Genomic DNA, 58,996 nt, shown 5'->3' on the forward strand with positions numbered 1-58,996 from the left:
TAGGGAGTGACCTAAGTGCGTCTCAGGCCGAAGCCTATCACGCCTTAGTCATGCTGGGATTAGCCATGCAGGGAGAGGGTCGCATGCATCATGTGCTAGGAGGGGATTGGCCAGCCATGGCAGCGATTGTTGCCATGGCCAGCGTCGGACTGGCCATATAGTCGAGGTGGCATTTGCCAGCCAGGCCCCAGCCTGCGCGGGCCCCCCACGGGCATGGCTTGCGGGGCTTGCGGCAACCGTAGGATAGGAGGCCCGCGCAGGCTAGGTCCCAGCTCTTGCGACCTAAGTGTAAAACTAGATCAGATAGTTCGTTTATACAATTAGAGAGAAATAAAATAGTAAAATTCGAAAAATGGTTGAATCTGAGCAAGCCACCCCCTGAAACTAGTTTTCATTTTTTTTTCTTAACGGCTATAACTTTTGATCGAATCAACTTATTTAGATGTGTATCATTATAGTGTAATGCATTACATTTTACATTGTTTCATAGATATTTAAAAAAACGAAATTTAATTTTTAGGTGTTCTTAAAAACTCGATAGATACGGTACTGCAACATTTATAAATAACAATTAACGAACGTAACGTATTTATTCACTCTCATCTCATATTTCTGATGAAACGGAACGCATTACGCAAGTAAAGAATATTGTGGTTGGGTAATCCCCAACGCGCGCTCCTTGCTCCTGGCATCGTATTCCATTGTTTTGTCGGTTTGTATTGCCGTTATCACCGATACTCTAGTTAGTGCAAGTTCATAATATTACTTTTTTTAAATATATTGATAGTTTTTTTATGTTTTGATGTGTGATGCGTGTAGTTTGTTTTAACTCTCCTAATATTATGTTAAACACTTAATACATCAAAAAACTTAATTGACCATTACAATGGAAAAAGGTAAGTTGCATATTATTTTAATTGCCTTCAGAAAAAAATTACTTTGGAGCCTTTGTACATGTCTAATATTATAGATATAGGCATTAGTTGCTCAAATTGATATACTTAATGGTTTCAGTCACATTGTCGCGGGTTTTACTAAGGACACCGGAAAACCCTAACAAGAAGGAAAAAGGGACGTTTGCGGGTGGTTATGAAATTAGTTGCTAAGTTAAATTCGATCCAATAACAATTTACTGGCAAACTTAATAACACCAAAAGGAATTGCATTGATTCTCAAACTGACATAACACTTAAACAAGTCGGGTTCTCATGGAGACGAACTGCTGTGGTAAGTTCCCACTAGAACACAAAACGTACGAATTAACCCTACGTGCTCGATTCCTGAACAATTAAAACAAAACAAAACAATACCCTTAATTGTGGCGAGCCGTGCGCTCGTCACAGCTAACGATCAAAACGCCGTCAATTTCAACTACTAAGCCTATACCATTTACAAAGTTACAAGGAACATACCGAATCTCAATATTACTCAATGTTACACGTAATGTAAATACAGATAGATAATACCAGAGGTTACAAATATATACACGCAGCTAATCGTGTAATGCTGTCAATGTTTATGGGTAGGTTTTCGTTACTCTTCCCCCGGTACCATGTGAAGCTCTCTCTGCATTCCCGTAGTAACGCGTAAGTTCTTTATCTTGTTCACTGTCTCTTGGGGCTACGATTCTTCGTTACCGGCGGTAGAGTTAGAGTCCATACAGAGTTACGATCTGGCTGTGATAGTGTCTCGATAGTGTCTTGATCGTGTCAATACTTCCGCTCGCTCGGCCCTCACTGAAGTTAGCTAATCCACGCCCTCTTGGCCTTGTGGCCGGACCTTCGTTTTTATTTAATGTTCTTACTGAAAGATTTTATGCCTAATCCAGCGACGCTTCCACAAGAACTGTTCATATCCTGGGTTACCACTCTGAGAGGTCTCACCCAGTCGATGTCTTGTCGGTCCTCGGGCGGCAGCAACTCCGCGGCGATTGACGGTGTAGGCCGACGAGCGGTGTCGGAGCAGCGAAGCAGCCTGCTAGCTGGATGTCCCAGTTGTTCTGCTTATCGACAGTCTGGGCGCATGCCCTTTTATACTCGCAGGCTTCCCTGACGAGCTGGAAGAAGAATAGTCTCGTCTATTCGGGGGAAGCCTGCCCAGCACACTGTGTTGCAGGTGGTATGCCGTGAAAAGTCAGGGGTACAATACTTTGCAAGCGTACGCAGGTACACACGTTACAACATTCAGCGGCATATAAACATAAAACTGGTTCCGAGAAACGGAAAAATAAAAGAAAGATCGAATAGAAACAGCGGCTTTGAATCCAAAGAAATCCAGGCTTTCCTTCACGTCTACATCTCAAGAGCTTGAAGATCCTCAAAATCGGAGCGAAACGCAACCAGGTTAGTAGATTTAATTTAATACAGTTTTTTTCTTTTATAATTTAAGAAATCTTTACATATTAGTTAGTTTTACGTGTAGTTTCACTTTTTAATTCCTTTTTTATATTCTAAAATCTGTCAAAATTACCTGTTTTAAGCCAAAGTTACGTCTTTTTATATATTTTTTCAGTTGTATGAATTTTAAGCTACAGATAGGTACGGAATATTTTAGAGAATGCTCAATTTTTAGAAATATTAATGTTTTATATACAAAATTACTGGCTGATAAACTCATTAATGCTCAGCCCAAACCCTCGGACCTAGGTAGCTGAACTTTTGTAATGAGGCTCCCTTTACTCGTATTTTTGTAGAAGAAAAACGGCGGATTTTTATTAAATTTCCGAAGCCATGCAACCAATTTCAATGAATTTTTGTGAATGTGTTTAGCTATCAAATATGTATATACAATATTTAATTTTTGTAGGACCCTCATCATCATCATCATCATCATCAATATTTGAGTCAGACGAAAAATTGGATTCAGTTTCGCATGCAAGTAGTTCAGAACAGAGCATGGCAGTGGCGGCTGTACCGATACTAATCACGCAGGACACAGCATCACAAGAAACAATTTCTAGCGATACCGGAGCTAGTGCAAATATCGATAGCGTTGCGATGAAGCCACTTACACTTACAGACGATGATTACAGTGAAATTCAAAAACTTTCTGAATTTGCCCCGCCAAGAAAAAATGCTACGACTGCTGAGAAATTATTTTCTTATCTGTTCACCCTATCCAACCTTCGGGTGATAAAAATAGTTTGCCTTTTGATGGAAATCGGGTTTACTACCGAAAGTTACCAACAGGAACTTTAATTCGACGAGAATCTGTCTCTTATTCTCTTGAATTAAATAAGCTATTTTGTACGCACTGCCTGCATGTGTTTTGCGTCTAACGATGCAAAAAAAAAAAAAGTAGGAGGAAGAAGTCGGGTCAGTTGGGGTAATTGTGAACAAATCTTACTAGTTTCAATTACTGATGGGATTTAGGAGCATATGAACCATGTAAAACCTTTTAGAACCTCCATAAAACTAATGTTTTACTCAAATACTTCAATTAAATTTGGTTATTGGTGCTGTGGATTAATTATAAAGTAACTGAAATGCTTGTTCATAACTACCCCAGATGTTCATATTTACCCCGGAGACTATGGGGTAATTATGAACATCTATCTCTGTGTACGGATGGTAGACTATAAAAATCATAAAATTCACACAAAAACATTTGGCAGGGATAAGTTGCAAACATCATTCAAGAGGATAATTACATTGTTCATATTTACCCCAATACGAACATCACAATGATCTATAGATTACTTTTTTGAGCCTTTTTTGTCAAGAAATTATTATATTCTACTACAACAACCATAAAAATGTGTCAATGGGACAACAGTGGATGTTTATTTCATTAACATATTTTATTAAAATCAAGAAGCAAATTATTGAAAATATGCAGAATGAATCTAAATGTTTCTAATTTTACTCCTCTTTCACATTAACACTGCCACTAAACTTGTACACAGATTTTCTTCCTGCTTTTTTGTATGTTGGGCACGGCAGAATAGCTTTCATCTGGCATTTAGTGATGGTGAATTTGTCATTCTCCACTAAAATTAATTCAATTTTGTTTCTACCAATGCTCTTCATCTAAGACTTCATCTACTTGACAAACATAAGCAAAGTGTGTTTTATGTCTTGTTCCTCCTACAATGTCAACAAGAACAAAGGTGGATTGAGAAATATCATTAACTGATGGCTCTAAGTAAATGATTTCCTCAACTTCTTCAGCCTCCATTTCATGAAGGAAGTCCTCAATAGCGCAGTTGTCATCCAAAAGTTCACCAGGCAGATCGTTTCCTTCACTTTCACTTCCTTCATGTTGCCTGACCTTTTTCGGATTTTCCACTTCTCTATCTATCTTCTTATTTCCTCTCTGTCACTTTGGGGGCTTCTTGTTTCTTTTCTTCAGCATCTTTGAGGCGTTGAAAGACATCATCATTAGAGAGGACCTCCCCATAGGTGTGATGTTTCAAGCGAGTTGTGAGTAACTTTTTCACAGGGCTGGATAAAGTAACTGTACTTGCGGCGATGCTTCGAGAGAAAATATCCACTAAGTTAGTTGGCACTTGGTTCGGTGGAATGCATCCAGATGTGCTTTCACTAGCATCTACGCTTGATCGTTTAAAACTTAAGTCCAAAGCAAACATATCACAATCGGCCGAAGGTAAAATTTCTCCTGGAAAATATAAATCTTCAGCTGCAACTTTGTCCCTATTCTCATTCTGTGCTTGTGGTTCAGTGTGGTGTTCCAAATTTGCTTTCCGTTGTTCGTATCGGGACAGGTCTTGTGGATCAAAAAGATCTTCTGGTAGTTTTGTTTCATCAAGAGGAAACAGCCCAGTTGACTGAAAGCCGTTGACAATGTTGTCCGTTTTCATCTTTGCCCAAACGTTCCCCAGTAATGTCGCGAACTCAGATTTTTTCAGACGAGAAGGACCACTTCCCATCTTGGTTTTACCATGGGAAACTAAAACCTTGTCCCATTCAGTCTTAACTGGACCAAATATGCACTTATATAGTGGTTGAAGACGATCTGTAAGGTGGCTGGGAAATTTTATCAGCTCCACATTGTTGATGATTGCCTGCTCGATAATGCGAATGCTTATATGGCTTGCATGACCATCATAAAAAAGAAAAGCAGTTTTATGTGTCATGTCTTTCTTTTTACATATTTCATTTACATGGGTGATGAACATCTTAGTGAACCATTCATAAAACGAGACTTCTTCCATCCACCCATTAGTGGTTGCAGCATACATAGTTCCAGGATATGGTTGTGGTGATATCCACCGTTGTTTAACAGCTTGTCCCTTGTATACTATGAGAGGGGGTAGAACCTCACCATTAGCAGAAATGCATGTAAGTACTGTAGTATTATCCCTTCCAGAACCATCGGAAACCCTGCTGAGAGGTTTCCCCTTTTCCCCTATTCCTCTCAAGCGGGATGGGTCGTTAGGAAACCCACTTTCATCTGCATTAAAAATGAAGCTTCCTGAATCATCATCTACAGAGTTTTTTGGATAAGCATCCTTAACCACCTCAAAAAAATGGTAAACAACAAACGGATCCCTTGCATTCTTCCATGCTTTTGGCAAGTGTTCTGGTTTTTTTTAGCGAAATGTTAGGATGTCGCTTCATAAACCCATAGTACCAGTCTTCACCTGGCTTACCATTTTTGAATCGGACATTTAACTCGTTAGCCACAACAAATTGTTGAACCAGAGTTTTCAACTCACCCTTGTCGCACAGGAAACCCATTTGAGCCCTAGCAATAAGACATTTGGCAAGAGTATCTTCCACTTCTTTTGGAATGTCCGTGGAGCGACCTGCCCCCATTTTATCAACATGAGTCTTACCCTTGATTCTATTATGCATAACTCCCAAAGGAATCCCATAATGTTCTGATGCTTCCCTGTAGGTTTTATTACTGTTAAGAATGTCCCTCACTGCTTTCGCTAAGTCTTCAGTGGTGTAGGTAGGAGGAGGCTTCTTCCTTATGTAAGTCCTAGGCATGACGTGATTCCGCTCTGTAAAACAAATATGCAATATTAGGTTATGTTTATTGTCCGATGCTATGATCATTATTGTACGTTTTGCTTATTACCTATTCTTTTTTATGTAGTGTGAGGTTATGTTTATGATGCTACCATGTTTATTAAAGTTAAAATCTCTGTAAATTAATAGGTAATGCTCAAAATTTAAATTTTGCAAGCAGTCATGTGTAAATATATGACATACTATGCAAACAAAACATAAAAACAAACGGTTCATAATTACCCCGTATGATGAAAATTATGGGGTAATTATGAACATGGTTCTGCAGGTCCTTGAAAATGTGTTGTAGCAAAATATTATTGATATTCTGTTAAAAGTAAACATATATTGTCAACTATTTACTAAAACAAAGACTTACCTTGTTTTAATATGATGGAAACATAGGATATTCAGATACACTAAAAAACTGTTTATCACTTTAAACTGTAAGATATTTGAAATACACAAGCCATGCAGCTAACCTCAAAGAAAAAAATGGCGGGAATGTTATAATTCAGTAAACAGGAATGTAAACATTTGATTTCAACTTCCTTTTAGTATCAGGCACTGTCACATGAGCTCTAGTAGCGCTTGTTCACATTTACCCCGTGTTCATAATTACCCCAACTGACCTCCATTTATTGATGGTGTTACTCGTCAAACACGAGGAAGGCCACAGTCATCAGTCAGCCGTGGTCGCCTTGCTTACAGCAAAAAAAGGGGAAATGTGGAACAACATTTCACGCGAAAGAATATGCAAGAGATTTCCAATAGACGTCTGGTCCTGAAAAGAATAATTGATTGAATACTATTCATATCTAAACAAGGCATTGCTTATCGTGGAAAAAGTGAGGCCTTGTACTCATTAACGAATATCGCTGACGACAACCAGAAGCAGAATCACGGAAACTTTTTAAATTTAGTTCTCCTGTTGTCGAAGTATGATCTTTGAATATATATTCAAAGGTCCACATATCCGAGGCAATTACTGAAAGAAAAAAATGAAAAGACTCAGGAAAAGGTAAGGGTCTTGTTAGGCTTGTTACCTTTTTGGTCAAAAACCACTATAAATAAATTAATAAATATATGTGCACGTCAAGTTAAACAAGAAATCGTTATAGAAATCCAGGCGGCGAAATCTTTTAGCCCCAATGTGAATTCTTGTCAGGATGTTGGCGTTTTTGACCAGGCTGCAATTTGCGTACGCTATTTTAACAATGGGATCCCACAAGAACGGATGCTCAGCATGGTCCCTGTCCGGAAATCAACAGAAGAAGATTACCGACCTCATTACGTTATTTTCTAATTTAACACGTTAACAAGAGAATTTAAGGGCGCTAAATTCCTACATTAATTATTAAGGCTAAATTAACATTACTCGTCCCTTCTACAATTTAGAGTTAGTATGTTTACGAATTATGTCCTTTAAATTATATGTCACACCAGAGACTGTTCGTCTTTTGCCGGACTGCTCCGGTGGGGGGTAATAACGAAACACAAGGGGTTAATAATTATGTCACATGAATTACTTAACTAATCTAGGCAGAAGGCCGCCAGGGGAACACTTACACACGTATCGACACATTTACACACGTGAGTGTCCGGGCACTCCTACTTCGCACTTTCGTTAAGCAACTTTTAATTTATACGTAATATTGTTTATATTCTGTGTGTGTTTTTAGCAACATGGTCGGCTGTAATGTCGGTCTGTTTATTATGGGGCCGGGTTCTACCTTGGCTGCTGGTGGCTCGCCTGACTCGGGTGGGCCATGGCTAGGGGCGCGTTCCGTTAGCGGTGTTGAATACTGGCGGTTGCAGGTCGGGCTTTAGGGTGGCCTTCGGTCGGACGATGTCACATTCAGGCAAGTGACTTGTGAGAGACGATTTTCAGCATTGAAGCGCATTAAAACGAGACTTCGCTCTCTACTGGGGCAAGAACTGTTGGATTCGTTGAATATATTAAACACAGAATCGGATAAAATCAAGGATGACGAGAACAGCAGCTTTTACGATCGAGTCATTAACTGCTTAGCTGAAAGTTCTCCTCTTTTTAAAAAAAAGTTGATTGGCTAGCTTTACATATTATTTGTTATACTAATTATTTTATTATTGATTGAGTTATTCAACAGCTTATATTTAATATACATGTTTGAATTGTGTTATACATAATACAGAAGCCAACAATAGGCCATCATTACCAAAGTAACCAAGCACTCAATGGTTGCTATTTTATGTAACTGTAATTTAAAAACAAAAATAATATTTAAAGGTATGTGGTAGGTAATGTACATGTGTATTAAATACTAGGAAAATAAAATAACATACAGCCCATTAATGTTAGAGGAGAGACTATATTATTAATATCAGTCTCTTGTGTCAACAATTTACAAAGGATGACTTTCTTAAATGTGTGTTTAATATTATTAATAATTATTGAAATATCTTCAGGTTACTATAAGTACTTTGACCTTGAACTGAGCTCGAGTTATTTGAAACTCGCGTATTGAGGGAGGTCCTTTTATACTGGTAGTGGGTAACCTGATGTGCTATTGTCCGTACCTAGTAATTTATTACTTAGTTGATAATTAAATTTTATATTTTGTTTATGTCAATTTGTGTATCTCAGTATTTTCCGATAGTATCCTAGCTACTATCATCTAGTCTCGGGCCCCGGGCTTGAGCTCAGCCACCCGGGCCCTTCCGGCCCAGTCCGATCCTGAGTGCGACAGTCCTGGTGCTACGAAAAGCTAGGAAATGTTTGTACCGGTCAAGTTATGTTTGCTACTACCTAATATTTCTCTGAATCTTCATTTCATTTTGATCGGTCAACTGTGCAATGTGTATTTGATGCACGAGCTTAGTCGGATGTTTGGTGACTTTAAACATACATAGATGCTCTTCATTTATTTATGTATCTAACCCCTGCGCATATTATGCAATTATACCAGCCTTACACCTGTCAGTATAGACTGTATAGATCCACTGCATTTTACTGCACTGAAACTAATTAAAGCAGCCATTCACTTTAAACTTCAGACATTCCTCTTAATTGTATTATTAACTTTCGCAAACCTAAATTTCGAAAATGAATGACAAATTGTAGTTAATACCTAAATACGGTTTAAAACCATGATGGCGTCTTTCGGGATTTTACCTTCTATTTAAAGAAACTTGAGATATTACCACTTTCTCTTAGTCTTCTAGATTATATTATGCTCTTTGTCGTCTTCTACTTGTTTGTGGTTTTGTTTTGATTGGAGCATTTCGTTGAAGGGGTGGGAGTTGGATAATTTTGGTTAGCACGTTGCATATTGCAGTAAAGTATCTGGATATATTGTGTGAAAAAGAGGAGAATGTATGGGAATGATGATTATGTAGACCAGGTAATTTTGAAGCTTTTAGTTATTTTTTAAGTTACATGAATAATTTATAATTTTTAGTGAAAACCAATTACTGCTATAAATTTGTTGAAACTGATTGGTGTTGGTTAAATTTGGCTTTCTCTTTTGTAAATTATATACTGGTGTTTTTTTAATGCTTTGTACTTACTTTGTATTCGTTATTGCACCTGTTTTAATGTCTATTTTATCACGTGGCCAAACGGTTTCATATAATCCTTGCACTCCTAACCTATGGCTGGGTTCTCAATTTAAAAACATAAGCAGTGCGTAGCAGTTCATACGCGCTACTGTGCACACGACCTGTACGAAATCGGTTCACAATTGAAATTGTACTGTTAATTTCAGCCAATTAAATTTCGGGATGTATCCGACATCTGTTGGCAGTGTTAGTATGTAACTAGGTATATTAACTGCCAAATGATTATCGTGTGACATCTGACCAGCAATTTGTTAGCATATTTTTTCAATATGTAATTAAATAAGGGTTATATAAATGACCTGTCTCCTATGCACAGGACCATCGTATCTGCTATTGTGAATCAGCAGGTTGAAAAACATGGCTGTCAAATCTTGTGGGCACGACCTACTGTTACTGTTATTTTTTTTTCATTTGTGAATCCAGCCGAATGCAGCTACAATTACAAATATCATAGTATTTATCTGAAAAAGGAAAGCATCTGAAAATAAAAAAAAATTCCAAAAATGCAATATTTATACTTTCTCACATTTTTTATCATGCTGTAAAATGGCATTGTGATATTTAAAGTATTTAACCATTTTAATGGCAGGGAAGTTTGGTTAGCAGTAATTATCTTGGAGAGGGATGCTTCAGGGGAAAAAAAAACATAGGTAATTCAGAAGGAGAGTCACTTTTCTAAATAAAACGCCAATTTTTTTGTTTGTTTACCTCTTGACATGTTTTGCAATCATTGTCCAACAGAATGTTGTGATACTGCAAGTTCTTTAACTAGTATTTTTACAGTTTTAACGAGCGGTGAGGTTAGGTTACTTATTTCGGTAAATATGTAGTGTAGCAGTATTTGCGGAAAAAATATGTTAAAAATCCAAAAGTACTTTTATTATATGCTTTTTCACTTCCTCTTTTCATTAAACCTGGCGGAGATACGAAATTCCAAATACTTGAGGAGATATCGCCGTTCTTATTTTGCAATACAAGACCTGTGCTATCATTCGACCGAAGCCATTTCTTTTATTTTGCCTTGTGTTCGTGAATGCCTAATTAATTAAAATGTTCGAATAGGTCAGGTTAGTTACATTATAAATACTTTCAAACTAAGCGGACATCAAAATAATGTTTATTAATTTTAATGGTTGTTTAGTTTTAAAGTATTTATTATGTAACTGACCTGACCAAACAAACCGGGACAATAGATGAACAGTAGGAACTCGCGTAATTTTTTTTTACTTATTACTTGCGCAACAATATCCAAATAACAAAACATTAAAATTTGAAATGTTAAAAACTCACCTAAGTTAGAGGCGGGTACAATTCCTTTGCCATTAGTAGAAAATGATGTAGTCGTTCACCTACATCGCGAAAAAAAAAAATTCATACTCGTAAACAAGAAACAATGTTGAATGCCGCATGAATGCCGCTTGAATGCACAGGTATTGTGATGAAAATTAAAACATTCAATATCTCCTAAAGTATTTGGAATTTCTTATCTCCGCTGGGTTTAATGAAAAGAGGAAGTTAAAAAGCATAGAATAAAAGTATTTTCTGAATTTTTAAAATTTTTTTAACAAATATCGCCCAACCAGGAAAATTAAAAAATTTTATATCTCCTAAAGTATTTGGAATTTCTTATCTCCGCCGGGTTTAATGAAAAGAGGAAGTGAAAGAGCATATAATAAAAGTATTTTCTGATTTTTAACATTTATTTTCGCAAATACCGCTACACTACATATTTACCCTTTATCAAATACTGAGATAGGTATTGTGAGTTTGGTCGTAAAGCTTAGGTTGTCTAGGGTTATGTTAAAAATATTTTATAATAGTAAAATTGTAAATAGTTGGTTAACTTAGAGGTATTTAAAATACTTAAAAATAGTGTGGGTGGTTGGTTAAGTTAGATAAGCTACATTAAAAATACTTTTTAATTGTTGGAATGATTGTTTAGGAATTACCAACCATGTTTACTATTTAAATGTATTTTTAATGTAGCTAACCAACTGTTTACATAATTTTAAAGTATATCTAATGTGGTACCGTAACTTAACCAACTGTTCTCACAGTTTTAAAGTGATTTAAAAGTCTCTTACCTAACCAACCATTGTCACAATTTTATGCTATTTTTACGTTCCTAATCTAACATAAAAACTCCATAAAACTACTTGAAGTATCACATCACCCTCTTGAATAATGATTGAAAAACATTCCTGGGAGTAAAATTAATCATTTCGGAATATATTATAATTTTTATGTAAATGTGGCTCTCCTTTAGAATTACCAAACCAAAATTTTTTTTTACTTTCTGACATCATTTCTAATCATTCTTCAATACTGCATTGTGATATTTCAAGTAGTTAACGGTTTTTATTGTTGGTTATTTTAGGTTAGTAACATTAAATGTAGTGTAAAACCATTCCTACTAACTTTTCCTACTAATCATTCCTAAATTTGAAGAATTGTGGTGTTGTCATATTTTATGAAATCAGATGAAGTTAAAACCAAAAAAAAATTAAATAATTATAAATTTATACTTGAAAAGTTTCCATAAAATAGTATTAAGTAAATACAGTGAGAACACAACTTGGTAAGAACTAATATAAATAATATATATTAGATCTGTGTAAATTTAAAAATATCTGTAATTAGCGTTCTTGAAATGTGTTCAGTTGCACATTCTCCAAAGTCAAGGTCTAAAAACAAGCTTTCAGGATTATTTGGAAAATTTTTGAATTTCAAGCTTTCCATCCATACATGGAAATGGTGAAAATTATGTGATTAGATAAACAAAACAGCATAATATAAAATCATTTAACGTTAAGCAAAAACTATTGAATTATTTCAGTGCCACATATAAATAACAAAGTATTAATTTTAGCATGATTAAAAATTAACTTTGTTGTTCCTGGTTAATTAAGTGAGTATTGTTAACAAAGTGTAAAAAGAGGGAAATCAATTATTATTATTATTATTATTATAGTTGATTCTTTTTTTCTTTTTTTTATTCAAAAGAGAAACTAAAGTTTTCATTTGCCACCATTTTATGAAAATAGTTTTTTCACAACTACTCATTTTAATTTCTAATGGCCGGTTTTACGACCTCCATTAAATTTGAAGGATAGCCAACCTAGAGTTAAGCTAACCTCCAGTTGAAAAAGAATGGTATTTTAGGATTCATATTTAGCTGTAGGTTAGCAAACTTTGTCTGAATAAGTGTGTGGTATAATATTGGATGTGTTGGTAGTAAAATGAACTAGACTTTGCTTTCTTTTGTTTTTTAAGTGTTTCAAAACATCTTTCTTCTGTTGTCTGATAGTCAGCTGTTAGTTTGAATTTTATGCAATATTGTGAATTTTAAATCATAACTATAACGGCTGCAACAAAAAAAATTTAAACTTTATTTGGCTACAGAATTACATCAAATGAAATATATAAAAAAAACTGCTTTAACATCTTTCTTTTCATTAAACAATAAAATTACAATTAAGATGCATAACTGTGTCTTTTTTTTTTTTTTTTAATGATACTCTTGTATTTCAGAGCACAAAATCTGTTAGGTTATAAATACATAAAGAGAAAATAATTTCTATAACAGAACAACTATTCTTTTCTGTCATATTATTGCTTAAGGCGATTGGTGTATGGAAAATATTACGACAAAACTAATTTAACTGTACATATTTATTTTTGATGCTTCTTTTTAAGACATAATATACCTAGGATATTTTTAATAAACTTTTTTTTACTGAGTTATGTCATTTTAAATGCATTAATTTTTATTCCAAGCAAGAATTATTTAGAAAACACATAATTATGTTAAACTTAAGTATAGTTCAAGAAACGAGTGTACGAATAGGTTTCTGCACATAAGTAAGAAGAAAAAATTTTCATCGTCAAAATTACAGTTTAATATTGACAATTTACATTGATCACTGCTGGACTACTTCAGGAGCGATTTAAAGAATAAATTCAAATGAAAATGAAAACATAATTGGCAGAACACTATTGAGTTATGTATATATTTTCATATCCTTTTGTTTTTGATACGATCCGACTCAAAACATGACCTCTGGAGTGACAGTTCTAGTGCTGCGTGTAAAACTCTCGCCGCCGGGAAGAATGTCCCCGCGACGTGGCGCTGAGGGCGGCGCTTGTCGGAACCAGGTAGTCCGGCGGAGCTCCGGCCGGCGGGCCGCAGCCTGCGGGTAGGGAGGAGGAAGAATGGGGTGTAGAGGGATGACGAGAGAGGAGGCTCTGTCAAGGTCGCGCTCATGGAGCTAATATACAGTAATACATCTGGAGAGCACAAGGGAAGACCAGCAGAGGATGCGAGGTGAAGCCAGGTATCGGCTTCCTACGCTGAAAGAAAATGAAAAAGAGCCAAACTCGCCTCGCGCGGCCGAGAATCCTCCAAACTAAACTCGCAACAGCTCCGAAACTATCAAAACAATCAAACTGAAAATTTTACTGGAGTATCTATAAACATTTTTCCCCACATCGCTTTAATATTTTTTTCGATACATGAATCCTTTCATTTTTAAAAATTAAATACTTATTTACTGCCAACATTTTTTGTGATTACGCAGAGTAAATTACAACATCGAGGAAAATTTTTTGTTTGCAATTGTAAGTGGGGGACACTAGCGTATGAAATAAGGAAGAAGCCTCAAATTTTATTTATATACCCCTTTTGATGCATTCAATCCCATACTTTTATTTTTACAGAGATTTGAAGTGGGAATAATGTTTCAGTGGGTAACACTACCGACATATGTCTTCGGAACGCACTTCTTTTTGTTATTATACATCTCAAAATTTATAATTTCATACACATCGTTTATAAAAACGAATTCTTACTTACCTCATTTAATCTATTACAAACCTCTTGTAATATACGTGTATTAGTAGAAGAACCAACGTAACATGCAAACCTTAGGTAAACACTGGTAGAGAATTGTTTGGAATAACTGTAATGCTATGCATATACTGACAATGTAAGAAACTTCCAATTTTATTAATTGTTTGCATAAGAATTAATAATTTTAAAAAAATCATAGAATAGGCCTTTATAGACTGAAAACCTTTCACGTAGTTTCAAGTCGCGTACATAAAAGTTTTTTAATATATATAATTACCAAATATTGTTGAATATATTTAACATTTTTATACATGTTACAACACACATATAATAACAAACCTATATAGTATATAAAAAGACAAACGCCAAATTTTAGCATTTTGTATTTCTTTTCTCTGTGTGAATAAAATAACAGTTCTTAACGTAGTTGCTAATAATGTACTATATTTCTAAAAAAAAATTATGAAAACCCCTGACATCGTCACCATAACAATGATAAATTTGCAAAATAATTAAGGCACATTTTTTAATGCTACGAAGCACACTCTTAAGAGAAATGTTTTAAACTTATGTTGGGATGTAACTAATATCTTAAAAGCATTCTGAAACCGTTACTTTGAGGGAAACCTTAATATACCGAACCTCATACCATCCTTTAATCGAGTACGATTTTCGCTTCTTAAGACCCATTTGTCTTCAAAATGCACTGTACTGTGTAAGTAATAAATCAGTCTTAAAATCAGTTAGTTATTTTATCTTCCTATTTTGCATTCTAATTGAGATAAATATCAGATAAGCATGTGTTACTTGTATCACGACATCAAGGTATTATTTATCAGTAATTAATATTTCATTTTATTTTTTTGTTAACTAATGTGCATAGGGCAGTGCACTAGACATCACTACCTGTGTGTAGTGTTGCGTTACACTTTTTAACGCATTAGAGTTTAAATAAAATGATAAATTCAAAATTTCGTTTAAAAGTATAAATATTAGCTATCAATTTAATTAATGTCCAGTATAACTCAGTCAGTAAAACATTCGGAAATATGTATAGGACCTGTTAACCTAAATATTTGTTAACAGTTAAACTGAACTAAGATGTGTTAGAGTGGTTTTTTCTCTGTCCGTATATTAGAGGTATGGAAAATCAATAAATATAGTTTAAAAAACTAAAGAAACATGCTTTTAAAGATTATCAAACTAAAAAGTTAAAAATAATTTTAAAATTTAATTTATGACAATAGTATATAAGCAATACTAGTATAAATGAGAAAAAAAGCTTGAGGCGCTTTGTGCCATATTTTTTGTATATTAAGCGCCCCATGCTTTTTTCTCATTTATACTAGTATTGCTTATATACTATTGTCATAAATTAAATTTTAAAATTATTTTTAACTTTTTTGTTTGATAATCTTTAAAAGCATGTTTCTTTAGTTTTTTAAACTATATTTATTTTTAACTTTTTAGTTTGATATTCCTTAAAAGCATGTTTTTTTAGTTTTTTAAACTATATTTATGTATAATTATCATAGGGAAATGAGTTACCGACACTACCTATTACCATCTGAGATAACTATTTGGAGTTGCAACGTCACAAAGAAATGGTAAAGTCTCTCCGAATCATTTACAGTTAGATGTATGGATATATTCTTAGAATTTACCAGAAAAAAAAACATTTTTTTTTCCGGCGTGGCCGGGAGTAGAACCCACGATCGTTGAATCCGAAAACTGACGTCTCAGAAGTCGCGCGCCTTAGACCGCTCGGCTAACGAACGTGATGAAATTAGTGGGACATTTTACAGTGATGAGCCACTCACACTTATTCGAAAGAGTTACAGACGGACAGACAGACAAACAAACATACAGGTGAAGCTAATATAAAGCATGTAATAAAATACGCATCTGTCGCCCATTTACTTTAAATACAGAATTATAAACTACATATTGTGAAAACATTCTGCAGCAGTTTTTGCTGAACGGAAAAACACGGATGAGAAGACAGACGAAATGTGTTTCGTAAGTGATTTTTTGTCAAATGAAATGGAACAGGACAGTGCTTATCAGAATGAAATTACAGAACTACTTTTGTGCAAGGAAATGTATTTTACAAATATATTTCAAGAGAAATCACCTTTAAATGAAATAGATCTTGCTGACATGGAAGAAATAGACTTAGATTTAGAGGCCAGGCCCCTTTCAAGTGACGAAATTTCTCTTGAAGGGCTGAAATATGTTTCTGGCTATATAGCACACCGTTTCAGAAATAAATATCCTGACCTTGGCACTACGGATTTCAATTCGGAGGACGATAGCTGGATACATGTACAATCAAAGGGTAACTTAAAATGTCCCACTAATGAATTTTTTGAATTAATAAAGATCGCTGAAATGTGTTTTGATAATATTCATGGCAACAATTTGTGCAAAAAAGAGCGGATTTTTGAATCACTGACTAAAATTATTTGCGGAACTACTGAAAATAAATATCCAGAAGCAGTTATATACTGTTTTGTCAGGACAAGAACGTATATGCGTATCAAGTATTTGAACATGAAATATTTTAACGAACAAGACCAAAAACGCAAAGAAAGAAATAAGATGAGAAAAACTACCCTCTAAGATTTTTCAGTGTGATAGTGTCCACTTTCCTTCACCATTATATGTATGTTCATAATTTATTTACGATGTTTTTAATTACTATTTTTAAGAAAAGCATTTATTGTGAATATCGCAGCAATTATGTAGGGCTTAAGGTATTTATTGTATTCCAAATATTGAGTATGTCATTTTTATTGCCTTTATTAAAAATAATATATATATTAACAATGTAACAAAATTGCGATATTTTTGTATTGCTATTGCAATTTCGTTTCTTGTAAACATTATTGTAGACTTTTTCATATTGAAATTATATTTGCTATAGGGTTGTTTGTATTTTAATTTTACAGTTATAAGATTTTTTATATGTTGTTTACTGTTTACAAACATTTGAAAAATATTTCCTTAACCATATTTCAATTTCCATGGCAATAGTCTTGTTAGCTTTTCGGGTAACTCTTCTACATGGATGATAAGATGGTGCGACATCTAAAACATATCACACCACCTTTACATAACTATAAAACTAAGAGGTGTTTTCTTTACATAATATTAAAGCACAATGTTTCCTTGTGGCGTAGGTGATTTAGGATTTCCATTTATCTAGAAAAATGGGCTTTCAGAATGTTTTTTAACACACAGTGTTTGGGAAGGTTTTTGAAGAAAAAAAATTGACTACGCGTTTTATTTTTTTGCAGCTGAATTCGGGCACTTGCATGAAATATAATTAATCCGTAGGAAGCGCAATGGTTTAAAGTATTGATGTTGAAGATTTGAAAAGATTTATTGAAATAGTGAGAGAGAATGAGCGAGTTGAGTGAGAAGAGTGCGGGAGTGGCCACATGACGTCTGCGCAGTTGCGGACAAATAATCCATTCTGCCTCCCCATGGCGAAGGATGAGTGAAACAGAACCCTGATAAACCTTTCCCTCCTCCGGGCACGATAGAACCTTATCGGCTGTATGTTAGAGGGAGAGCGAGATACAACCTTCGAGGTTTTGTTAGTTCCCGCTAGATGGCAGGCCGCAGAGCGACCACCAGCGACACCCTTCCCGTATGAAGGCCATCTCGCCACTGACGAGCTGGAACTAAGCTCCTGACCTCCCTACATAGTAACGGTCACCCACATAGGCATCTAGACTCTTTAGTGGTCATATGATACAAAATTCATTGTTTTCGGGCCTGTGACCGTTTTTTACCGTGCACCAATCGCCTTAAATAATCCATTCATGTAGAACCTGCCTAAAGAAACTACATGGTGATTTTCATTTCAATGGTGTGAGTTTCATTTGTGTGCCAATTTCTTTTCAATGATATTATCAACACATGTTACATACTTGCATGGCAGGAAGATAGTATAGGTTTGTAAAATAGGAGGGGAAAAAAGTATTAGGTACCTTTATTTTCCAATTATTTTGTAATCGAGCGAAATTGACTCATGTCTGGAGTCGTTTGAAGTGCATTTAAATCCAGAAATAGTTTTACTGTATTATGAATAAATGTGCATGTATATTCCTTCCATAGTTCTGGGAGTTAATTTACAAGCAATTACAAGTAATTTGAAAATGACATTCGTTTGCAGTAATTTTTAAGCAAACTGAAAGAAGCATTTTTATGTAGTATTAAATTAGTTTATCGAATCCTGTGTTAAACTCCTTTGGAATTTCCCAAATAGGTATCTTCACCATCACTGTCAACAACTAACCTTGCCTGATATATCTCCATTTTTTTATCTGCTGCTTGTTAGCTCCAGGTTAACCAGCAACAGTAAACTTTAACCGAGGGTGTATCTCAGAGTCAGAAGTTCATTGGAGGTTGTGAGACGAGAAATGAGAGCTATCTGGCAATTAGATTTTGAGCCTTAGGTTCAAACGAAGGTCATAAAACCAAGCCGAAGTTGTTGAAATAGTATGTGTCTGAACATTTGGCAGGCTGGAAGCTGCCTCTCTGCAAAGCTGACAGTTGGCAATCTGTTCCTAGGGGTACGCTGGAGGAGGAGGCACAGGAGGAGGGGGAGGGGGTGGAGGTGGAGGGTACGACTACGGCTATGGTGCCCCACCAGAGGAAGGCCAGGAAAACCACGGCGATGCGGACTACGACCGCCAGTTCTACAAAATACCAGACATGGTCAAGAAGTTCATCACGTACTTTCGTAACTGCGTCAGCGAGGGGCTGATATTCGAGATCCAGAACTTGTACGAAAATACGTAAGTGATGAGTGTCATCGCATACAAGGTAGATTTTGTACAAGAGAGGCAGCTTGTAAAACTTCAAATCAAGGGTTCTGCCTACCTGGATACACAGGCTTACATACAGTGTGCAGAGCTTCAGAATACACATGTGATTTGATAATTTGCTCAAGATATCTGAGTGGTGTATGTTAACAAAAAGCATTTAAGAATATTCTGAGGGTGGATGAGAAGTTCTTTTTCCAGTTTTAGTTTTCAAACTATATTTTGTCTGTATAACTTTTTTTCCCAAGAATTTTCAGGCGTGAAACACCTGGTAAAAATTCTAGAAAACACTTCTAAGGACTAGCATTACACCTTTATCTTCATTTCTCTGCCATATATTATTACTGTTACCACTAGAATCTCATAGTTGCCCTATGCACGATGATAAGCCTTTTGCTTTAAGCACCAGTGAACATCACAACTATCATCTCACCTCACTGACACAAGTACACCTCTGACTGGATAAACCCTTTAAGTGTTTCTGTCCTTGTAGCCTAAGTGTCGCAGTAAAATTTTCCGTTTATTTGAAGGTTTCCAAAGTTGACGGAGCAGTATTTCGACAAGCGGCCGTGGCCAGATGACACAGAGATCGCTCACTTGGTCGACAATGATCCGGTAAGTTCAACAAAACCGCCAGTTAATAAAAAAAAATTTGATTTTTGTTAACGTCAGGAATATGTTGAACGAAGCATTTTTGTTGTTACTGTCATAATTTGTACACTTAAATATATCTTTGAGACATCTAAAAAAAAAAACTTAAAATGTTGCTTTGTACAGATGTTCCTCATCTTGTACAAAGAGTTATACTTCCGCCACATCTACGCACGTATTCCTGGTGGGCCGACTTTGGAGCAGAGGTACAACTCTTTCTACAACTACTGTGACCTCTTCAACTACATCTTAAGTGAGTTATGGGTTCAATATCACCACAAATATTTGTGGCCTTTGTTTTTGTTTTCATTAAGCAATATTTTTAACTTATAATTTTTTTTCTAAGTAAATAGGTTCCTATCAAATTGCTTAATTTTAAATTAAATAAATTTTGTAGACAGATTAAAATAAAATATTGAAGTTAAAATTGCTTTGGAATTTAACTTCTACTATATAAAGGCGAGGAAATAAAAATTTTTGTGGTATAAATTTTATGAAGTCATGCCTATTTTTGGAGTCATTGCAAATCATGTTTGGACCTATCATTACTTGAAATAACGTTTTGCTGGAAACAATAAAAAAAACTAAATTATGGATAAAATTTAATGCATATTAAAGTATAATTTTCGATAGTGTTTAAAATGAATTTGGATAAATTAATTAGAATTTGTTAGCCTTAAAAAATATTTCAATTACATAGGACCTACATATTTTTTGTCATAATGCTAAGTTTTATAGCTGTTGCTGATCTTGTAATTTATGAAGTAAGTAAATTATTGGTGAGTAACCATTGTAATGACTAAGCACTAATATCTAATTAAAATTATATGTACCATATATTAATATAACAGGGCAAATCATTAATATTCTTGATGTATTTTTTAGGCTATTTATTTTTATAAGGAACGAAAAATAATTATTTCCCCATATATTGGGCTTAACTTTAGTGTTTGTTTTAGCTAGTTTAGTTAATGCCTTAAAAGTGATTTATGTGATAACATATTATAAAAAAAAAAAAGTTATATAAAATTTTGCTTAAACCTGTATCTTTACAACAGTGCATGCCAAAATTACAGTGCTTACCCAGGGAAAAAATTGTGCATTTAAAGATATGTAATTGTTTCCTTCACATTATAAACTTAGGGAGATACTCTTTACACATAAACATATTGCAGCATTTGGGATGTGTTGGTTTCTAAGCTCCAACATGCTGAATTTGAAGGGCGTGAATTGAGGTAGTATGTGGGTGGTGACATCCACCCTTTGAAGAAACTGAAATTCTTTCCAAGAATTTAGAGCACTAGTCAAAACAGTGCTAATGTAATGAGATAACAACCCCCCCCCCCCCCCAAAGATTGTATGTGTTAATCAAAATAATTTGTTTCAAAACACCGAAAATGTGTTTCCTGACTACTATTTTAATCAAGACACTTCTGTTAAAATAAATTTACAGTATTTATGTATTATTATATGTATGTATAAATACATTTAAATTACATGTAAATAATTGTTTGCATTACTTTTCAAAAATAAATATGCTAACATTAAATTAAAATGTAAAAAATATATCAATACTCACCTTGTTTACATCATAGGCCTTGGCCATAATATCTTCATACCAAGTAGGTGTTAACAACATTTCTGAGCTAACCAAATTATGTTATTAATATATATTATTAATAATTTTAATTCTAATAAGGTTAAAGAAGCTTAAACATAAAATTTTCTATTTACAGGAAAGTATATATACAACCTGTTAAATATAATTCCCTACTCTATTGTGTACTAAAAGCATATCTCCCACGAATTGCTAACCACGTGACTTGCTCTTAACGTATTCTGGTTGGTATGAGGTAAACTAGATTTGAATTTATTTGGTCTTTCTCACCAAAATTTGGGATTGCGTAATATGATAAATATTGGCATAACACGGGGCGTCGGAGATGTTTCTCCGTAGTATAAACTACCATACTAAGTTGATTGGGCTAAAGGAAATAGGCAATGAAGGAAACGAATAGCCATCGGATAGGGTGAACTATTACTTGTTGATTTGTAATACTATTTTGTTGCTTTGTGTTAAAATGCTACATACACGCGCGTTCAGAAATAAAAATTCACGTGGATGGAAGAGTGCTACTTTGAATCTATGACAGTGCTACTTAAAATAATGCTGAAATTTATTGACTCATTACTTCTAAACTGTGCAAATCAAACAGTGTTACTTTGAGGAGCAGTTGTATAATCTGAACATAGAAGAGTTTCTCGTCTGCAAGTCCACAAAATTCAACATAAACACATCCGGTTTTTCACACAGATTAATATGATCATGCAGATTCTCTTTTTCTGGGCACAAAGCCTTCATTGGCTTATGATTTGCTAACAGAAGTGTTAAAAATCAGCTGTTCTAAATAGTGACATTGTATTCCCACAATCACTCCATTTGGTAAAATTATGAAGGTTAAGTATAAATTTGACACAAAAAAAAGTTTAATTTAACTAGTAATGTAATTACTAATGCAAGTTGGACACACACACTTGTAACAATGTGCACTTACACATACAGAAGAACACTCACAAATTATATTGACAACTATTGCAGGTATTTGGGTGTGAAAGTATTTTAATGATTATTAAATTATTTTAAAACTGTTACTGGTTGAGTGTCAATAAAGGATTTTGAACTGAATTTTTAATTTTATTCTTCTCATATCGGAAATTTACAGGTCAAACGATTTGTTCAAAAGGGAGGGGGGAGAGGGGAAACGCTCATTTTCTGTTGCCGATCAATATTCACAGTCCTGTGCCACAATGAAAGATTATCCCTAGCAACCTGTCATCTGCTACTAGGTACTGAAGAAAATGGAAACTAACGTCCTGTTGGACCAACAGACCACCCAGGCCTATGCCTCAGTCTGGAGCCTAAAAAGCTCTAGTTAATACTTCCAAAACTTGAAGAAAAGTTGTTAAAACAATAGCAGCATGGCCCCTAACCCAGACTTGAAGCTATCTGCCATTAAGCACTTTTTTTATTATTCTATAAGTCGCTGCCTATGCGCATCCTTTCAGTACAATACTTGAAACTTGAATGACTGACAGAGACAAAGCACAATACAAAAAGCACAAAAAAATTTACCATCTGGGGACTTTTCCAAAAAAAGCTGCCTTCCGTTTGGCTACAAATACTTTTCTTACAATTACTTCTCTGTGCTTCCCCAATCAGAGAGCTTTCCCACAGTAACAAAGGATTTTATAGTCTTATCATTTCGGCACCGTGCATCTATGTTTCTTTCTTTCACAGAAACCACCTGCTCTTATTCTAGAAACGTTCCAAACACACCATGAAAAATGTAAAATTATCGTTATAAAAATAACATTTAACTGAAATAAAATATTGAAAGTCACACTTACATAAATAACAACCTAACCGACATAATGTCAATCAGTAAAAACGTTTTTAAAAGTCTATTCTAAATAAAAATAATAAATTATCACAATTTTTCCAAAAATCTTTCAAATGATAAAAATCAAATACAAAACTAGTTCACAATGACCTTAAACTTATATAATCAGCTGTTATACCACTTTACTTAAAAGCATCTTGTCTTAAAATACTCTGCAAAGTTGGGAAATGCAGGGGTCTTGCAATACCACACACTGACAGGAGGTTTTTTTTTTTTTTTAAATATATTAGATAATGCACCAACTGCCAGTTCTATTAGTGAATAAACTGGTTAATGTTGGCCGCAGCTTGTATGCTCAGTCTTTATCGATAGTTGTTCCTTTTGACAACATAATAGAGCAAGACATTTCGTGTTTCAACCCCTTCTTGACTGAAAGAACACTTGGTAAGGGTTCAAAGTGTTAGTGTTACCTGAAACGTACTGATGTCATCCAGGAGCTATGCTCTTCCCATGAGCCTGAAGTGTTCCATTCATCTTCCGACCGCCAGTGACGCCAGAGCAGACGTGCCACTTCTCTCTGCTCCGCTGTTTCCCACCGGTAACCGACCACATAACATGGTCCGATCATCCCGCGTAATTGCTTACATAAGCATATCAGCTATTTGATTATTTTTCAGGGTTTATACATTCTGGGAAGTCAGGGAAGTTGGAATTGGTTAGAGAATGTCAGGAAATTTACTTTAAATTCTGGAAAAGTCATGGAAATTCCCCAGTGATAGTCATATGAGGGGAAAAAATATCATGATGCTCCAGTCTGTCATCATCCAGATTGTTGAAAGCAATTATTTTCAAAAGGAGTTCGTTTTTTTTTTCCTAGTCATACACACTATAAAATGGGTCATGTAATTTTCTGTTTGAACTGGGCAAGCTATAGAGGATGGTGGAGAGTAGAATTTATGTATTTCTTTCATAAAATGGAAAAATAGGTAAAAGTGTTTAAAAAAAACATCAAGTCAGGTATGTAAATCTATAAATTTGGTTTAGGAAGTCAAAAAAATTTACTACAAATTTGGATGAACACCCTGTTGTTTTAATATTGCAGAAATAGTAATTGTATCTGCAATCTGCATCAATAAATATCTAGTCTTATATCCACCTGAATGTTTCTGAAATTACTATGTGTAACTACCAGCTGTGGGTAACTAACGGCAAGCAATGGCCGAGGTATTTTATATGCTGCGAGAGCTCGTGTGTACCTATCCTAATGTTTACGTAATATATACCAGCATATCCAATGCTTGATAGTACTGCTGGAAGTTTGAGTCTCGTTCCTCGGTCCGTGTGCCCTGTCACGCTGTGGCACCTTCATCGTCGTAACGCCCATGTCGCCAGCGGTCGGGTCCGTGCCCGCAGACGCGGACAAGCCGGTGCTGCTGGAGCTGCCGGACCAGTGGCTGTGGGAGCTGATCGACGAGTTCGTGTACCAGTTCCAGTCGTTCTCGCAGTTCCGCGCACGCCTCCAGAAGATGCCCGATGAGATGGAGGTCATCAACAACAACAAGGTGTGGTACGTGCTGTGCGTCCTCAACGTGCTGCACTCGCTCGTCGACAAGTCCAACATCAAGCGTCAGCTCGAGGTGAGTCCTGCGCTCCTGCCACTTTCCTGTTCCAGTATAAGACTTGCTTTTTGACGGCGTCTTACATTAGCCAAACTTTCTGATTACAGTAGAGTCCCGCTGATCAGGACTAGAGGGGACCGGGACTGTTCAGAGTTTGAGATGAGATGAAGAGTTTTTAGCTATGATGTTGACTCAGTTACCTATAAGATATCAGCTACATCTCTCAGGCCTATAGTATTCCGGTATAGAGGATTTCAAAGAACAGCTGCTTATGTATGACTGTCTCGAGAAGCTAGATAGGTCGAACATACAAATTAGACAGTCACAGGGGTTTCCCCCCCTTTTCTTTGTTGACCCAGCGCTCTTAGCCATTAGGCCCTACCGCCCTGGGGCCCCCATGGGCATGGATGCGGATACGCCGCATACGCAACCAGGAAGAGCGTTAGAGCTTTTGGCTATGCAAAGAGACTGAGGCTACCCATCTCAGCTTATGCACCACCTCCGGCCCCCTACTCCACTCAGCTCACCAGCAAGTTGGATGCTCCCTTAGCCCTCTGGAGTTGTCATCACTTCTGGTGCCTACCCCTGTCTCCCGCCTCACACTGGGACTCCTCAATCACCCAGCGAACCCGCGGTCCGGTGGAGGCCTACCCAACCTCTTCCAGCTGACCAGGCTGGTAACCGGAGCTGTCCTCGTCGCTCACAACGTCAGCACGTCAAAGGGCTAGGGAACCCTGATACCTGCCCCTAAAGCACTCGGGGCACCACTCCCAAGTACGAGTCCTACCCAACAAGAATCCTGGGCCTTTGAGGAAACCTCAGCGGGGCACCATTCAAACATGGTGGATTCTCCCCGTACTACGGGTCTCATCGGCAGACTGTTCGCCGGTAGCTTGACTAGACCATCACGCTTTAGAGTGCAGCCACGGGGTGTCCTCGTCGCCTCGGAATACCCTCCGACCCGCCGTACCTCGGCCCGACGGGTTTATAGCCGGTTAAGGCCTGGATGCGACTGCACAAGTCGGGCGACGACCGCCGTTAGCCCCAGCTGGAAAATGGCAACTACAGTGCCCGGGCTGAAGGCACCTGGGGGTTGCCTCAGTACCTCCACCGACTACAAGGCTAAAGGGGAAACCTCGCCGTGCAGTTTACAGCCCGTTTTTAGGCCCGGTCGCCCGACACCATGACCACCATACCCAGTCCTTCCTTTACCATGGGGCCTGATCCATTCACTATGGGGCCCTTTGGGGACCGATGCACCGAGGCTCGGCCGTCGAACCCCCCGGAAAGGTTTCTATCGCATCTGCTGTTGCCCGCAGATTCAGCCCTTCCGCCATTTCCGGTCTCATACATGCAATTGAGGATGCACTGAGGCAGAGTTGGACCCGGCAGCACCCTCTTTAGTTAGAGAGGTGCTATGACCAGAGGTTGGGGAACCCTCCCAACTTAGTCACCACGATCCTCCCCCAAAAGTGGTGCCAACGTGGAAGGTCTAACATACAGAAGGAGACCACTGAATGTAGTTTCATAAATCCTTCACCTCCTATTTATCGACCGTGGCATGAATATACAAACGTGAGAATCAGCGCCAGGCGCACGCAAATACGTTACAAGTACGGTACACTCATCCATACCGAAATAATGGTAGATTTCGAGGCAGACTTTAGAACTGTGTTGTGTGGACGAGCGAGTGGGTAATGCGAGTCAAGTGTGTTCAGTCAGAGGTGCAATGGAAGAGACGAACAGTAGGGAGAGCTCATGTCGAGTAGAGCTCCAGTGAGGAATTAAAATGTGGACTAAATGAAAGTGATTAATTTGTAAACAGATTTTTAAGTGTCGTAATTTAATTAATAGTGTAAAAAGCATTTAATGAATGAAACGGTTTTCAATTAATTGGGCTATCCTTTTTGTACCTGTTTGCCCACATCTAACAATACTTTTATAAAACCTTAAATTAAAAACAAACTACATACCATGATTTATAGTTGGCTTCTACTAATGAACGGTAGGTGTTTCTATAAATTTGCACCCCTACATGACTTATAACTTAACCACCAAATCATGTGTGTATATTCTCTTCTTAGCGAACCTTTTCAACCTGAGAGTTGCAGCCTTTGCCCTTTATAGCACATACAAAACTTGCAATTGTTTTGAGATGTTGCTACTGCCATATTAGTTTGTTATTACTGTTAATTTCAATTTACTGAATCTCTTGTGAACAGTACCTTTGGTGTGACTGGAAATTGTGTTGCGATTACACCGAGAACCAATATTTAAGAATTGGAACCATTTTGAGAACCGGGAAAAAAGTAGAGCCAACTCATCTCTAGTATTGGAAAATCAAGTTTTATGCCCCTATTAAAAATAGAAATTAAAATCTTAATTTCATGATTTTGCTGTATGTGAAGAATTCACCAGCCATACCATTGAAGTAGATGGAATCGAATTGACCCGACGCTAGCCTTTCCTGAGACACGCACATTGTGGCGTGGCGGGTGACTGCATGTCCGGCGACAGGTGTACGCGAGCGGGGGAGACCCGGACTCGGTGGCCGGGGACTTTGGCCGGCACTCGCTCTACAAGATGCTGGGCTACTACAGCCTGGTGGGGCTGCTGCGGCTGCACTCGCTCCTGGGGGACTACTACCAGGCCATCAAGGTGCTGGAGAACATCGAGCTGCACAAGAAGGTACCGCGATGCTGCCTCCCCCGTCTGCTGGTTCCATTCTCGTGCTAAATTATCTGGTGAAATGTACAAACCTTTTTGTTAACTTGTTCTTCCACCTAACCCAAAACTTCATCATTTTAATGGGTGCTTTTCGGATTAATACAGACACAAAAAAAAATTGCAACTCACGAATATGTGAAACATAACAAAGTGTCAGTTAAACAGTGGGAATTGACTTTTAATGCCTATTTAAATATGATTTCATGTATTTTTGTTTCACAAATTTCTTTGTAAAAAAAAAATTATACTATCAAATTTTGGTGTTCATTCACGAATATCCGTGAGTTTTATTTGTTTATTTCTTTTTATTAAATAATGAAACAGACGTTAACACATATTAATGTGATGGCAGACAATTTTTAACGTAGGTAGTGCATCAGTCATTTAAGTGGCAGCTGGAAGCAGAGATGATGCTACTATCTTAGTTTCAGATAACTAGCATTGGGAAAGTAAAATAATTCTTATTATTTTTAACTTTTTTAATGGCACCCTGCATGCTACTCCGGTGGCAAATGTGGTAACTAACTACAGGATGACAGAAATTGAGACACAGTGCGTTGCCAACCTTCAGGGAAAATGGTGAAAACGATTAGCAATATGGATGGTTATAAAATGCAGAAAAGTAACACAAATTGCGATGTGGTTGGGTGCTGTAATGCTTACAGAAATACTTAATCAGATTATTTCATATCTTATAACTTTTATAACCTATACCATTTATTTTAAATTACTAAAGGAAATTCTGTAAAGTTATTAAGCATTTTATCTAACCACAGTGAATAAAAATATTAAATAAAGTCTTCAATTTTGTATTTGCTAATTTAAATGACATATGTTCATATAAAACTGACACTCCAATAAATATGTTCATACTAAAATGATTAAAGTTGTAGTTCGAAATCCGACGTTCCAAACACTTCCCTGCATTTAAATACATAGGTTCATATCAAATGGTACTATATGCCAAGTTAAAGCTTAGCTAAGTGCATCCGCCATGAAGGCCACAAAATTGTTTCTAAGCAGATTGCGGATGTGCTCAACCTATATCATCATTAGGCTATGGGAGTACCACCTATATCAAATTAGACTATGGGAGTACAGATGTAATGTTTTTATCACTTTAGGTAGGGCTGCCGTGTTTCGTTTCTAAGTTTTAAAACCTGAACATAGAATTTGTACTGTAAATATTTTAGTATTCTTGAAATGCTGGTGTTGAGAATAGGGTGGTGGTTTAAAGACTTTTGAAAAAATGCCTTTAACTCAAAAACTATATATACATATATTAGGGATGGGACGAATCCACATTTTGGTCGAATCCGAATCCTTGTTCGAATCCTCAGTGTTTGTCATCGAATCTCGAATCCCAGTCCTACACTAAACTTCACCACATGTTATTAAAAAAAATCACACATTTATTTTAATACATTACTAGGGCCTGGAAAAATTAGCATCTATTTATTACATAATTAGCAGTTATGATGTTGAAAATTAGCATCTATTTTCCAGAAATTAGCATCTATTTTTAAGAAATTTGCATAAGATATTAAAGTTACATAACAATACAAGAAGTTGTAATAGTGTTTATACCCATTATGACGAATTTTAACACAAACCAAAATCATTAAACGGTATTTGTAAACAAACGTTTGACCACTAGTAATTTCAGATGGAAACAAACTGACGATTCGAGTTGACCAACTTCAGTACGCTAAACGTGCACCACAAAATGTATGATTTGTCCCTATGTAAAATATTGATCAGAAAAAAATTTGAAGACTAAAGTGATTATCAACGAATGTAAAAAACCGCGTACTAAAATATTTGTAGTAGTTTTCAGCATTTAAAATATTTTCATTTTTATCTTTGCAAGTTCACTACGATCCCGTCAACGACCTAGATATTTTCTAGGTTGTTGGTTTCCGTGATGCGCTTCCCGGGAAATTTTGTTTTGTTAGGTTAGATACTCTTCATGAACAGGCAACACACGATGCAATGGCGAACGTAGGCGAACGTGATGTGATCTAACAAAACAAAATAACTGCGTCGATAAGTAGTGTGAACATTCTTTTCTAAACAACATTCAACGGTATCTTGAGTAAATTGTAAAGAATAAATTTACAAAATTACTTATTCTATACTATCATGCGTGATATTTGGTTAAGGAATGTTTTATAAATAAAGGTTAGGATTCGGATTTTATTCCTTCAACAAGCCTTGTCAGAAGCTATTGTTTACGGTAATTGTGTTATGGTGGCTATTTTCAAAAAAAATACTTTGAGGAATGTGTGTTCAAGCCATTTTGTTGCATTCTATAGTGGTTTTTCGCCCGATAATGGCAATTTTACCGCGATTTCGCAAATATAGCATTTATAACAACAATTAGTAAAAAATCGCATCTAACCTCAAAATTCGCAAAAAAATCGCATCTATCGCAAATTGCGAATTTTTCCGGCCCCTATACATTACATAGGCATCTGTATTAAAAAAATCACATGTGTATTTATAAAATTATAAAATAAGTGCATAGTGTATACACCTGATATAAAATAGAGACAAATAACCTCAAAAACCACACACGTAAGTTTGCATCTGTCTAATTCACTGTTAAATTTATCCTTCCTATGTTTTCAATAAAATATGTTTGTATAACAGACACCATTTAAAAAAAATTATGTTTTTTTCTGCAAAATGTTATATTATTGAAGGTTGGAAATGATCGAGTAGTTATGCTAATTGACAAAATGCAGCGTAGTTTATCTTATGTTTGTGCTATTTCCGTTACCTTTATAATATAGTTTAGGTATACAATTTTCTAGAGCTGGACGAACCTCAGTTCTCTGGTATCGAACCATAGCCGAACCGAACCTCATACAGAAATAATTGTTTTGAATTAAAATGAACCGAAACCAGCATTTTGGTCTTTAACAGAATGGTGAGAAATAAAGGTTCTCCAGCCATATGTAAAATTAAAACATTATATAGCTTACTTAGCTTTATTAAAACATTGCAAATACATTTTATAAGTTAAGTTTATGCAATAAATAATGAAGGAAAGAAAACAATTTAGAGAAAATCATTTTGCATTTAATTATACACACACACACTTTTAATTCATGAAGAAGTTTCATCTAAATTTAAAAAAAAACTATCTTCCTTTTTCAGTGTACACTAACCTTCATTTAAAAAAATATAATATTATAAAGATGACGAACATTCAGCATAAGGCCACATAACATATTTTTTGTGGTTAACATAACCTAACATTTTTAATAAGTAAAACTTTTTAATAGGACATTAAAAAAAAGTCGAATGTGAATTAAGTTACCTATCTACGTTACAAAACCCGCTGACTGCAGTTGCTGTTTTCTTGGAAGAATGCTGCTCGTCAGAAGAAACTTTAGACATGTTTTGGGGTGGTTCTGGGTCATCTGGGTCGTCATTATCTTTTCTTCAATTGGAAAACTTAAACGACGTAAGCCTGCTCATCGCAAATCACCTCAAGAACAATAATATTGTAAACGTAACGTAAGAAGTGTGGTTATAGAAATTTGCGTCGGAAAAAAGAAAACACGAGAAATAATGATGGTTGCCGCGACTACGCTAGTCACCTTAGTACCCTACTGTAAAATTTACTGGACCAGTACTTTTAATACAGAAGATTAAATTAATATTTTCAGTACCTGCTAGTTATAACCAAAAAGGCCAAAGAAAATAAATACATCCCAGTAATTTAAAATACGTAATTTACGTAATCATTTCCTACCGCATTTGTCTTGTATTAACTTGATCACGTTAGTTTTGCCAAAATACGAGAGTTCTCGTACATGCGCTTTAGTTTAACGTATGGGGTACGCAATCTTTGGTGATTTTACAACACTTCTCGTACACGCACTATAGTTAAAGGTATAATATACAATACCTTTGGCATTTGTACGATAGTTTATATTACGTAGTACGAGAAATGCATACAAAATTCTCTAAAGTAAACAAAAAACAAAGCGCGCCTATATGAAAAAATGCTATGGGAGTTATGCGACGATTAATGAATTTTTATTTTATTTTGTCTGCGATTGAAACTGTTGAGGCGACGATAATGCGATAAAAGTCGGAATATTACAAGTAATGGAATTTTGTTGTGCTGTTTTGTGAATGGTCTCAAATGGGGGTTAGAAAATTAGAAAAACGTAATTTTTTTTAAACGAACGTTCGGTTTTACGAATATATTTTAAGAGGTTTCGAACCGAACCGAACGTAATGGTTCGGTTCGAAGTTTTCTAACTTCGCCCAGCACTACAATTTTCAATTACTACCTAAAACTCTTAAAAACCCACCTCGAATCCTACCTCGAATCCCACCTCGGATCCTACGAATCCTCGAATCCATAGGATTCGGTATATTCGACGAATCCAAGATTCGAAAATCCCATTCCTAACATATATAGTTTTGGTCAAGTGTTCTTGGCTTTACATTGAATTACGGGACATCTTAGATGTTCACACTTCCCTTTGTTTGGTGTGCATGTCTTCTTCATTTTAGAAAAATATTTTTTTACTCAAGAATTTTTTAATTTTTTTTTACCAAGGATATTTATGTCTTATCAGTTATCACCCAAGAATTTTAAGACTTGCTACTTAAGAAATATCTGGGTCTCATTAAAGTTGTGTTGAATTGAATGATTTTGATTGAAATTACTAACTGCATTTCTGTTAATATTATAAATTAATGCTTTTAGAAATCATTTACACAATATCTAATTTTTTTCTGTATTACATTTCATCTAATTATTTATTCAAATACAAATTTTCATTTAATTTAGTCAGGTGAGATTCAAGTTAATTTAGGAAGACATGTGAATACAGACGAACAGGTTTGTAATTATGCTTGAATAGTGGGCTAAGAGGAGATGATTGTACTTCTGTGTATCATGTACAAAAGTGAGCTATCAGGTGAGAGGGATTGCATCTTCCAGAGCCAGTACTCCCACATCCCGGCGTGCCAGATCTCGACTGCGTACTACGTGGGCTTTGCCTACATGATGATGCGGCGTTACTCAGACGCCATCCGCACCTTCAGCTCCATCCTGCTCTTCATCCAGCGCACGAAGCAGCTCTTCCAGACTCGCTCTTACCAGAACGACCAGGCAAGTGCTGTCCGTCAGTCCCTGGATGTGCAGTGGTCTCGCTGGTGCAGATCTTCAAATTCCTGGACATTAGACCAGGGTCTCAGTTAGGGATGGGGCGACCGAATCCTAGGGATTCGAAGCTTCGGCAGGTCTGATAAAGGATTCAGTGTTTTTTTAATTTATTATGCATAAACTGCTTGTATGGGTTATTTATAGAAAAAATCCTAACCATTAATCTGTACTAAAACTGAAATTTCTCAAGAAAAAATTTTTGTCTTTATATACACAAGAAACTGTAAAAGCACAACATATTTGAGGTTAGGAAGGCATCAGTTGTTATAAACAAAAATGTACCCAGCCTAAGCTGTGTTGATATTATGTTTTGCCTACATAAAACAGTTTACGAATTTATTAATTAATCTGCCACTTTTCAAAATACAAGCAGTTTACGAATTTATTAATTAATCTGCCACTTTTCAAAATACAAGCAGTGATGCAAAATTATTATTGATTTTTACCATTTGAGCCGTAACCTAATCAAGCACCAAACTTCCATTCACGACTCGCGACCGCTGCGCATCGTCAGCTGCATTTTCTTCGAACTCATCAAACACTGTTCCGTTTTCTTTAAGCATATGAGAATTTGTTTTTGTAATGTTTTAATCAATAATATAAATTAATAAATTAGTTCACAAACAAACGTAAAAGTTTTCAACAGAAACAAAGTTCAAACAAAACAATATTCACTACACGCAATTCACACACAAAGTATTGGCGACACTGGGTACGGAACAATGGCGTCTCGTCCCGTTTGTTTATTAATTTTGTTGTCGGTATTGATTTTATCTATGCGAGTTTTTCTACTGAACTGAATATTTCCATGTAACATGTGGTTTATCTTTCGTTGTGAATGGTGATTTAAAGTCATTTACGTGACGTAAATCACAATCAGAGATGTCTGATGTATGGGAACATTTTGTTCTGGACAAATCCGACACCACCAAAGCTGCATGTCTGTTTTGTGGTGCAAAAATATCTCGCGTAAAGTCATGTACAACAAGTGCGTTACGTAAACATCTTGAACTCCACTTGGCCCAAATCGGGAAGCCTAAAACTTGGCAGGTTAATCAAATGGAAGAATACTCCACTTCGCCTTTAGTCACGACTGTGCAAGCTGGCCTATGATGCACATAAAGTTCTGCCATTCCCGATTACACCCGAACAATTCACCTTCTGCAAACTTCGGAGTTTTGTTTTTGTAAATTCAAAATAAAAACACGGGCATTGTTTATTAATATTTGGAGTGTAAAAATGGCACGTGAACTTAGTGTGAACATGTGAACTTAGATAAAAGGAAAGATCATAAACAAGTCAACTGTATTTATTTGTACGCAGCCATATTTTTCATTTGCCGTGTGTCCGTGACTGTTTATTTTGGACAACTTATGATAACTAATGGTCAATTAGGTTAGGTTAGCTACATTATAAATACTTTAAATTTTAAAACATTGTGGACGGTTGATTTGGTTAGGATAGCTACATTAAAGATACTGTGAAATCATGTAAATGGTTTCCTAGCGTTGGATAGCTACATATTAAAAAGTTATTTGCTAAACAACTAGTGGTGCACCGATGCGGATACCGATGAATCGTAATCGGCGATTATGGGTACTTTCCGATTAATCGTAATCGGCGATTATCTTAACGATTACTTTGCCGATTATCCCGGCGTAATTAAGTAGGTTTTTACGGTGTAATATTTTGTTACACATTTTAGGACGAAATACAGTAATATTTGTATATATTACAAAATTCATCTAACTCCGTCATATCATGATTACAGATATTTCGTTTGGTTTAATAAATCTCATTGCCTCGAACAATAAAAAATACATTTTTCCTACACGTTTATTTACGTTTTGTCTTTTGTTCTGTCTTTTGTTTAGTGGCCTTGTACATTACCAGCAATGATGACTTTTCTTGAATTTTTAACATTAAAACATTATTTTATTATTATTATTATTTGAATTAAGTTTTGGTTAAATGCTGCTTAATTCCATGATTTAACTTGCATTTTGCTGCTACATGGTGTATTAACTTGCGTTTTATGTTATGCGGTGTTCTGACATTCTTTTCTTTGTTATTTCAGTTTTATTGCAATTTACCATATAATCTTGTCCCGATTCATGGACAACCAAAAAATTTTCTTGTGTAAATTTCAAAAATTTTGGTTGTACTTATGTCATGAAGTTTGACTAGCCAGCCCTCAGCTAGCATAATATTTTCTTTTTGACAGTTAAGGTGTAATATAGAGCCTACCTAGCAAGGGTGAACTGCTTGCTCATAAAAACTTTCAGACCAAAAGGCTTGAAGGGACAAAACAGTAAAACTCAAAATTAAAAACTACATATCAACTAAACTCCATGAAAAATTATAAAAAAAAAAAATTAATGTGCTTTATCTAAAAGTGGCACAGCACAAGGAATTCCAGATAATTCTACCAAAACATAATAACATAATAATGACAGCAGGCTTTTTGAAACTAAGTACAGTACACTCCCTATTTAACGCGGTTGTCGGGGGACATAACTTTTACCCGCGTTGTTGCATAACCGCGATGTTTCGATGTGACCAAGGTCAAAAGGCATAAAACACCGCCTGTGTTCTAATAGGTCGGCAAGCACGCACAGTATAGACGGCCCGCCTTTGTGCGGACTTTGCATCCGCAGTTTTCACTAAACGCGGGTGAAAAAATAAAAATAATAAATTTTAAAGATAAATATTAAATGTTGAATTTTTTTTTTTCCGCATGCCGCGCACAGTTTGTCGCACGGCCTACGAGCGCGCCACACACCGCCATACACACGTGCGGCACACAAGCTGCTGCCAGTCTCGTGGTGTCAGCCACAGTATCTGCTTCGTCTGAGTGTCCGTAACAAAGTAAGTGCAGTGTGTGCGGTTACACACGATTCTGTGGTCAAAGTCTTCTAAATAGAAAGGCCATAGTAATACTTCAAACCGAATATGAATCGCAAAGTACCGAGTTTGATTGACAAAATAAAAATTCTAGATTTACGTACTTACAGATAGCGTGTCTTTTGCAGAAGTATGCAGCAGATACGTGAAAAACGATTCTAGCATTCGTACAATATAAAATAAAGAATCGTCTATCGTGTAAAGTGGTTAAACTTTGTTATCCATGCTTACAGTAAATTATAAATGGTCACATGTGGGATACAAAAATTGCGCCAAAATAATTTTAGCTCAATCAGTGGCGCCGTATTAAAAAGTCTGTTAAACGTTGTCTTTACTTATTCCATCAAACGCTGTGTCGAGTTGCTGAGTGTGTGGCTCGGATCGGCAAGTGTTATATTCCCCAGCCTCTGGTTAAAGGTCGGGAGGCCGCTACACATAAACATTTCCGGGGCTTGTTTACTACCTCACGGCAAAAGTGGTACAGTATGGTTCACGTAAGTATTGGACCACTGGGAATTCCTCGGCAAAGATTAAAAATACGCTAGCTGATTTACTTTACTATTTAATGTTAAAACATTATACCAAAGTAAAAAGATGAACGTGTATAATACAACGAATAATATTACGTCTGTAGGTTCAAGTTATAACAAAACATTTATATGTCTCCGCTTGTCAACACACGTGAACACGAGAAGTGTGCCGACGGAAATGAGTGAACTACTCAAGGTCACCAGACATCCCCCCTTTCGGCTTAATCGCCCCTCTCATCACTGGCGCTTATATTCCACTCCTCCGTCTACCCGGGTGTCTTAGTCGCATATTCTCGGCTCGCCTCTCCCCTCCCAGCGCTTGCCGTCAACCAAGCCTATCCAACATCAATCCCCAGCCGAGTCACGCTGGATGATGTCACTGGACGGTGGGCTTTATCGGGTCCCCTGTCCGATGCTTTATTTGTGGGTTAAAAAAAATGTTAAGAACTAGTGTTTCAGAAAATAACACTGGTCTGGATTGGACCATAATTTGAAAACACTACAAGATAGAGGAATAATGTACGGAGATATCTTGTTTAGAATTTCACTGCGGACATTTTCTACGCCTAGGCTTTTTTCTGCCCGATGCTTAGTTTGTGAGTTACAACGCAAAATTATCCTAATGGGCTGTCAACCATTTATTCCATTATTATTACAGTAGAAACTCGTTAATCCGTGACGCGCTAATTCGGGAATCAGATAATCCGGGACGATTTAAAAGTGCAGAAAAAAAAAAGAGAAGTAAAAATTGTCAGCGCTTAAAATTAACGTCACGCGGGCCGGCGGCCGGCAAACACTGCAAGCCTTCGCATGGGCCGCCAAACTCTGCAACGCTGTTTGTACCGACCCTTTGTGTCGTCCCCCTTTCAGCTGTCACATTTGTCACTCTTTAAACTTGAGGGGGATGTCCTGACTTCTGCTTCCCGTCTCCCTTTGTTTGTTTCCACCCGCCAACGCACGGCAGGCGCCTGGCAAGTGACGTGTCTGGCTGGCATTCGGCTGGACGAAGTGGGTTGAGTAGGGGGAGGGGGGGGGGCTACCCAAAATTTATGTGTGCAAGTTCAGCACGATCTTATCTTTCTCTCTTCGGCTGTTGTAAATGACTGTGAACTAATGGCTAGGCAGTGCCGTATTTTTTTAAGCCGAGACTAATTCGAAGACGGCCCTTGCCGTGAACGGATTATCCGGGTTTATTACTTTTTTTTTTACAGGATTTTAATTATCCGGGCATCGGCGGGTCCCAATTAACACGAATAATGGAGAGTTTACTATTTTTTATTCATCTGCTGCCAAGGCGCAGTAAGCCTCGGTATATGTTACGTCACATGACCTTGGCCTTAACCCAGCTGCACGTCGGTGTCTGAGAAGCTTGACAAGACCTTCCGGGCTTTTAATCGCTAGTCCGTGAAATTCAGTAATCCGTGATTATCTCGGTCCCGACCATCACGAATTAACGAGGTTCTACTGTTATTATTATTATTATTATTATTCATTTATGATTGGGGGACATGGTTTGACCCGCGATATACCCGATTCCGCGATCTATCGGGGTGCGGTATACCGGGAGTTTACTGTACATGTTACTTAATCTAAATATTTTCAGTACTGTGACTAGTATTACATAAACCTCCATTAAAAGATGCAAATAACTGGAAGAAGGAAAAAAAAAACCACGTTGTGCCACGCAATGAAAATGCAAATGTATGTCTCTAGTTACAAAGTTTTAAGTGCAGTTGTATGTACGTTCCACGGGTAGTTTCTGTGGTAATGTGGTGGTGGTGGTGGTGGTTGTGCAGATCAACAAGCAGACGGAGCAGATGTACAACCTGCTTGCCATCTGCCTGGTGCTGCACCCTCAGTGCATAGACGAGTCCATCCAGCAGGTGCTGCGAGAGAAGAACTACCACGAGAAGATGTACAAGATGCAGTACGGCGACCTGGCGGTCAGTGCCTTTCTCTGCTATCTCTATCTGTTCAAACTGAAACTCAGTCGGTTTCAACGCAAGTTTTACAGAGTTTGTAAATTTTAGTTATACAGTAAACTCCCGGTATACCGCGCCCCGATAGATCGCGGAATCGGGTATATCGCGGGTCAAACCATGTCCCCCAATCATAAATGAATAATAATAATAATAATAACAGTAGAACCTCGTTAATTCGTGATGGTCGGGACCGAGATAATCACGGATTACAGAATTTCACGGACTAGGGATTAAAAGCCCGGAAGGTCTTGTCAAGCTTCTCAGACACCGGCGTGCAGCTGGGTTAAGGCCAAGGTCATGTGACGTAACATCTACCGAGACTTACTGCGCCTTGGCAGCAGATGGATAAAAAATAGTAAACTCTCCATTATTCGTGTTAATTGGGACCCGCCGATACCCGGATAATTAAAATCCTGTAAAAAAAAAAAGTAATAAACCCGGATAATCCGTTCACGGTAGGGGCCGTCTTCGAATTAGTCTCGGCTTAAAAAAATACGGCACTGCCTAGCCATTAGTTCACGGTCATTTACAACAGCCGAAGAGAGAAAGATAAGATCGTGCTGAACTTGCACACATAAATTTTGGGTAGCTCCCCACCCCCCTCCGCCCCTTCGACCAGCCGAATGCCAGCCAGACACGTCACTCCCAGGCGCCTGCCGTGCGTTGGCGGGTGGAAACAAAGGGAGACGGGAAGCAGAAGTCAGGACATCCCCCTAAGTTTAAAGAGTGACAAATGTGACAGCTGAAAGGGGGACGACACAAAGGGTCGGTACAAACAGCGTTGCAGAGTTTGGCGGCCCACACGATGGCTTGCAGTGGTTGCCGGCCGCCGGCCCGCGTGACGTTAATTTCAAGCGCTGACAATTTTTACTTCTCTTTTTTTTTCTGCACTTTTTAATCGTCCCGGATTATCCGATTCCCGAATTAGCGCGTCACGGATTAACGAGGTTCTACAGTAATAATAATGGAATAAATGGTTGACAGCCGATTAGGATAATTTTGCGTTCTAACTCACAAACTAAGCATCGGGCAGAAAAAAGCCTAGGCGTAGAAAATGTCCGCAGTGAAATTCTAAACAAGATATCTCCGTACATTATTCCTCTATCTTGTAGTGTTTTCAAATTATGGTCCAATCCAGCCCAGTGTTATTTTCTGAAACACTAGTTCTTAACATTTTTTTTAACCCACAAATAAAGCATCGGACAGGGGACCCGATAAAGCCCACCGTCCAGCGACATTATCCAGCGTGACTCGGCTGGGGATTGATTTTGGATAGGTTTGGTTGACGGCAAGCGCTGGGAGGGGAGAGGCGAGCAGAGAATATGCGACCAAGACACCCGGGTAGACGGGAGGAGTGGAATATAAGCGCCAGTGATGAGAGGGGCGATTAAGCCGAAAGGGGGGAAGTCTGGTGACCTTGAGTAGTTCACTCATTTCCGTCGGCACACTTCTCGTGTTCACGTGTGTTGACATATAAATGTTTTGTTATAACTTGAACCTACAAACGTAATATTATTCGTTGTATTATACACGTTCATCTTTTTACTTTGGTATAATGTTTTAACATTAAATAGTAAAGTAAATCAGCTAGCGTATTTTTAATCTTTGCCGAGGAATTCCCAGTGGTCCAATACTAACGTGAACCATACTGTACCACTTTTACCGTGAGGTAGTAAACAAGCCCCGGATATGTTTATGTGTAGCGGCCTCCCGACCTTTAACCAGAGGCTGGGGAATATAACACTTGCCGATCCGAGCCACACACACTCAGCAACTCGACACAGCGTTTGATGGAATAAGTAAAGACAATGTTTAACAGACTTTTTAATACGGCGCCACTGATTGCGCTAAAATTATTTTGGCGCAATTTTTGTATCCCACATGTGACCATTTATAATTTAATGTAAGCATGGATAACAAAGTTTAACCACTTTACACGATAGACGATTCTTTATTTTATATTGTACGAATGCTAGAATCGTTTTTCACGTATCTGCTGCATACTTCTGCAAAAGACACGCTATCTGTAAGTACGTAAATCTAGAATTTTTATTTTGTCAATCAAACTCGGTACTTTGCGATTCATATTCGGTTTGAAGTATTACTATGGCCTTTCTATTTAGAAGACTTTGACCACAGAATCGTGTGTAACCGCACACACTGCACTTACTTTGTTACGGACACTCAGACGAAGCAGATACTGTGGCTGACACCACGAGACTGGCAGCAGCTTGTGTGCCGCACGTGTGTATGGCGGCGTGTGGCGCGCTCGTAGGCCGTGCGACAAACTGTGCGCGGCATGCGGAAAAATAAAAAATAAAATTCAACATTTCATATTTATATTTAAAATTTATTATTTTTATTTTTTCACCCGCGTTTAGTGAAAACTGCGGATGCAAAGTCCGCACAAAGGCGGGCCGTCTATACTGTGCGTGCTTGCCGACCTATTAGAACACAGGCGGTGTTTTATGCCTTTTGACCTTGGTCACATCGAAACATCGCGGTTATGCAACAACACGGGTAAAAGTTATGTCCCCCGACAACCGCGTTAAATAGGGAGTGTACTGTATATTGTTACGAACGCGAAAGTCCGGACCGCAATGCCAGGTTCGGAGCTGGCTGGCAGCGAGATGTTTTTCGGAAATGGCGTCGATCAACTCGCATAAACGGCTAGCTGTGTTCCCTGCCAAACAACACATTTAGACAAAAACTTCAAAAACAGCAGAATTTTGTTGTTTTCTGCAAATTTCGCGCTTCACCATATTTTTGTGTCCCTAATTATGGCAACTTATACATTTATATTCATTTCGTGAACAAAGTTTTCCATATGAGTAAATGATATGTATTTAATTTACTTATAAAAATATATATAAATATATTTTTGTTAGAATATTTTGCCTTGAATCCCGAATCTTTAAAATACTGGAGATTCTGTGGGATTCGAGGATTTAACCGCCCATCTCTAATATATATACATATAAAAAAAATATGTATATTTTTTCTCAGTAAATTAAATTTCTGTATTTCAAATCCCTTGGTGGGGCAAACACAAGGGGTTAGAGGGGGGGAATTAATCACTCCTCTTCTCTAAACCCTAAAAAAATACATTATTCCTGCCAACAAATGAAAATAATTTGAAAGCAATCAACAGCAAAAGTGGTTCTATCTTCTCTCCCACACCCCCCCCCCCCCCTGCCACCCTTCTCTGAAATTAATTTCTGCATATGGTTCTGTTCCACGGTACCCAAATTATGGACTTCAATTATTTTAACTATTGTAAGGGCATGTTGTATGTTCTTTTATTTCATTCATAAATTAGTGTAATACAAGCAGCTTTAATTATTAGAATAATTATATGTTATCTACATCTACTTCGAATACAGAAATGTCCGAACCTGTGCTGGTCATGACGGCACTGCGGGAGCGTGGTACTGCAGGCTGTGATGACCAGCCACATGTAATAACGGGCTGTCGTTGGCTGGGGTTTGTGAGCCGGGTGCCTGTTGGTGCCTGTCATGAGGCACACCACTTCACAGCATGCTGAATGTCGTGTCATGTCATTTGGAACTTTAAAAAGTAATACTTTTAATGCGAAAAGGCAAATTAAAAAAAATGATACAGTAAATCTCTGTTAAGAAGTTTCTCAGGGTACATACTTAGAAATTTAGGTTTATTAACAGGAAAATTTTATGATATAATTGCATGCATTAAAAGGTTTGTTTTTCTTCTTAATCTTATTATGCACATAATTTTCTCAGGGTTTAATTGCACCTACTATTTCTTGAACTTCCGTCAAATTACCTATATCAGGGATGCCACCAAGAATGGTTATAAAATCCTGTATTAGACCATAAAAAATCCTGTAAAATCCTGTAAGAAGAAAATTTCTGTTAACAGGTTTTTCATTCGCGGCAACATTTTTTTACAGCTAAGACACAGGAGAAAACAAAGTATTATAAGCGTACCTATTTCTTCAAAAATCAGCTTTTCCTTCATTCCAGTTGCATAGGCCTACTTTAAATATGTTTTCTCCACTAGCCTGACCACTTAATTCAATCACTTTATACAGGTGAGTTTCAACAAACACCCTGGCCATAACATCAACTTGCCTCGTTACAGTAACATCCATTATTATCTTTGAAAGATTTGTGCAATGGGATGCATGACTTGATCTTTGTTTGTTGACCATATTCCGGTTATGGAATATTATGTGGTGTTTATATCCTGTTGACAACAGCAATTTTTTGCTTAATTTGTGTTTTTGTCTTTTGGGTATTTTGTAGTTTTCTTCTACAGTCATACATGTGCTTAGCAATGGCATATGTCCAAAAGCTTACATCAAGTCATCCGTTGACTCATCAATCAGTAGTGTAAAAACTGATATTTTCATAACACTAATTATGTTTCCTTCATTTTTGTACGCGAGCAGTGAAAACTCTTAGCAATTTCGCTGTCAGGAAACATCTGCGGGACGAGTTTTGTGAAACTCTCACTAAGTTTCATTGGCAAATTGTTTTCACAAATAAAATTCGCCCACATGAGCTCTGCATCTACAATTTTGTTGTCTGGTTTGCTGATGAAAGATGTGAGAGAAGTAGGTACTTTGTTCAGCAACCCTCTGATTTCTCTGGTATATCTGTGTGCTTTCGTGACGTCTAAGATCTTTCAGAACACCCTTTTGAATGTTAAAGTCCGACCGACACAATGAACACACTGCAGTAAAGTCCATTTTACCGGGTTTCAGCCACTTTAATTCTACTTCCCACTCACGTTTATATCGTTGTCTATACAGCGTTCGATCTGGAGGTGCCTTGTGTTTTCTTTCCATTTCTTTCAATTGCAATCTCCACAAAGATGCAAGCCGAATTTTTTGTGCATAACAATTACTTTAAAATTAACAACAAACTGTAAACACTCTGTCAATCCATCATAGAAATCGTGATTGCACGGTATAACAACACAGACTGTTAAAACACTGTCAGATATCACTTCGCACAAATATTACTGGGCATGTTTCGTTACATGCACAAACGCACCATCGCGCAGAAGAGAGAAACAGAACACTGTGTCTAAAACAACTGTCATAGATATTAAGATGCACTGTATACTTTCATCCGTGAAATAAAAAATGCTTCCAGACATAAAAGGTAAAGCGTGAATTGTTATCATCTTAAAAAAAACTGAAACGATATAGCAAAGTGAAGTGTCTCTTGATGACATGTTATCTATGAAGTGGAGCGGGAGCAGTAAGTAAATATTTATGTTTGTGCATTCGTCAATTAAAATATCCGTGATTCGAAGTGCTTATCCGTTAATCCGGTGTAACTCCAAAATATCCTTGAAAACGGATAAAATCCGTAAAAACGGCAACCCTGACCTATATAAAGTGAACCCTAAAGCCAACCAAAGATATCATACAACAAAGATATTTTAACAATTTAATGTAACAAAAACAAATTTTTATGTGTTATTATGAAAGCAAATTTTGCATGCTCCTAACTTCCTGTGCTGATGAAACATTGATATGTTGAGTTGAAGAGTTTTACTACAGTTGGTGTGATGGATGTTTCAGGAGTTTGAGGCATGCTTCTTGTTTGCGTGCCCCAAGTTCCTGTCCCCAGCTCCCCCTGCGGCGGATGCCCCTGCCGAAGACTACGCCAAGGAGGCCACTCGGCACCAAACCAAGGTTTTCATGGACGAAGTTCGCCAGCAAAAGATGCTGCCTACCATTCGAAGGTCAGCATGACTGAGTAGTTGTGGTTTTCAAAAACTATTACTTCATTTTCCAAAGAGGCAATGGCAAAGACAGTTTCTTGTGGCACAATTATATACAGAAAGTTTTAAGATGACAGATATTCAAGAATTAAGCAGGCCAAACACCTTGGTGCATATAAACTGAATGTGAGAATGAGTCAAAGCAGGTATTTGGTATCATTCCCTTATTTCATCATCGATGGATTTTATATTATTTATTTTGCTATATATCCTATACTTTTTTGACACAAGTGGCCCTTTTTTCCTCCACATGTCATGATCGGTAACACATCAGGATTACGTTGGTAGGGTGATGAGTTTGATGTAGGCCTGTACGAATATGTTTTTTAATTTGAATTGAATACAAATAGCTAATTATTAGAGATGGTGATTTATAGCATTTAAAATAATACCGTATTGGCCCGAATATAAGGCGACCCCGAATATAAGGCGACCTGCAGTTTCAGGAGGCCAAACAAATGTAAAAATAATTTTTGGTAGAAATTAATGTGAAAATTCATTAGACATACATTTTGTGTTGATAAATCGTTTTTGCATTTATGTATAACAATTAATTTATATTTGTCACATTACTTATTTAAAATAAGTTTGAATGGCCTACCCTAAAAGTCAAAAGAAAACAATTAGAAAATATTTACATTTTTAAGTATTACATTAGAAATTTTTTCGTATGTTTACTCTAATGAAGCTGCATAATTGTCATCTTCAGAGCTGTTTATTTGTCTAGAGCTCGTTCCCCGCCGTTCCACCGATGTGTGATTGTGTGATTGTTCATTTTTCACAGTTTACTGTATCTACGAATTTAAAATTTTTACAATGGCTATTAATCACTCTTAAAATACAGCATTTAACTTTCCGTTTGACTTAAGCTACGTATTACCACAGAACAAGGCGTATTACTATTTAGTAGTGTGTTAAACGTAAAAAAAGCAAACAAAGAATGCATCTTGCCGGAACAAAACAAGTGGCTAGCTGACATGATGAAGCATACGGCCATGAATAACTCGGTTCGTGACCGCGTATATTTGTCCATATTACTCTCTGACAGAGAGAGTCTGTTCTATGAATTTGAAAGAATAATCTATTATAATTATGAAAGGTTTTTACATAAATAAAGAGTGGATTATTAAAATAGCTTTTGAAGCAACGTACCAAATTCCTGTTAATATGGCGTCTTCGTGCGTGTTCGGCAATGTTCGTTTTACAACAAAGAAATATTGTGGAAAGACAGTTGGCAGCCGTGAATTTCTAAACATTACATCCGAAATGTTTGTAAACGTAAACAATCGTTCTGAAAATAACTGTGATATTTTAGTACAAATATTTCCGTTAAAAATCTGAAGATAAATTACCGTAAATGTTAACACGCGATTGTACACAAAGTACAAATATGAATTGTGAAATAAAAGGTTGCCATTTTGAGATGCTTCAACATTCACGTTTTTACTCAAGAACAAATATTTTAATTTTCAACTTCAAACAATTGTGAATTACTGCAATATTAGGTGGATTTATCGTTTTTCCCCGTGTGAGGTAACAAAGTTTTAGTTAATATAAAAAATTGTGAACGTTTTGTTAAACAATGTTTCTACTGTAGCTTTCAGCTTGGAACTAATGTTTGCGGTTCTGACGTCTTGGGTGCGAAAATAAGGCGACTTCCAATTTTTGCATCTTTCGTTTATGTAAAAATGGTCGCCTTATATTCGGACCAATACGGTATTTAGCATTTTGAATTTGAAATTTAGCATTTTGTAGCATTTTTAAAAACAAGATTTAGCCAATTCTCTCATTTTAAATTTCTGAAGTAAAGTATATTTTTAAAAATCATTAAATTATACACATATTAATTATTAACAACCACAGAAATAAAGATCTAGCACAACTACAAAGATAGCCTATCTTGGCAGGTTTCCAAACAACTTTTTAGCACTTATGAGTGCAATAAATTGAATACTTAATATTACAATAAATATTTTTTAGCCGTGTTCATGACCATAGTTGATGTAGTGTGCACAAATAATGTTATTGAAACTCGTTTTTTCAATAATTTTTTTTTTTTTAGCTTTTTTTTAGTTTTTTTTTAATTTTTGCCTTTTTTTGGTGTTTGATTATGCCAGAAACCGTTGCTTGCCGTTTTACCAACTTTTTTTCTTCATCCGATTTCTCAATGAATCTTTTTTTTTTTTCCCAGCCTGCTTTCCCTCAGATTTAATGTGCTTTTCAAGTACATCTTTTTTTTTTCCACTCCAGACGGCGATTACATACATTGCACATTAAAATATTAGTATCACTTTCGTAGAACTGTTCACTTTTGTATTCATTTATGCGATCGCGAATGGAAATTACGTTTCGTCCCATTTTTACCACTAGAAATAACAGTATACAACACATTCACGAGTATGCACGCATTTGTAAAGACACCACCTTCCACAGACTACACAAGAACGCGGCTTTCACGTGAAACACAGCCAGAAAATGGGCGCGGCGAAGCAGAGATGTCGCAATATGGTGGCCTAAAAACTTGTACTCTGCAAGATGACGGACACTCTTCCAGCTAGTTGTTCTTTGCTTTGTTTACAATCGCGAGGCACGGATAACCATTCTTCATTCAATATTTACGAACAATAGTGTTTTAAATGACGTAACACAGATACTTGTGCTGAATACGCCATAAAATGATGGTTTCTTTTGATACTGAACTGAAACAAAATACAATCGGTAAATAAATTGTGTAGAGTGAAGACGAATCTACGTTTGTTACCTTGATTTCGCATTTATCTCGGAATAGTCTAGATCTCACATTTTATAGCGGAAAAAAATATAATTTAGCATATTTTCGCATCTATTTCGCGAAATTGAAAAATCACCATCCCTACTAATTATTCTCAAGTACGAATATAGAATTTGAATTTAAGAATGAGAAATGGAATCCCACTAAAAAAAAATTTCATATAACCCAACAAATACGTAACAAAATGCGAATGTAAATATGTAGTGTATTGGCTTGTGGAAATATAACCAATAATAAATAGGGCCAATGAAAAATGGTAAATAAAAAAGCCCCATTTCGGTGAATAAAAAGAGTTATTTCGGTGCAAAATTTCGGTGAAAAAAAATTGTTTAGTTAGAAAAAATAACTATTTCGTCATTATAATTTTATACACATGTATATGTTTGATGTAATAATTGTTTTATTTGGTCAAAATTTATCAAAAACAATGTTTTGAGGTACTACATGCACATCTAAAATTTAGCACGCTGCATTTGTAATTAAAATTCTCAAGATTACATACAAAAAAATCGGAAACTGATCAGAAACGTTAGTGGCTCAAGTCCATTTTGACTATCTCTGAAAATCAGCTATTATATATTTCCTGCAAACTAGTCCCCACCAAAACACTACTTATTCAACAGTACAGAGTATTGTTTTTTTATTTGTTTACGTTTTTCACCGTCTCAACTGCATGTGCGGTATTTGTTCATGTATAAGTTGGCACTCTTGGCCGGCATTTATTTTCGTGCATTGCCGTGACAACTACGAAAATAAATAGTCGCCTCGGCTAGGACGCCCAGATACAACAATTAGCATTTTGAAAGTTAAGATTAGATTGGCTAATATGGAAGTGACGCTATTTTTCTGGACTGCGTTTGGCCGATTCAGAGAAAGGAACAAAGATTGAGTTAAGGCTATCGACGATTGCGTCACCAGACGCATTTGCGGTCGGCAAAATAATGTAATTTTTGCCGTTTTATGGCCTTCTACGTCTCGTAGGAACGTGTGCGACGACGGAGACTGAGAAGCGTACGTCTCGATGTAATAATTTTCATTCGTGAAATATATGGTTCTAGAGTAACTTGACGCTTAGTTCACCTTGTGCGATCCTCGAAATTTACAGTGTTTTTCACACGTGTATTTTATTTTCCAGTCGACTTGCTCATTACAGAACTTGCACATCATGATGCCTTTTTCTTTACTGAACACGTAAAATCCTTCGTCGTCATATTATTTAGCTCTTTCGAAAACACAACTTTCGGAATTTTATACGTTTATCCAGTAACCACGGTAATATGACCATAACGGAAAACGATCATAGATGCGGAAAAGAGACATTGCATCCACTCGGAAATAAAGAACTTAAACTCGACAGACACGCACTCGTGAAATCAAAATCATAGAACATTTCGACACTCGTAACTACCAACGCCATCTGTGATTTGTCCACCAGTAGCTAAAGTGATAATGTTTATTGCCACACACTGCTCTATGGGTGCTAGAGAAAAAAAAAAGCAAATATGGCGTCTCACATATAACCTCTTGGAATAATAAATGTTTTGTGCAGGTTCCAGAATGATTCAACGTGATTTTTCGCGATAAAAATGGTTAATTTCGCGCGAATATCGCGATTTCGTCATATTTCGTGAAAAACTACGGATTTCGCGCATCACAGCAAATTTCGTTAAAACGAAATGCAGTATATTAACGTCTTATCACTACCAAGTAAGGTTATTTGTATTACACATCATCTGCAAGTGATTTTTTTAAAATTTCGCGATTTCGTCATTAACGAAATTTGACTACCCCTAATAATAAAGAATCCTGAAGAAAAAAGGTGGTTAGGTTAAGACAGATACAATAATTACACAAATAGTTTGTTAGACTATTTAAATTTTGGTGGGGGGGAAAATGTGTTTGTATGTAGCTAACCTAACCTAGCCAAACTTTCACTTCTAAAAAAAATACAGAGGTAAAGAATTCTATTTTATATACCCATGTTTCCCTTCCCGTCTTTCCCAAGAGAGAAAAGACCACTGGCATTTTCTTTGTAAATTTTTTTTGTCAGTTTCTTAAATAAATATAAGCACGCCATTTACAGCAGTGAATGAAATTTTGCCGTAGAAAGCATAGGAAATCTTAACAGAAACACACAGTTGGGTCACAAAAACATGCCGAGATAGACGTAATTGTGTAAAGTGCCAGTTAATGACGAGAAAGGGAGGGAAACCTTAAACACTGCTTCCTGGCCACACGCACTCAAACACACACACACCCATGCACTCCTGTCCTCTCTATCTCTCTGTCACTCTCTTTCTGGCTGGTTAATTTTTAAATTCCCCCTCTTGCTGAGCGTCCAGCCCAGCGGCAGACAGCCACGTCACTTGACTCCGGCTGGGTAGCAGCACGACAGGCAGCAGATGTAGCTTAACATTAAACATTATATATTTACTTATGATTTATTTATTAAAAACCAACACAGGCTCATTTAAGTACATATAGAGTCGACCACAACAGTTCCAGTTTTTTTATTTATTTATTTATTATACACAAAATGGAAATTATCACATATGGGTCACAGTACATTTTATTAAATAAAAAATCTGCAACTCACGTGGGTAAATTTGTTATTCGTCCACAGTTTTTTACCTCCCACTTTGTTTGTTTCAGAGATTTTTTTGCAAAAATTTAGAAAAATTGTGTAAACACTACAGTAAAATCCTGTATTTAAATTTTTCAGGGAGAACAAAGGAGAAAGTGTAAATTGAGGGAAACTTTAAAACTCCCATGTATACCTCATATTCTTGTATGTATTCCTTTTTTAACAAATAGTTTAAATTAAAGACAAATTTAATGTATTGTGTGTTCTCCTCTACTGTAGAGGCCGATTACACAATCCGAACACCCCGCTAAAATCATCAAAAAAATATTTTCAATTAGTTTTAGAAATATTTACAAAAAAAATAATAATTTAAGCAACAACCACTATTGGGGGTCTGTTCAACAAGCAGATCTAAAAGCATCATCAAAAAATTATTCTCTTGAATTGGGTAACTGCAAAATTGAAAAAAAAAAAAAAAAAAATCACAAAATAATTTCTATTCACATTTTATTCTTGTACAAAACTTGACAGCTGTAAACTGGATATTTCCTTGGCAATTTTATTGTGTTTAAAATATTTTCCCAGTACGATAATAAAAACATAACATATAAACAAAATTATGTTTACAATTTTGTGTTAATTATACAGGTTACTAGGCAATTTGATGAGAGGGACGAGGGTGTTGCAGCTACCTGAAGCTGTACACGACGCTGCCCCTGTCGAAACTGGCCACCTTCATGAGCCAGGCCCAGCGCCAGGCGGAGTCCACTGACCCCTGGGACCTGGACAAGGAGGTGAAGGCACTCACCATCCACCTGCTCTGCTTCAAGCACAAGATGAAGAACGTCGTGTGGACCAAGGGCACCTCCGGCCTCGACGGCAAGTTTCAGTCCGGCTCTGAGGTCAGTGCTCTCGCTGCTTAACTATGTTGTGCACATTACCCTGATCCGTACCCAGCTCTGGTATTTACACAACATGAAAATTAAGGATTTCGAATTTAATTGCCAGGATTCTAAACTGTTATTGTGAAACTCAATAAAATTTGGTTAAGACGTTCCTGCATGATAAGTTTTCCCGCATATTAAGTTTACAAAACTATTCCCTTGATCACTTTTATACATCCCTATGTTAGTTTTTCCCATTCATAACGTTTGCGTTAATAAATGCTTCCTGTATGTAATGTTAAGCTTTGGGGGGGGGGGGGGGGGGTATTTATTTTTAAACTTTAAAAGTTTACGTATTTTTAACCGATAAAATAATTTGTACTGCACATGACCATTAATACTTTGCCGCATGCCACACGCTGTTACAAGTGCATTTTTCGACCAATCATCTGTTTGCATTTGTATGGACTGAGAGGGGCTGGCTGTTCCAGCTGCACACCATTTTTTTCCATTTGAGGCATAACATTTGGCGAATGATAAACATACACGACCCTCTAAACATGTGCCACATGCCGTACGCTGTTATCTTTGAAGGGAATTATTATGAAGCTGGACCAACTTTTGGCTACTAGTGTTTCGTCAAAGTGTAAAAAAATTAAGGTTTGTTATATACACAAAATGTTCTGGTTAGTGTTAGGAAGAGCTTGTGGGAACTGGACAATTTTATGGTGCGTCAGTCTGAAAATGTGTTAAAACAAACAACTCTGACCCAGTATTTTTAAAAACAGTAATTGCTAGGTTTTTTTTCTTTATTTCTAGTGTAGTTTTGATAAAAAAAAAAATACTGTAATTATTGAATTAAATTCAGTTTAAATAATTCACTTTACTGATATACTTGTATAGTTTTTCCAGCACATTGATGATAATAATAGGTACGTGTAATTATTGAGTTAATACAGTAAGTCTTTTAAGTAAAATTTATATTTATTTATTTTATTTATTTATTTATTTGTAATTGTAACATGCCAACCAACAGGACAAAGCCTTTAATGGTTGGCACACAATTAGATACATATACACTCACAATAATAAACATAAATGAAAAACACAAAACAATACAATATAATACATATAAAAACAAAACACACATAACAAAAGACAATAAAACAAAAATCAAACGTTACCATTGAGACAATACAGAACTAAAACACATATGATCATTAGGAACTAAGGAAAATAATTAAAGTCTTTATCAAATTTATTAAAATTGGTTATTAGCCTAAAGATAATATCATTATTTCTGTTAACTGTACATAAAGTGGAAGTTAAACGACTGTTAAAAGGAGGTACTCTTAAACCGGTGTTGTCAAGTATATATTTACAGTTTAATTTGTTAGTATAACATTTTTTAATAAAAATAAAGTCAAGTAATTCTCTTCGACTTGAGAGAGATATCAGATTGGGTAGAGGAAGTTGTTTTTGAATAATAATATTTATTAATTTATTCTGTATATTTTCAATTTTCATATTATCGCACATATTGATGTTGTTCCAAATTACTGAGCAGTATTCTAGTTTTGACCTAGTTAAAGCTAAATAAAGTGAGAGGATAGAATCAGTTTTGGTAGCATAACATGTGACATATTTAATTAAAGCTAATGTTCTTCGGGAACTAGAAATTAAATGTTGAACATGTTGGTGAAAGAACAATTTAGAATCTAGAATGATACCTAAATCTTTGAGAGAAGAGGATTTCTGAATTAAGGTGTTGCCCAATTTATAATCGTATTTGATAGGAAGGTATTTTCTGGTAAAGGATATTATTTTTGTTTTGCCTTTGTTGAGGGTCACAAGATTGGCTTTACACCAGTTATTAATTTCATTAATGTCAGTTTGTAATAATAAACAGTCCTTAAAAGAGAAAATTTTTCTACTTATTTTTAGATCATCTGCGAATAGAGTGCCAGAAGAATGATTCAGAATTTGAGTAATGTCATCAATAAATATGTTAAAAAGTAAAGGAGACAAGGTACCACCTTGAGGAACTCCAGAACTAGCTATAAAATTTGAAGAATTGGAGTTGTTGATAGATACAAAAAAAGTTTGATTTTTAAGGTAGCTAGAAAACCAATTAACATAATTGTCACTAAGACCGAAATTATTTATTTATTTTTTTTTTATTTATTTATTTATTCAATTTTTGTTCTGTAGATCCCATATGGAGGTAAGGACTCCGGGATATAGAATAAGTCAGTTAATACAAATATATACATATATACAAACAAACTGTACAACCACAAAAAAAAAATATTACACAGTTATGTAACTTGCCTAATAGTATTGAATGGTTTACAGTATCAAAAGCTTTAGCAAGATCAAAATAGCAGGCATCTACCTGACCCCTGCTAATGACTTCATTAAAAATAGGATTGAGGAAAGTAATTAGATTGGTGGCTGTGGTCATTCCTGATCTAAAGCCATGTTGATTACTAGATAAACGATTTTTTAGTTGGAAATTAGTGATTTTAAAAACTATTTTTTCGAAAATTTTAGAGAGACCATTTAATAGTGATATTGGTCTATAGTTAACCACATTTAATTTGCTACCGTTTTTATGAATTGGAATGACCTTTGCAATTTTCCATTTATTTGGAAAAACTTGGGTTCTTAAACTAGTATTAAATAAATGTTTTAATAGGGGTACTAATAAATTTGAACAGCCTTTCAGAATAAAATTAGGAATCCCGTCGGGTCCTGTAGACATTGAGGGTTTTAGAGCCCTTATGCCCCAAAGCACAAGGCTGTCAGAAACAGAGGGATCAGATATTGTATCAAGGAATGAATTTAAGGTGGGAACTTGGTAATTGACATTAGAGGACACATAAACACTTGAAAAGTATTCAGCAAATACATTAGTCAACACCACTGGATCACTAGCAACTGAATTTGAACTATGTAGTTCCCTTATAAGAAGTTTTTAGTGTCCAGTCCTTTGAAAAAGTCTTAACAGGGTTGTACTGTAAGTATTTAATATTGTGGTATCTTAAAAAGTTCAAAAAAGTTCAAACTTTTGAGGTTTAGTCTGAAATGCTTTTTTAGTGATTTTTAGACAGTATTCAGTTTCCTGTCACGTCTAAAAATCATTCACAGTTACAGTTTTATTTGCTGCAACGGGCCTCTTATTATTGTTATTATTTTTATTATTATTATTATTATATACTAGACATGAGTTATCTTCTCAGAGTATAAAATGTTTATAATTAATGTATCCCCACAGAAAAAAAAAAAGGTAAATTTTTGTGACCATGAGTCCATGAGTGACTTTAAGGCCTAAAAAATGTACGCAGGAGGAGCAAGAGTTGGGTGGTGAGACTACCCTATTCTTTTTTATGCAGGATAAAAAATGTTAATTACATAATATAAAATTAACTGGAAACAGGTAAGGAATGCCAACATGTATTATTTATAATAATATTATAAATTTAATTTTAATAACCTTCATTCTTTCTCGTAAATGGTAAAACAAATTCTTTTTAGTGTGATTATATTACAACAATTACAAACGTAATGTCCGAAAATTTGTTGTGAACAATGTTGGTCATCTACCGTTTTTCTTGCAAAGCAGATGAGAAATGACTGCTGTTATTTTATAAATATTGCGTATTAACTATAATTAATTGCAAAACTAATTTTAAAAAATTGTACAAAATATTGTCCAGTGAAATATTATTTTGTCACCGTTATACTACTAAAACATAATCTTTGTGTTGAAGATAGTCAATTGATTAACCTTACAAAGCAGAAGAAAGAAAGCTATTTAATATGAATAGTCCCAATTTTGTGATATCTCATGGATTCTATATAAATATTTTTTTTGTGTTTTCAATTGTTTTTCAATGTTAATTTAATCACGAATAATCTCGTCATTATGTCCGTACCTATTTGTTGTAGTGTTACAGTTCCTGAGTTCTTTCCTAGGAGCCAACAAGAAAATATTTTCAATTGCCTTGCTCAACTTCCTCATTAGTCTTCTGATATATCCTTTATCATACCAAATTTCTCATAAAATTTTTCGATAATACAATCTATAGTTTTCTGCTTGTATTTTCTACAGAATGTTTGTTACTTGTGTAGTAGAAAAAACGTAGGTTAGAATGTTTTTGTAAGCTTAGTGAATGAGAATTGTTTATGTTGTGACAGCTCGATTTCTACATCGACAATCAAATGATCCACATCGCAGACACAAAGGTGGCTCACCGCTACGGAGATTTCTTCATGCGCAAGATCCTTAAGTTCGAGGAACTGAACCGCAAGCTGCATATGATCAAGATTTAAAACAGCCATTTCTGTTCATGTTGTAAAAAATATATTGGGAATAAAAGGAAGCTCAGTATTGTTTGTAACTGTTGCTGTTAACTATATAAATGAACTGATTCCCTTACATTTTTCACGTTACGTTTGAAGTGCTTTGAGGTTGAAATTTTAGCAATCAGCGAAAATGCAATGAAGTGTGTATGCATCATGGATGAATTGAAGGAAGTTTAAAATAATGAAATCTAAAGCGTATGCCGGTTTCTGGTATACCTACGTGTGTCTTAACTTGTCCAGATAGCCGATTACGTTTGGCAGCATTAAACTGTATATATTTGCTTACGTGAACATAATGGGACTATCAATCAAGCATATCGGTATGCCAAATATATCTTTGTGATGGCAAAACTATTCTGGAATACATTTTGTAAACTTTAATGTACACAAAAATAATTTATAATAAATTTTCAAAGTTCGTATAGTACTGGGATTATAATCCTAAATAACACAATGTTTTCTGCAAATTATTTCAGTGTGTGTTTAGTTCAGTGGTTAAGTACGTGACTTTGGGGTTAAAGTTTAAGGTTTGAAACCAGTCATGGAAGATTACTCTTCTACTATTTCGTATATATAACTAATTTTTTTTTATATTTTATCACAATAGTACAAAATATTTATATTATTACTTGTTATTTGTTTAACTACATAATTGTATTAATATCATTGCTTCATTGAACATGTGTTTCATTTTGTGGGTATTGTTATTTTACATTAGGTAGGCATACATAATTTATTTTTTACTTAAAATAGAAATGAATCTTATAAACAAAATCAAAATGATTGATAAGAAACAAGTAAATATATGTATGTATGTTCATACAAAAAAAGTTTTTTGTCACATTCATGTTAGTTTTTTACATACAAATCTACAGTTTTATTCTGAGTTTGATGAAATTATGCACACTTTATTTTCAAAACAAGAAATGTCACTGTGTACATAATATTTCTAAAAAAATAAAATAATAATAATAAATAACCCCTCCCCCCTCACAAATTTTCCTTTTCCATCTCTTAAAGTAGAATTTTGGTCATTGTTTGTGAAATTTTGCACAACTGCATTCAAAATGGGTTGAATATTACCATCTACATGTCATTTAGAAAAATATGAAAATCACTGTCTACGTTTTGCAAAAACCACCCCATTCTACATTCCCACCCCTTAAAAAATAATTTTGGTACTACTAAACATTTAAAGTAAGATGTAAATTACTGTATATGTCCCATCTCCCAAAAAATTATTTCTCATCCTCCATCCACCAGTATTTAAAATTTATGAAATAAAACTTACATTTTTGTATTTAAATTACTTTTAAAAGAATAACATTTAAAAAGTTACTTTACACTACGTAAAACCCAGGTAATACCAGGTACTTTTGCTTGTAGGTTTATGTATAATTAAGTCTTAATCTATTGTGCTGTAAAATAGTTTAGTATATTATATTGAAAGTAAGTTTAAACTTCTAACGTGCCTATATAAGTACATGCTCATTTTTTTTTGTGGAAGTAAGCAGTCTCTTGTTTAAGCAATTGTTTTATGATACAGTATTTTGTGGAGAAAATATTTGTCACACCACTAAGCAACACTTAATAAAAAAATTCAGAATGCTTTTATGGTCTATCTTAGTGTATTGGTAGGGAAACCATGATAATGTTTATAAATTGTTATGTCTGGTGCCTGTGATGTCCACCTCTCAGCGCCTGCAGTCAGCTTTCAACGTCGCCCCACAAACTGTTCTCCATTTCTATCAACAAGATCAGGGGAAACCCGTTCTGCGGGAATACTTTGGTGTCTAAGAGCATGGCAGTGGTTCTAGCATGTACACTTGAGATGATGAATGCTTCCGCCCAACGTGTGAATGTGTCGGTGATGTCCACGAGAAATTGCTTCCTGCATGAGGTGCAGGAATGGGGCCCCATATTGTTGAGGGCGACGGTGTGGAATGGGTCGTGGGGTTGCCTGGGATGTTGTTGTACCCCTTTGGGGCGACGGTCCATGATTTGGTTGATAGTTACGCACATGGTTGAAGACCCAGCCAGTGAAACTGCTGTCGTAGGGCCCACTGGGTCTGGTCGGCATCTGGGGAACTTGCAGATGGCACCACACATCCATGTCCCCGGATGCTATGCTATGGAGTAACCCATCTGAATTGTGCTGATGTGGGAGATGTTGCCACACACTGCACGCTGCGAGATCTGCCTGGCTCACCAGATCATGTCATTGCACATAGTGGACAGCTTGTAGTAAGTTCTTAAGATTGGGGGGGGGGGGGGGGGGAATCTTAATGGCCATGAGCTACAATGGTCAGGGCAAGAATGCATCCCACCTCTGATTGCCCTGAAATGTGATGGTGGGGTCCAAGTGGCAAAAGAGTTCATCCACCAGCAACACAAAGAAAGTTCTGGACCAGTAGTACCCACCGTGTGAACTTATATTTTATATTTGGGCCTCTGGGTGAAGTCAAGCCACTGTAGGCACTGGCTGTCCGTATGCAGCGTGAAGCGCCCACACCACCACAATGCATTCCTGCTCGTTCACATGATGTTGCTACTTGCATGGCCGAACTTGGTGCTGGTATGTTCAATCACTCAGTTCTTGTCACTGTCCCCTAGCTGGTAAAACACCACGCCCGTGCTGTCCTGACTACCAAATCCGTCTGCACAAAAATGGGTGTATCGGGGACTAGGCACAACCGGGTGTGTCTTCTCTGAGCTGTCTTTTGACAAGGTTGCGGGCCCATTCCACTGCATCAGGTCAATTTGTTTTTAAGAGAGAGGACGTATGTCATTGGAGCGGTGATTGTCGCAAAATTAGGGACACATAACCAAACATAACTAACGAAGACCATTAACTTTTGCAATTGTTTCTGGTTCCGGAGTTTGGTCACGATGAGGGCCAACTGGTCTGGTAGGAGGTGACACCCATCCATGCTCACGAGGTGCCTCAAGAACTTGAGCTCCTCCATGCCAATGTGTCATTTGTGTGGTGGCAAGCCATTACAGGAACAATGCAAGGTGGTGTGGATGATCCTCCAACATCCACGACCAGATGATCATGTCGTCGAGGTAGGCCACAGCAAACGTTCTGATGTAGTCGTCCAATACAGACAATCATGGTCTGGAAGGCCGTGGGGGTGTCCAACAGCCCGAACAGTATCGCACAAAACTGGAACTGCCGCCATTGAGCTTGGAATAGGCAGTCTTTAGGCGGTCCTCTGGACATATTGGCACCTGCCAGTACTCGGACATCAGGTCTAATGAAGTAAATACTTGTGTATAGCCCATGTTCGCGAGCACCTCCATGATGTTAATGTGTGGGGGTAGCTAGGATGGTGAACTCGTTAATGGGTTTGGCCATAAATATGCGGCAGTTGTAAGGTGACTCGCTTGGCTCGATCATGCTGTCCCCCAGCATCTCTTTAATCTGTTCCCTCTGATATCCATTACCTCGCTGGCTTGGGAAAGAGGAGGTCATGTGCTACCATAGGAATGCAATGTTCAGTGATACTACTATGGCGCAGTCGGTCAGTTGATGCCAACATGTGGTTGCTGTACGAGACATCAATCTACCAAGGAAGCATGTTCGGAGGGGGAACACACTATTATGAGGTCTGCCAGCCAGGTGGTGTCTGTGTGGACCAAAATGTACACTTTCCATTGTACCCACCCCAATCTCTATGGCGGTATCCTGGGTCAGCCAGGGCAGTCTCTGGATTGGCCCATCCCATAAGTCATGCACGATGAGGGCACGTGTACTAGTCTCATACACTACAGTATAATGTTGATGCTAGATCCTATCATCGCTAATTGAATGGTGCCAACCTCAGGTACCAGTGCCTCCACAGGCTACCCAATCAGCAGTACCAAGACCCTGTTGTCCCAGGCAGAATAGTGCTTGCCTGTATCCCACTGCTATGGATGGGGTCGCCAAAACTGCCCGTTGGTCGGCATCGCTCACCGACGATCCAGGGTGGCTCGTCATCGGGTGCTGAAGGCCAGTCCCACTGGTTCAAGGTGAGTGGGGCACAACATATTCGAGCCCCACAGCTATGGGTGGACTCGTCGACTATGGCCGGTGGACGGCATCGCTCGCCAAAATCCCGAAGTGCCTCGTCATCGGGTGCTGCAGACCGACCCCACCGGTCCAAAGTGGGTAGGACGGTGCAACTGGCGAAGCTGGTGTTAGGGTGTGGTGGTCAGCTGAGTCACTGCCCTCTAATTGGCAATTCCCGGCATTGTGTCTCTCCCTCTCGGTGTTTGCCAAATGTAATTGTGGCCTTTTACAAATGACAACTTTCAAAGGAGACAGTAATTCTAATTATTATTA

General features: G+C 36.6%; 1 protein-coding gene across 2 annotated transcripts; it reads left to right on the plus strand.

The window, feature by feature from the left end:
* Positions 1-9,098: 9,098 nt before the first annotated feature.
* LOC134533724 (eukaryotic translation initiation factor 3 subunit L) lies at positions 9,099-54,704 on the plus strand. Of its 2 annotated transcripts, XM_063371309.1 has the most exons (11): positions 9,099-9,358; positions 19,006-19,232; positions 19,790-19,874; positions 20,037-20,163; positions 24,725-24,948; positions 27,448-27,618; positions 32,627-32,797; positions 38,082-38,228; positions 43,840-44,003; positions 50,106-50,319; positions 54,502-54,704. In XM_063371309.1, the coding sequence occupies exons 1-11, from the start codon at positions 9,329-9,331 to the stop codon at positions 54,634-54,636; spliced, it is 1,695 nt and encodes a 564-aa protein (XP_063227379.1). In that variant the 5' UTR covers positions 9,099-9,328; the 3' UTR covers positions 54,637-54,704. The 2 variants fall into 2 exon arrangements, with proteins under 2 accessions (XP_063227379.1, XP_063227380.1); XM_063371310.1 differs by lacking the exon at positions 38,082-38,228 and having other exon boundaries at positions 9,200-9,358.
* Positions 54,705-58,996: the final 4,292 nt, after the last annotated feature.

This window comes from Bacillus rossius, chromosome 7 (genome assembly GCF_032445375.1).
Source record: "Bacillus rossius redtenbacheri isolate Brsri chromosome 7, Brsri_v3, whole genome shotgun sequence".
In the NCBI taxonomy this organism is placed as follows: Eukaryota; Metazoa; Arthropoda; class Insecta; order Phasmatodea; family Bacillidae; genus Bacillus; species Bacillus rossius.

Coding starts and splice junctions, on each gene's coding strand:
- LOC134533724 (XM_063371309.1), top strand. CDS start 9,329: ATGTATGGGAATGATGATTATGTAGACCAG. Junction 9,359..19,005: donor ATGATGATTATGTAGACCAG/GTAATTTTGAAG, acceptor ATCTGTTCCTAG/GGGTACGCTGGAGGAGGAGG. Junction 32,798..38,081: donor GCTCTTACCAGAACGACCAG/GCAAGTGCTGTC, acceptor GTGGTTGTGCAG/ATCAACAAGCAGACGGAGCA.